This window comes from Carassius auratus, chromosome 50, assembly GCF_003368295.1.
Source record: "Carassius auratus strain Wakin chromosome 50, ASM336829v1, whole genome shotgun sequence".
NCBI classification, from domain to species: domain Eukaryota; kingdom Metazoa; phylum Chordata; class Actinopteri; order Cypriniformes; family Cyprinidae; genus Carassius; species Carassius auratus.
The window spans coordinates 10244107-10315264 of record NC_039292.1 but is presented as its reverse complement, the minus strand read 5'-3'; the positions used below and the strand labels follow the sequence as shown (position 1 = coordinate 10315264).

Below are 71158 nucleotides of genomic sequence, written 5' to 3'. Positions count from 1 at the left end.
GGTGAGGACAGTCGAGACGACAGAGGAACACCTCTCCCGAAGAGCCGGATGGTATCACATTGGTTGGGTAACGGGAGGAGATACCCCCTTCAGCGGTCAGATCCACTCCGCTCTCCGCTGCATGGATGTGCGCGCGTCCGGACGAAGCGCCTCGCTTCGCGCACCGTGAGTTCAGCTGGAAGTGCGCGCGCCACCCACAGACCACTACACACACAAAAAAGTTTGGTAACGCTTTCTATGGAGACTTTATATATAACTCATTATAATTGTACAATAGCCTATATAAATAGTATTTTCAGAAATAATTCTAACCACAGTATTATAACCATGTGGATGTTAAAAATGGCAGCACTTAATTTTGCATTTAATAATAATTAGCATTAATCTTATGATAAATTCTCACTGCATTACAATACACACTGTAAAAAATACACACTGTAATGCAATAATTGCTATATTGTTTTCATTGATAATTAACGACAGTTTCATAACATAACATCATCATGACTTTAATATAGCCTACCATACATTTGGCTGCTTATACTAAATCTCATCAGCTAAGATGTGATGACGCGTGTGCTATTACAACTCAATAAATAAGCTATTAAAGTTGAATGACTTACATTTCAGGCAAAACTTCCACTCTAGTTAAACTTCAAAAAGCTAGTTCGTGTATTTCTTTTCTATCGATGAAATTTGTTCCAAAAGAAGGTTCACTCGTCTGGAATCTTTCAGTCTGGAGCGGAGCGGAGAGACAGGTTCAAAGCGTTCCGCGATCACTCCTCTCCAGCTCCACTCCGGGTTTTCCATTTCCACTCCTGGAGCGAGAGAAAAACTCTCTGCGCATCCCGCTCCGTTCTCACTCCGCATCCACACATCTGATTTTAAACTCAGTGGGCACAGACAAGTGGAGTAAGGTTACAGATATCTGAAAAAAATATCTCATATGTGAAATATGAGACCATTTTTAGCTCACTGGTCAATATATTACTGAAATTTCCAATTTCCTAGTATCTGTGAAATTAAAAATGTAGATATATCCGATTTTTTTTTTTTTATAGCACATGTAGTGCGATGATAAATTAGGCTACGGTACAGGCTATCATACAAATTCCACTGCTTCAAATTATATTTTTATTCACTAATATGAACTATAAATAGGTTTAACAGGAATAGTAATACCAGTCAATTTTGACCTTGTGAGGACTTATTAATATTATTATTATTTTTAATCCCGAATAGGAAAACATCTTATAAATCATACAGAATTAAGTCTTTTGAAAATACAGTTACTGTAGTACAGTATAAAAACCAACACACCTATGGCCACTGCCTGATTTTATGTCCCAATAAAACATGGTAACCCAACATGTGTGTTGTTGTTGTTGTTGCTATTGTTGTGTTGTATTGTTTGTTTCTTTTTTTCCTTTTAAATTATGACTTAGGAAAAAAACTACACCTTAATGCATAAATATGATTAATTTTGTGAAATAATAACTGCATAAAGCTACAACCACAAAAGACCAAGGTGTTCGCCAATATCAGTGCCCTCTTAACTTGAGGGAATGAATATTGGTTAAGCAAAAGAGTAGCTAATACATCACCAGTGACCCTGAAAACAGGATGTTATATGCATATTTGCACCCTTTTACGAACATGCACCCCTGGGGATGCTCACATTCTTGTCTTGGTTTGAAAACAATCCTCAAAGAAATGCTCTTGCACAGCATTTAAGATACTTTCCAATGCAAGGAGATTACGGAAGTGCGATTATCAGATTTCTAAAGGTCGGGTACATATTTGCTTTTGAGAAAGAGAGGTGTAACTGCTTGAATGAGATATATATTATCTACTCTTTAGGGATCCGCAGGTTCCTTGATTCATTTGTATGAACAGGTTTAGTTTGGAGCATTTGATTCAAAAGCAAAGAATGAGTCAAGTTGACTCTCTTAGCATAAACTAGGATAGTTAGAGTGAGCAAAAACAGCAGACCAAACAAGCAGGTTATCGGTAAAGGCTGTTGAGGAAAACTTGGCTCAATTTAATAAGAAGCACAACTCTATAGACACAATGAGTTCAGCATCACACAAAAAAAGTGGAGAAAGATCAAATACTGAAACTTTCAAAAGCATCTTCAATCAGTGCATAATATATGGAGTGCTTTTCTTTTCAGTATTGTGCATCTTTTGGAGACTCACATTCATGTAAAGGGGCATATGTGGTTTACGGTTCAACTTGATACAAAGAATAGGGTCCCAAAACTAGTAATATACTACCCATGTTACGCATGCAGAGACCATGCGAATACATTAACATAATTTACCAAGGATTAACTTTAATTTATGCAGGGTCTGTTCTTCAGTTGTAAAACTGCATGTTTGAAGGGGGCCCACTAAAACTGCATTTACATCCTTGAAGCAGTCATTGTTTTGTATTTATGGGTGTATAATTACTTAATCTAATCTAGTAGAAATTAAAATAATAAATAAATCAGTATGAAACAAACAAATCAACAAACATCCTGATGTCCTTAAATGACCTTTTCATTAGTGTTTCTAGGTTCTACTCTTAAGATTATTTTGATGTTTAATGCTTTTAAGATACTAGAAAAAAGACTAATGCAAAAATATGAATAATAATAATACATACATACAATTTTAGCTTAAACTAAAAAAAATTAAAAATTAAAACAATCTGTACAATATGAATAATACATCTAAAAGCCTAAAATGTGGTACAATGTTGGTATTCTGTTTGCCATTCAGAATGAAAATATCTTCTGCAGTATGATGAGTCCAGTAAATTGCCGATGGCCAAATATGAATAAGTTTAAACATGCCTTGATGTTCCCAAGAAAACAGGATTCCACATTCCTGAAAGTTTAGTGCTCCATAGTGACAAGACTGCTAACATCCCTGAAAGCTAACAAATCTTTCAAAGGATTATTGCCTTTGCTGAACTTTGTGCAGTTCTCCACAGTTCAGTGCATGCATTGGGAGCAAGAGATCAGTGTGACTGGCTCTGATGACTTTTTTACATTTTCGACTCTTCTTTATTGATTATCAACTATGTCTCTTTTTTCATTTTTACATTTAACACGCAAGTATAACAAAATGCATGCATTATTAATAAATCTAACATTTATTAAGTATTTAGCAGTCAGAATATGTAAAAGCTGGGATATAGTTCTAGATTTGTTTTCATAGTTCACATTTGAGACTTCTTATCTCACAGTTGCAACTTCACATTTCACGCGATTGCAACTTTATAGCTCACAATGGCAACTTTATCTCCAATTTGTGACTTTATGACTATATCCTATATTTGCAACCATTTTTACAACTTTACAATTTCAATGCAACTTCATATCTTACATTTACGACTTCAAATATCATATTTGCAACTTTATCACATTTGCACATTATTTCATATTTTAAAATATCTCACAATAAACTTTTTGATCTTTTACTCTGAGGCAGATTAAGATTCCATATGTAATAGTAGTTTTGCTAAATGATTGTTGTAAATCAAAATAAATTGATGACTGCAGTGACATAATATTTTATTGGAATACTTTAACTTTGGTGTTTCAACTGTAGGAAATAAATTTTTATTTTATTTTTATTTATTTAACATATTACGTATGCCAGGCCAATAGTTGGCGCTGTCACCTTTACTGTTAGTAAACAGTGCCTGTAGGGAAGTATTGACTATACATTGTACATGATGCGTCTCTGCTGTTGGTTGTAATATTAGTGAAGTAAATACACACTTTTCTAAAGAAGCGTTAGCAAACTCTAGAGCAGCAACAACAGTACCATGTCATCGGCAATTGTTGTGGATGTATGTTTGTTCGCACTTGCCTTTAAAATCAACATGTACTCCGCATGTTGACATAGTTAACACGTACTACGCATGCACATCACCGTTTCAGATTCCCGTACTGGGTGTTTTACACGGAAACAATAATGGTATCGTACACCAGCCCCACTGTGTGCCCAAATTTTCAACAATACAGCTGGGAAAATCAACCAATGATACACCAATCTGCAAGAATCACAATCGATGTGTTGACCTGCCACTTTTACTCTCACGGCACCTTCAGAGTCAGTCTGAATGTTAATGGAGTAACTTGCATAATGGCAAGTTAGATATGGAGGACAACAGTATTTTGTCACTGAGCCAATGTGAGGTTAAATGCTGGGAAAGCTGTTGATTAGGAAGCTCTGTGTAGGGGGTTGGACCAAGCTCTTCAAAGGCCACAATGCCCGATATGTTTTGGACGCAGTTGTTAAGCTTTCCTGCCACCACAGACCGTGGAGTTTCCTCAAACCGCCATTGTCATCTCTCACAATAATTTGGAAATTGCTTGGGTGCTAATCCAGTACCCATGCTTTCAGAGTTTTTGATGCAGCATCAGCATTGGAAATCCCGGAGGGCCATTGTCAGTTTACAGACCCATGGTTACCATTCACACTTTATAAAGATTAACCGTCATTGTGAAACCAGAATGCAACAAGGCCGGTGTGTGTACAAGTGTGAGTCCCATTTCCCAAACTCATTTTCTCCAGGTCCAGAGTTGCGTCCACTGCAGCGTGGAGCTCTCTACATACCAGCAGCAGAACAAAACGCTCCTTCACAAGCTCGAAGAGAGGCTTTAAATCAAAGTGCTTCCAAATGACATCAGGTTCCTGGATCCCTGTGAGAGAAAAGAGGAGAGGGAGCAGTGAGTGCCTTTTATCTGAGCTTCAGTGGCACAGCCAAACCCAGACTCACGTCTCAGCCTCCCGATGGGGGACAGACGACGCATACACAGTCACACACAAACATCACATCTCAGCAATATGGGGATGGAAGAAAGGCGATGCGAGACGTAGACACTTCGACTCCATGCCTACCTCGCTTTTATCTGTCTCTCTCTCTATCACCGCTGTCTTTATGTTGCTCGCTCGCTCTGCTCAATCTTTATTTTCACTGCTTTAACTGGTGTTCGGAACACATTACAACAGAACTAGAGTTTGTTAAACCATTTATTCATTTTCTGCTACATAAATGAGTATTTTAATACTGACAAACAGTGACAGAAAAGAACAGATTTTGTGAAAAAATCTCATCCAGTTCACATTAAAAGGACTTTTTTAGTATAGTTTCCCTTTCATATGCAGATAAGTTAAATGATACATTTTGAACTTCTTTTGGATGTTTTCAACTCAAAATCAACAAATTAAGTCATATTAATATATCTTTTTTTTCCCGAATTTGCAGGGCTGTGTGATATATACATATAAATTATATACATTTATATGTAAAATATAATATTTATATCATGTAAAATATATATAATGTAAATAAACATAATACATAGTATAAAAAAATTATATAATAATAAAATAATAATATTTTAATAAACATATCTCAATTTTAAAACCAATACTTGTTTTGGTATGTTTATCAATCAATCAAATTATATTTCTGTAGCACTTTCCCAAACAAATCAATGCAGTGTCAAAGTGCTTTACAGGCCAGAAACAAACTATTCACACTAGAATTGTCATAATAATTCAAAATAGACAACAATAAGTATGACATTTAGGAAGTTTATAACATTCTATTCATTTAAATAAAATAATCCTTTTTTTTTTTTTAACTTTTTCGTATTGCATCTAAAATAAAATTCAAATAATCAGAAACTATGAGTAAAATTAACTTTTTTTAAAAATAAAAATCATTAATCAAATCATTATAATAAAATAGTGCAAAACTCTGTCTGTTCAGTCACACTGAATGGCTAATTTTGGTTACAGTGGCACAGAATGGCAGCTGACTGAACAGGTAAAAGCACAAACCATCCGTAAAAAGCCTACAAAGGCATCTGAATGAGAAAAGAAGCCTGTTGTGCAGCACTGAGAAAGGTTACATTTAGCTCTTACAGATGTGACATGCAGCGAGCGTCTAAGTCCTTCAATTAAACGCACTTAGCGGCTCAAATGAGATGTTGACTCTGTTCTCATATCACAACAGAGCCACTAGGCAGGCGAGGCGGTGAGCAGTACGACCCTGACAAACAGCAAACAAAGTATTCAAAGCGCTAATTGTTTTCCTCTCATATGTAAGCTGCCTTCAATTAAAGGAAAATGTGGCGAGTGGAGTAGACCTTAAAAAGGAAAGGAACTCAAGCGCTGCTCGAGGGTTTCCTAGCAACAGGAGAACGGTGAGGTAAAGGCCAGTTGTCGCATTCCTCTTGATTCAGCACTGGAGGAAAGAAACTGGCGAATCAGGAGAGTTGCACATTTGGAACATTTCAACAATCCCAGCTGAAGTGCTTTGGAAACTTCAGTCCATTTGCACAGTGTACAAACACTGGGGAAAGGCTAGAGAGTTCGCAACAAAGGACCTCAAAAGTACAACTTGTGCATAAACAAATGCATATCCAATACAATGAAATGGCATTTGTAATTATGCGCTAGCCTCTCCACCCCTAATTTCTGAATCTTCAAAGCTGCCCAATGGTTTTGTTTTCCCTGGGTATGGCTGTTTCCGACGCCATTCACCCCATTCAGCTCTCTGAGGCCGAGCAGAAGCATCTGCAGACAATGGCTCCGGGCTCCCTCTTTCTCAGGGTGTCCAGCTACACAATGGATTTCTTTAGCTAGAGAACAAAAAAGGCTTGCGCGTGAAAAAAAAGGTTCAAATTCACTGGCATTCCTCTTCACAATCAGTGCCGACACATGCACTCTTACACTCGCTTGCTCAGGGATGGGTAAAGTTTTATGGTAAGTAAGACCCTTGGTCTAAAACAAATGCAAGTAATGCAATGAAAAAAAACATGGACAAAAGTCACCATTACACCAACAGGGTCTTCAATGACATTGCATTCTAAATACATAGACATTAATATAGAGTTGGTCCACCCTTTGCAGCTATAATAGCTTCCACTTTTCTTGGAAGGCTTTCCCAAAGATTTTATGTGTTTTTGTGGGAATATTTGCCTATTCATCCAGCGGAGGATTTGTGAGGTCAGGCACTAATGTCGGACAAGAAAACCCTGCTCACAATCTCCGTTTCAGTTCATCCCAAAGGTGTTTGATGGGGTTGTGTGTGAGGGGGTCAAGTTCTTCCACACCAAACTCATCCAACCATGTCTTTATGGACCTTGCTTTGTGCAGTGGGACACAGTCACGGTGGAATAGACAAAAGGGCCTTCCCCAAATGGTTCCCACAAAGTTAAAAGCATAACTTTGGCAAATATCTTGGTATGGTGAAGAATTAAGATTTCCCTTCACTGGAAGTAAGGGGCCAAGCGCAACCCCCGAAAAACATTCCCATGGCATTATCCCTCTTCCACCCAACTTTACAACTGATACTGTCAGGCAGGTAACGTTCTCCCATCAGAAGTGTGAATCGTCACTTCACAGGACGAGTTTCTGCTCCAGAGTCCAGTTCCAGTATGCTTTGCTCACTCCATCCAACGCTTGAACTTGTTGATTTGAAGCTTGCATGCAGCTGCTTGGCTATGGAAAACCATTCCATAAAAGATAACGCTGCACCATTTTTGTGCTGATATAATGCCAGTGGAAGTTTAGAAGCTTTCAGCTATAGAATCAGCAGACTTTTACACACCACGCACCTCGGCACTCGGTGATCCTGCTCTGTGACTTTATGTGGTCTTCTGTCTCATGGCTGAGTTGCTGCTGTTCCTAGATCCTTCAAATAATACCACTAACAGTTGACCATGGAATATCTAGCAAGGATAACATTTCCCAAAAATGATTTATTGCAAAGTTGGCATCCTATCACAGTTTTGACCCATGTTTCTATTTGTATATATACTGGTGTGGAACTTTGATGCAGTTCATCCTAGATTTGATCATGCCATGGATGAAATACATCTAAACAAACCAAAAACAGGATGTGATGTCACAGGATGTGACCCTAAAAAGGACAAAATTCTGAAGCAAACCTGGTCAAAGGCCATTACAGTTCAGCTTAGGCATCAGAACCACGGTCTCACGTTGTGACCATATCCTTATATCTTTAGGTTCAACCAGAACTGAATGTGTCATTTCTTTTTTTGGTCCAGACCAAAGGAACCAAGAAAAAACGAACTGAAAACACTTGTAGCACTGTAGGTTTTGTGTTGTAGGATTAGTAGCAGTGTTGCAGCAGTGTGTGAATAAGTAATGCAGAAAGCTCAGTCAGAAAGGCAATTCATTATTATTATTATTATTAATGTATGCCAAGTGAAAACCGTAAGAATAATCTGTTGAAAAATAGCACCAAATTCAAGTCCAATAACAGAGAGTAAAGGCTCATTCACATCAAGAGTGATAGCTATAAAGATCAACAGGAACAGACAATGACGTTCTGCATCATAACTGTGCGCTGCAGTTATGTCGTCTTCCACTTTTAATGCTTGAGCTCTTCAAAATCGGTGGTTTCTGATTGGCTGCCAATGATTTTATCATTCATCAACTGAATTTTTTTTTTATTTCAACAATATTGGTCATCTGTGTTGCTATAGGAGTGTAATTCTCAAATTTGTCGCAAAGTATGTCGATTCACCATTCGGATTGTGTTCAATGCTGTTTCCGTTGTGCAAATCACAACAGACATTATTTAAAACACATTTCAATGCTGAATGTTGGTCATATGTTGGCTGGGTTTTCTCATATAATGAGGATGATTATTAATACTTTATATTTATTGTTATAGCTCCTTGGTGTGTACAGTCAAAGTATGATAGGCTACTAACAGGTACTTTTGTTATTTGAAAGCTATTAAAATATAACCATAAATCGCTACCCAGTATGCACTGAGTTTGAGTTCTACATGTTAAATAAACAAGAATTGGCTTCCCTTTCTTCTCCTCTTACACCCAAGGCCTTCACCAAGAGGGTGCATTAGCTCCCCTATCACATCCTCTGTCTGGGCCCAGAGAGCTCTATTGTCACCCTACACAACAGCCCCTTTGGCACCCCGGCTGCTTAACACCCTAAGGCTCCTCAGGCTCAATGACCGGGGCTTCCAGTAGGCAAAAAGGGCCTGGGCGTATGTCACCTAGCTAACCGCCTAATCTTCTTGCCCTGTGCTTTTCCACCAGCTATTCTATGGCACAAATCAAAAGCCACCTTGCTAAATAGAGCCCTCCATCCTTTTAAAGAAGTGATCTCTGTCTCCAAATGTATAGAAATAAAGTCAATAAAATGCACGCTGTCTCAAGGATGCTTTGGAAAGCTGTTCTTTAGTTTAAGTCTAAGAGTCTATTTACAAGCAGAAAAGCACTTGAGAGCATGTGTGAAAGCCAATGCAGTAAATTTATACACTCCATCTAAAGCTGTGTTTTGTGACCTCTGGCATTGAGGACTTGCATTTGAAATGATTTCTAATGTATGGCCTGTAATCTAGAAATCAGACTAAAACAAGCAACTTTTAGCATTTGTCACTGGAGTTTTTTGCAAAGTGTTTTTTGTCTGCGAGTGGTTTTTTGCCATGAGAATCCCCATTTCACCACATTGCATTTAATTCATTCAGAATATTTGTTGTGCATCCTAGATTCACACATAATATTATGACCCAGAGAGACTTGGGGCCTGTACCATGAAGCTAGATTAGCTGGCTAGCCAGGTAAGTTTCAGGTTAGTTTGCACCAATCCTGGGTTTAAGGTACTGTACCACTTAAGTGGCTTGGCTTTTAACTGCATTCATTGCCATAGTAACTTAACTCCATGGCTAACCTGCTCCGGGTCAGGTTATGTTCTGGGTTAGAGATCTCAAACTGAAGTTGGACCAATCAGATGTGCGAGAAGTAAATCAAACTTGCGTTTATTTTGCGTTGCTCGTGATTGGCTGTTTGCCAGTGATGTCACACATTCATGTACATCCCACAAACTCAGGATCAAAGCCTGAGTTGACATCAAAAGATGAACGGCATCATGGTACCAATGAAGCCGGATTGGAGAAGTTTGGTTTTGTCAACTCAAAACTAATCCTGTAACTCTGAATTTGTTCAGCTACCATCATGGTACAGGCCCCAGATTTGATTCCAAATAAACAATTGAAAAAATGACCAAAAATAACCCAAGAAACTCTCTCAAACTCTTTAATGCATTAAACGTATATCTAATTCTGAATATACAGCTTTTCAAAATATACAATGCACTATTCTTTGTATTTTTGTCTTGTTTTCCAGTATAAATATCTACATAATCTTGTTTTCTGAAAATGTATAAAAATTAAGTTACTTCATGCTTAAAACAAGATTTTATTTTATTATTTTTTATTTATTTTTTTTTTTTTGCCGTGCTGCAACTACTAAAAGTATGAATAAATACGATTTTTTTTTCATGTTGAGAAAAGTTTTAGACTTACCATGCATCTATTTAAAATAATTGTTTTCTATATAAAATGCAATTTATTCATTTGATTGTTTGTTTAATCCTACACAAACTTTACACTACTGTTTTATCTTGCCAATTTAAATAGTGCCCTCTAGAGGAATAATTCCTGGATTACAAAACGCAGCTCAAATACACTGAAGTTAGTTATTTCAAGAAATAAATAAAAATATGTATTAAAAAAAAAAACATATACAACACAAATTTACTACCATATAATTTTGTTGCACTCGTTTAAATAAACAGGAACACACCAGTTTTCATCATAAAAAATAATAAGAATGTGTGTGAACTGAAAGAAGTCCAAAAGTTGTTTCATTTGTTCATATGTATAAGGCAAATCACAAAACTCTTGTTTGGATCCATGGCAACCAAATTGTGGCCTCATTCACAGATACCCCACACAAAGTCTGTATTCTCTCTTCCCGCTTTCCTTCCTCTTTTCAGTATAGCTCTGCTAGCTCTGGACTCCATTCACGCCCAGTCAGCGCCACCAGTCTGCTCTTTTCTCCACTCATATAATTGGTGAGCTCAGGCAGAAATATTCAACCCCAGCACACCGTAGCCATCCAGAACAGAGAGTGTGTGATGCTGTAATGGTCTCAGGCCAAAGACCCCTAATACATTCAAAGACACTTTCCACAGAAATTCAGTGACCAGATTTCAAATCACCGCAATTATCACAATGATCGACAAATTAACCTAATTTCGTATCAAACTGGAGAAAATTTAAAAACTATTATATTATTTACTATATATTATATGGATTATTTTAATTAGATTTTTTTTACAAATTCTAATTAAATTTAAATAAATTAAACACTTTTTTAAAATTTTCTCTTTTGATCGAACTGAACAAATTCAGCATCAAAATAAGAGACAATAATAAATATAATAATTATAATTTATTATTGTGCCCTTTGATTAAATCGAACCAATTCAACATCAAAATGGACAAAATGGACAGACAGATATTCATCTTATATTTATTTATATAATAATGTATATGTATTTATATAAATAAATAAGCACACACATATACATACATACATACATAAATGCATGCATACATAAAATATATAATATTTTATATGAAAATTTGTAAATAAATATGATATTTTCTTTATTCAAACAGCTACTTAAACAACAAACAAAAATAAGCAAATAAATAAATATTATTCCTTATGTATTATATTATTTTCTGTCTTGAATGTAAATTAACCCGAATGAACATCAAATAAACACATATGATATATTTATTCATTTTCTTTTTTATTTAATGTAATTACACATCAAACTGGAGAAAAAAATCTATAAATATGTATTATATTTATTGTTTTCAGATTGAAATTAGCCAGTTCAACATAGAAAATATTATTTTCTCCTTTTCATTAAAATTAACCAATTCAACATCAACATGGTGAAACTTACAAATCTGATAATATTATTATTAATAATAATAATAATAATAATAATAATAATAATAATAACACATCCCTTATCCTAGCTAAAAAAAAAAAAAAACAGGCATAAAGATGGGACTGGGATTTTGCATTTCACATGCTGACTAATTTGACACTGCCTCTTGACCACCTCTCACAGTGGGGTGTTATACACTAGCGGCACCTTGTGTGCTTAAAAGTTTAATTATCTTATTTGCTATCACCATGCTGATACATACTTGTGAAATGGATTTGAGAGTCATATCATTAGGTCCTTCAGCTTCACACCATTTGAATAAATAAACAAGCATAAAAAGTACAGGCCCAACTCCCCAAGGGTTCGGGACGGCTGCTCCTAATATTAAAAGCTGGAACCTGGCTTCATAAAACATCTTTAAATCATTATACAACTGATGCTTTCAATGTGTCCTTTCAAAACCTAATAAACGTGCTTTTCGCCATATGGCATGCTCTTCGCCGGTTCTCTGAAAACATTCATTATCAAAGTATGTCTCACATCTCTGAAACCTCTTTCATCATCAGTGCTCCCGTGTGCTTCTCCACGTCATCCTTCTTAATGAGATTTGAAGAACAACGAAGTTCAATATATTAGTGAAGAGTGGCATCCCTTAAGCATTACCCAGAAGCCTCAGTCAGGAGACACGGCGTGATTTCACAAGTTTGTGAGGAATTGCTGGTCTGGCTCTCTGGTAACGGAGATGGAGCTCCAGCACTGTCTGAATCTCACTTCCACAGGAAGATCTCTAGAAGCAGCATGCCGCCCATAGATGCTTTTGATACACATGATAGCCACCTCTCTCATGGGATCTGCACGTCTTCATATCCCCGGACAATCAGCAAGCCGCGCAAGGCACGTAAGAAGCTGCAGGTGATCATTTGTGTACTCTTCGTGGAGCTTTTTGAGAGGTTCACCTTCTTTGGGATTGTTTGCAATATGATCCTGTTCTGCACCATCAAGCTGGGATACAGCAGTTACCAAGCAGCCATGGTGAACACGTGCTTTGTGGGAGCCAGCGTACTTACACCGGTTCTTGTGGGATGGTTTGCCGAGACGTGCTTGGGGAGGACAACAGTTCTCTGTTTATGTGCACTCCTTCATTTCTTCGGTTAGTGGTTGCCATTGTAGTGAATCCTTGGTAGACTATAATCTAATCTTTAGCATCTTGCTCAAAGCCATTGGTTTCGTTCAGGATTTTAGCCTAATGTAACTTCCTGGCACTCATTTGGAGGTGCACTAGAACAGCGTAGAGAGAGAAGTGTTGTCTTTGTGTGTATTACTGTTCCATGTTAAGACATCTGAAGTTGAAGGACAATGTGCTCTAAATAAAACATTTTTCTATGAAAGATCAAACAGTTGTAAAGATCTAAATATTCATGTTCTGAAAGTTGTGCATCAGAGAATTAATCATAGTTAACTATTTATTAACAGAAACTCAGATATATTAAAATAGGTTTGAAAACATGCAGTTTTGCCTTTAGTATTAGAAGAGATATCGTATACGTTGAATAATTGGTTGGACCTTGGAATAAAAAAGGTTGAAAACCACTGCTATAAGAAAAGCCTTAACCTTAAATGTTTTTTTATACTGGTCTAGACTGGTTAAGGCCAGTTTGGTCCTGGTCTAGCAACAATCTGCTGGTCTTTTCAGAAGGGCATGTAAAGTTGCCATCAAGTGTCTATAACACCTAGATAACTGACTTCCTGTTGTTGGTCCATTTTTTATAGGAACCGCCTTGCTTCCTGTGGTTGCATTCCCTTTTGAGGATTTCTATATAAACACACATAATATTGTGCATCGACTTGAACCTCATGAGCAGCACATACTATTCTACACGGGGCTTGTTGCAGTGGCCCTTGGCATTGGTGGCATCCGTGCCATCCTCTGCCCAATGGCAGCCTATCACCTTCAAGGCTGTGATCAACACCAGCTCCTGTCCTTCTTCAACTGGTAAGAAGCTAAATTACCACAGCACAGAATTTGCTCTACAGCCATCTTGTTCTTGTATTATTGACACCTAGTTGTATGGATGTAAAAAGCAAAAGTTTGCAGTTTACATTGTAGAAATGTGCTAATCACCATAAATCATTTATTTTCATTGGAAAAGTGTCTAAAAACAGGTTTACTGAGATATAGTGTGATCTTAATATGGCGGCGTCCATTGGACTACTGTTATGACTCAAGTACTTGATAATAATTTGAAACGTTTTTTTCTAAACTACTTTAAATCTCGAGAATTTAAAAGGTTTTACATTACTAAGTGAATCACTTCGTACACCAGGTTCAAATGCTGAAGCTATGTACAATCCACAGGTTTTACTGGCTGGTCAACCTGAACTCAACTGTTGTTTTTTTGGGGATTGCCTACATTCAGCAGTCGATTGCCAAAAACCTGTGCTTTCTCATCCCTTTCACCTCTGTTCTGCTCGCCCTCGTCGCCATTCACATGGTGCACAACAAGCTAACTTTCCGTCCAAAAAAAGGTAAAAATGCCATTCATGATACATATACACAGAAATACATGTTTTGTCCGATAATTTTTTCTGAGAAATTAAATAAAAAATAACTGACAATGGTGAATTGTTCATTGACTTTTTTCCTTAACAACTTTGGATTTTCTCTAACAGGCAGTTCCTTGCTAACTACGCTGGGAGTGTTCCTCAATTCTCTGAAAATGTGCTGCCTCCATTATCGCCATTTAAGCGGAGACGTGGCCAGCTGGCTAGACCGTGCTAAGGAAAACAACGGGGGTCGTTACAGTGAGACCAGTGTGGAAAACGTCAAGGTCCTAGTCAAACTTTTCCCTCTCTATGGACTTCAGCTTTTATATCGAGCCTGCATTACCCAGGTGAATTTGTAACAGCTTCATTTTTAGTTGAATCTATACTTTTGTTCAGCAATTAGCTTCTGTAATATCTTTTATTTCACTTCTTTTAATAGATCCCATCGGGCTATTATCTACAGACGATGCATTCCAATTTAAAACTCAATGGCTTTCTTCTGCCAGTAGCAGTGATGAAGGTCATCAGTATCCTGCCGGTGCTGATCTTAGCCCCACTGCTGGAGCTTCTGAACACCTGCTACCAGTCTCCAAAGAAAATGCTGCCCTCACCAGCCACATTCATAAGTGAGCATCCTAACTACAATGAATGAACTGCTTGTTCAGCTTATCCTGCCTTCATGTGCTACTGGAAATGTCTATTTATTTTTCAGAGAGTTTGCACTTTGTAAATATGACTTGAGAAAGCGATCATGTCCAATATCCAAATGGGAAACTCATATATACGTTAATCAGGACAGCATGTGAATCCTCACATGGGATTGTAAAGTGTCTATCAAATGAGCCGAAGTATTAGGAGTTGATTCAGCAGTAGGGGTGTAATGGTACGCAAAAATCACGGTTCGGTACGTACCTCGGTTTTAAAGTCACGGTTCGGTTCATCTTCGGTACAGTAAGGGAAAGAAATTCAAACATTAAACTGCAGGTTGTTTATTACTTTAAACCTTTTTTTAACAATTTGTTTGTCTTTTTTTTAAACACTTTAATAAAAAAATACAAATAAAATAATAATATTTTATATATATATATATATATATATATATATATATATATATATATATATATATATATATATATATATATAATAAAAAATGAATAAGAAATAAAATAATGCTGCAGGTGCTTTAAGTTCTCCACTAAATAAAATACTCTGTCTCAAACCAATATCACATAATAAAATATAATGAAAAATATAAATAAATATGATTACAGTGCAGCATTACCAATCCCAGCTTGTAGGCCTGCTCATATTTAAAAAATATATATAACTTTTCCAGCATCAACAGTTTCAGTTTTTAGACCTGCTCAGATTTCGTTATTGCGTTGGACCAATCGGAATTAATAGCAAAGGTCTGTTTAAATGCTGACGGGAGCTGCGTTTGAATTACAATCGTTTTTTCCCCTAGTTGTAGTGATGTTCAGACTCGCGTGATGCCTTTTGAAAACTCAGCTGCAGGGCAGGATTTGCGCTGAACGCGGAGACATCCACAAATTAATATGTTCGTGTGGAAACACAAAAATGTACCTATGTTCCGCACTCAAAATATTGCATTCGGTCATTCGGTGCACACGTGCACCGTACCGAAAGCACTGTACCGAAACGGTCCAGTACGAATACACGTACCGTTACACCCCTATTCAGCAGTGGCACTTATACTGATAAAGTCCTAGTACTTTTAAAATGCTATAATAGCAATTTATATGTACATTTTATACAGATAAAACCTAATGCTTTACTGTTATATAAACTACTTTTCCTTACAGCTATGGGTCATGCCTGTGCAGCTCTCTCAGCACTACTGGCAGGGATTTCCGAAATCCACAGGAAGGACCGCCCACAAGTGGAGCAGACATTATCAGGAAAGGTCCTGCATGTGTCCTCTATGACCTGTTTCCAGCTTACGCCCCAGTACATTTTACTGGGAGTGGCAGAAGCCTTTGTGACACCAGCATGTACGAATTCTCAATATATACATTTTCAACATATTGATTCAATCCCAAAATTCAGCCATGTGACCATCATGAAATTCCCCTCTTCTCCTGTTCCTCTGCTCAGGTTCACTCATATCCTTCTGTCTGACTCCCAGCAACCTTAGAGGTGTCTCCTTACATTTCCTAACCCTCTCATATGGAGGAGGCTGCTTTCTAGGGGCTTTCCTCATTCACGTCCTTTATTTTGTGTCAGGAGGTAAACATACTTCACTCTTGAAAGTGTTGAACTTGTTCTTGTGGCGCAATGTCAAGTCTCAGAACATGAGCTCAATATTGTGTTTAATGATTACAGGAAACTTCTATCCTAATAACCTCAGCAGCGGCAACATGGAGAGGTTTTTCTTTACATTGGCCACATTAATGGCTATAAACACTCTGGCGTTCTGGAGAATATCACAAAGGTAAGGTTCAAGCTTATAGACGTAATGAATATTTTGAGTGTTGAATACCGACAGAGGAATCTTTATGATGTTTTGGCAGGTACACAGATCTGAGCGTGGATCTGAGTAGCGGGGCAGGACACAGTCACCTGTACGAGAAACTCCTGCAGTACAAGACCTGTCTGCGTTTTTATGACACGTTTGATCGTTCGGACACCTTGACGTCTATGGAAACGGTCTTGTAAATCAATTGTACATATTAACCCTGTAATGCTGGCATTACACAAAAGACTTTGAACTGACGGATTTTCATCGTTTGGAACTAGAGCAATGTAGCTGTAAATAATGCAATTTAAATGTATAAAAAAATAAAGTTATATTATGATATTACTATAATGAGTCCAAAATTTGTCATAAGATGTTGTTGATTTGATGAATGTTAAAACTGAGTTTCTGCAACATTGTGAAAACGAAACTAACTTATAATGTGGAAAAAACTACAACATCTTAAAGGGTTACTTTAAGAATAGTCCAACTGCCGTCAGTATTTCAATTTTAACGTTATGAAGCGACGACAATGTTTTTTGTACACAAAGAAAAGAAAATAACGACTTTATTTAACAATTCCTCTCCTCTGTGAATTACTTAAATAATTCCTGCCAGGGCATTGCTATACAGCTGCAAAGGTGCCCTAGTATTATTATGCCACTTTACACTTCCACTGTAAAATGTAATTTGTAACTTACTTCTCACTGAAATTTTTTTCTGAAAGTTTCTTTCTGTCAGACAAAGCCAAATTATGAATATGTCGTCTATGTGGTCACAATTCAGTGTTTTTATTATTTTGGTAAGGTATACAAAAATAAATTGTAATTGTAAATTGTAAAGGAAAGAAAACATATTTCATAACTACTAACCCCCCAAAAAGCATACGGTATGTATCAGCATGTCAAGGCTACCTGTTTGACAAAAATTACAATCCCACCCATATCCTGTGTATATATATATATATATATCATAGCATATGCGTGTGGTTAAATATGCTCTGTGAATGACTTTGAAGTGAAAATTTTGTGATTAAGATTTCTGAACGTATGGAATGTATTATGTATTAATATTGTGTCCCAATAAACTATTATAGGGGGTCAGATCTGATAACCACGCTCTAGCTATAAAGAGATTATAGGCATTAAGTTTTGAAAAGCAAAGGTAAAAATAAGAAACAATTCCAGTGGTTGGTTCATTGTGAATCCTGTTCACTACTAAGTGAATTTGAAGATTTGTACCCCATGGTAAAAAGACATACCTTTTATTTCTTGGTGAGGTCTGTAATCAGGGTAGGGGGGTATTGTGTATGGTTGGTTTGGTATAGTCAGGGATCTTTCTCTGGAGGCTGGTACAGACGGACATCTTTTCTGACCTCCAATAGCTAGGGTCTGTGCCCCTGGGGGGCTGATGAGGTAGCATGCTGATATGTTTTATGTCCAGAATCAACAGGATCTGGAATAAACAGGGTTTGTTTTTGTTAGCAAAAATGATTTGATGGTCACTGCCCGACAATGTCAATTATCCTAAATATGAATCCAGAAGGGTTACCTTTTCTGGTCTGTCATCCCATAGATCTACAACATTTTCTACAACACCAATGTGAATGGTGGGATGAGGGATTCAAGACCACACTGTCTGACTCACCCTTACCGGACACAACATCTACACAGCATAGAGAATGACACTTTTCATTATCCATTTCTTTTATATTGTTGTTACACCCCTTTTACTGTTTTTGCTGATAATTTTGGAGTAAACTCGCATAAAGAATTACCTTTTGTTTTTTTAGTGTCCTTCACAAAGCGTATAGTTTTCTCTTGGATTCTCATTTTTGACCACTTCTTCATTTGAGGGTACAGGGTCCTTAAGAAATGTATACAGATATAATGAATATGCTTGTAAATTAAACCTTACACTTACTTTTAAATAGAATTTACATAACATTTGAAATAAACTATTTAAAAACTTTCTAAAATAAATGTAAAAATCTAAATATATTGATATATTGAGTATTTTGCAGATTTAAGATCATGATCTTTAAGTAATAACCTATAAAAAATGTATATTTAGTAAGACCTACCAAATGTTTGATGTTCCTTTGAATAATTTGGGTCTGTTTCTTTCTTTGCGGCTTCTTAGGTGTTTTTTCTCACCCTGCTTTATTATAGAAACCACAGAACATTAAGGAAAATTGAGAAAAATCTTAAAGATGTCACAGAGATGGTTTTGCTCCATAATGAACCTGGTTTGCAGCATTTAGAAGATGAACAGAAAGTCCATCTGATTCAGTGCTGTTTGATCCACTTGTGCTGCACAGAATATCAAGATTGTGAAATAATCTGACAAGCAGTTCATATGCTCACAGGATGTTTTTCAAACATATCTGAATGGAATATGTTTTTATTTGACTGTATTCTTACCTGGACTCAATGTCAATGTCAGACAGATCCTTTAAAGAGTCCTCTTCTCTTCCCAGCTTCTGTCTGACCTGTTGTCTCAATAACAGCCCTAACTCCTCCAGACAGTGTTGCTCCATTTAAAATATATATTTGTCAGTTATATGACACTGACAAACCAAATGATAACTGAACCTCAAAGTTATACAGTATTGTTCAAAATAATAGCAGTACAATGTGACTAACCAGAATAATCAAGGTTTTTAGTATATTTTTTATTGCTACGAGGCAAACAAGTTACCCGTAGGTTCAGTAGATTGTCAGAAAACAAACAAGACCCAGCATTCATGATATGCACGCTCTTAAGGCTGTGCAATTGGGCAATTAGTTGAAAGGGGTGTGTTCAAAAAAATAGCAGTGTCTACCTTTGACTGTACAAACTCAAAACTATTTTGTACAAACATTTTTTTTTTCTGGGATTTAGCAATCCTGTGAATCACTAAACTAATATTTAGTTGTATGACCACAGTTTTTTAAAACTGCTTGACATCAGTGTGGCATGGAGTCAACCAACTTGTGGCACCTCTCAGCTGTTATTCCACTCCATGATTCTTTAACAACATTCCACAATTCATTCACATTTCTTGGTTTTGCTTCAGAAACAGCATTTTTGATATCACCCCACAAGTTCTCAATTGGATTAAGGTCTGGAGATTGGGCTGGCCACTCCATAACATTAATTGTGTTGGTTTGGAACCAAGACTTTGCCCGTTTACTAGTGTGTTTTGGGTCATTGTCTTGTTGAAACAACCATTTCAAGGGCATGTCCTCTTCAGCATAGGGCAACATGACCTCTTCAAGTATTTTAACATATGCAAACTGATCCATGATCCCTGGTATGCGATAAATAGGCCCAACACCATAGTAGGAGAAACATGCCCATATCATGATGCTTGCACCTCCATGCTTCACTGTCTTCACTGTGTACTGTGGCTTGAATTCAGAGTTTGGGGGTCGTCTCACAAACTGCCTGTGGCCCTTGGACCCAAAAAGAACAATTTTACTCTCATCAGTCCACAAATTGTTCCTCCATTTCTCTTTAGGCCAGTTGATGTGTTCTTTGGCAAATTGTAACCTCTTCTGCACATGCCTTTTTTTTAACAGAGGGACTTTGCGGGGGATTCTTGAAAATAGATTAGCTTCACACAGACGTCTTCTAACTGTCACAGTACTTACAGGTAACTCCAGACTGTCTTTGATCATCCTGGAGGTGATCATTGGCTGAGCCTTTGCCATTCTGGTTATTCTTCTATCCATTTTGATGGTTGTCTTCCGTTTTCTTCCACGTCTCTCTGGTTTTGCTCTCCATTTTAAGGCATTGGAGATCATTTTAGCTGAACAGCCTATCATTTTTTGCACCTCTTTATAGGTTTTCCCCTCTCTAATCAACTTTTTAATCAAAGTACGCTGTTCTTCTGAACAATGTCTTGAACAACCCATTTTCCTCAGCTTTCAAATGCATGTTCAACAAGTGTTGGCTTCATCCTTAAATAGGGGCCACCTGATTCACACCTGTTTCTTCACAAAATTGATGACCTCAGTGATTGAATGCCACACTGCTATTTTTTTGAACACACCCCTTTCAACTAATTCAACTAATTGCCCAATTGCACAGCCTTAAGAGCGTGCATATCATGAATGCTGGGTCTCATTTGTTTTCTGAGAATCTACTGAACCTACTGGTAACTTGTTTGCCACGTAGCAATAAAAAAATATACGAAAAACCTTGATTATTCTGGTTAGTCACATTGTACTGCTATTATTTTGAACAATACTGTATGTTGAGAAATCACTGAATATTGGTACCTGTTCGCTGCCATCCTTCCCCCTTCAGCCAGGCAGGGTGTTCAGAATAGAGCATTCGGGCACTATACAAACCTCTGGCCTTCATCAGGTTGATGATGGTGAAGTGGTAGGTGACGCCTTCCCTTATGTTCCTCACCCAGAATATACATATAGGCTCCTCATGATGGTTGGCTCAAGACGTGGCACTTTTAATGGGTCCTCTGCTCCCAGTCCCATCCACACGAGAGTAGATTAAGCAGATTGTTTTTGTGGCAAATGGTGTGGTGAACCAACAGGTGAGGATATAAAACCAAAGTTTGGAAGTAGCTACAGATTTTTACACTATTTTCTTACCAGGGTCTGTGCAGTAGACAGTGCTTCCTCACACGAGCCGGTTCATCACCTGCTGGCTGATTGAATCTTTTAAAAAAACCATGAATTTCAAATAGGAACGAGATGCTCAGACTCAAGTGTAACATATTATGTGACAACTAGAAAGAACTTGAGACAAATGCTAAAATATCAATAATTATGTTACCACTGGTAGTGATTTGTTGCAAGATACAGTATGGCATCTTTACATGGGATCAAGCCTATTTAGGTCTCATAAACTACAATATTTTAACTGACATATCATGCTTCACACTGGGAGCCAATATCCACCACACAAGAAAAAAAAGTTTGCTTTGATGGATACTAATTATGACTTTAAAAAGTCTGAATTAGGAAATAAGAATTCAAAATAACAACTGATAATTATAAGAAAAAAGTTATGGAATGAGAATTCTGACAATTAAATCAAAAATTGTATGTCTTAATTGTGACTTAATCATTGATTTTTAGCATTTGTTTATTATTGATTTATTTTCATAATGTGAATATTTTTTCTATTTGACATCATAACATGCTATATTATGGAAGCGCATTTCTACCAGATAAGAAAGAAAGAAAAGCATGCTTAATTATGGAATTAAAAAGTCATAATTACAAAAGAAGAATTCTAAATTCTGACATTATGAAGTAAAAAGTCAAAATACTAAGTCATAGTTATGACATACGAAGTCTTAGTAATGAGAAGTCACATTTAAATTGTCATATTTTCATAATTATGTGATTAAAAAAAAAAAAAACAATTCTGGGATAAAAGATGACAAAAAAAACATAATTGACCAAAAAGTCATAACGTCATAAGTCGTAATTATGAAAAAATAATGTCATGTATAATGTCAAGAGTAAAAGTCAAAATTCTCAAATAAAATTCAAAATGATTATATAAAAGTCATAATTATGGAACATACATTAAGATAATTAAAGGTATGCCTTATTACTTAATTACTGTGTTTTAATGACTTCTTATTTCATAATTTCAACTTTTGGTGCCACAACTGTGATTTAACAAAGCATGTTTTTTTCTAATATGGCAAAAAGGGTTTCCATACTTCACATCACTGTCAACAGACCCAGATCCAAGAGCTTTACATATTTAACTGACTTTGACATGGCTTGGGTTCCTCCTGCTCCTCTTCTAAGTTAGAGTCTTTGCTCTCAGATGGTGAGTTGATCAGGTCTGAAGCAGTGGAAGCTTAGTTGCCCTCCCATTCTCTTTTGATGGGGACACCTGAATGTACAGAAGAGCCATTCTCTACGAATATAGTAACAAAATATGTAATGCTGGAATAGAAGACATAGAAAATCCATAGTCAAACGATGTTAAACCCATCCAAAGGCTGACTCGAATAACTTACCCAAGAGAAATCCATTATGCTGTAGATGTACCAAAATTTATATCTCGTATGGATCAACTAATTTATTTTATTCAACAGCATAAGAGAACAAAAAGTTCAAGCAAAGGGGCAAAAGGTTAACAGGCATTGACTATGTTAACCCACATGGTAATATTAGACTGTAATCTGCAAAGCAGCAATTTTGTGCAATCACTCACCTGAATTCCCAAAGCTCAATGCATGCAACTCCGTATTACTTTTTCCTTTTGGATTTCGGTTAATTTTTTAGAGAGTCATAAACGTACATGACAAATGTTGCCTGAAATATTCATACATTAATTGTAAGTTTAGATGTAGACACGTTAGCATTAAACATCTTATTTTAATTATTCACTTTATTTCACTAAATGTTTCAATAGCTTTGATAATAGTAACAACTGAATTTAATTTTTACATCCAAAAATAAATAAAAAGAGTTCAAAAAAAGTGGCTTAAACCAAATATTTGTAGAATTTTTTATTATTTACAATGTAGAAAACGGTGAATATCTCTACATACCCAGTTCAGGGAACATTTACAATGAACATCGATTTTTTTCGATTTAAAAAGACATTTAGTGAAAAATGTTCATTAATATTACAGAGAGAAAAATAGAAGTTGGCACATGAGTTGACTATCACAACATCATCAGTGGAAAAAAATGATATAGTTCACATATGAAGCATACTTTAAAGTGCAAAGGACATGGAAGTCTCAACTATGATTTTAGAAGCATGGCTGAAACTCTTGTTAACAGTGGTCAGTTGATCTGATCTGACTGACGTTTCCATTTTTATATATATGTGTGTGTGTGTGTAACTGATATTGAAGCTTAGCTTATAAATCATTGGTAGCTGGATACGCAGGTACAGCATTTTTTTAAGCAATGTCACCGAGGACTGCGCATAGCTCACTGTACAGCTGCACTCTTGACATTGTACAAAACATGTTTTTTGTTCGTTTTTTTTCTGAGAAACTAAGAACAGCTCTGAGAAACCTAAGAAATGGAACAGTCTTTTAATATCGATTTCTTTACGTTTTAATTTAAAGATAGATTGTGCACAGGTTTCATGGTTGGAGTAATAAAAATAAAAAAAATGCTTAACGTTTAACCACTTTTCAGTTTCACGGCATCTTTAAAATAACTTCTGGACATTAGAGGCTGTTTTATTTGATAACATCCTATAACAAACTATACCTTTAGACACAAAATGATGCATTTGAATTTAACAGCACAGCTGACGTAAGATAGGCTCTGACCAAAGATGTTTGTGTATAAAAAAAAGAAACATTCGTTCAAATTTTGCCCAACTAAGTCCACTGAAGCTGAGCAAGTAGGACACAACTCCAAAACACAGTCCAGTCCAACTCTTCCAGAGGCTCTTGTTTAGTGTTTAAGACTTTTATGAACTCTTCATCATCTTTCTTTTCTTAAGCAGTCTTTCCCTCCAGTCTTCAGGAAGTGCTTCAAAGTTAGCATTTTTCCCAGACTTCCCTCTGCAAATGGAGAAGAAAACCGACAAGCATTTGAACAATCTGTATTTTTTCCTCAAACGTATACTGATCATCTTTGTAATGGCGTCTTCAAACTTACGATGCGAGCTGTTGCTGTTTCCATTCCTCAATGCGTTTGATGTTGACCTGTTCTCTGTCTTCATCACTGGAGCTCGACTTCTCCTCTTCATCTAGCTCTTTCTGAATGCTCTGCCACTTCTTTACCAGGGACGGCATCTTAGTCTTGCTCTTCTTTGTCTTAAAAAAAATATTAAATGACGGCGTTTAAATGATTTTCTTTCTAAATTAAAGTGGATATTGGATGCAAAATTAACTTGTACATGTTTGCATATAAATGAGTTTTCGCAGTGTGTGGACAAAAGCTCCCTGCAATGATTGAAATCCATTCACACCATTTTTTAATTCCCAAAAAACCTAAAGTCTCTCAATTATCAAGCCATTTTGTATTATGAAGTCATATTGCTCACGACCGCTGACGGACTGTCCCGCATTAGCATATTTCCGCCCGCAGCCAGTTGAAGGTCAGCAATTTTCTTTGTGCTCAATCAGCTGTGGTGACATGTTTCATTGGCAATAGTGCGTCAACTAATGTGGCTCACTCTGCTAAGGCACTGGATCTGAATCTTTGAGGTCATGGGTTCGAATCCAGGGTGGTTAATGTTAGGGGAAGTCATGGCCTAGGGGTTATAGAGTTTGACTCCTAACCCTAGGGTTGTGAGTTCAAATCCCGGGCTGGCAATAACACGACTTAGGTGCCCTTGAGCAAGACATCGAACCCCCAACTGCTCCCCAGGCACCACAGCATAAATGGCTGCCGGGTGTGTGTTCACAATGTGTGTGTGTGTGTGTGTGTGTGTGTGTGTGTGTGTTCACTGCTCTGTGTGTGTGCGCACTTTGGATGGGTTAAATGCAGAGCACAAAGTCTGAGTATGGGTCACCATACTTGGCTGAATGTCACGTCACTTTCACTTTCCCTTCCAATGCAGATATTCTGAAGTGATGTGTGGCCAAGTATGGTGAAACGTACCTGGAATTTGTGCTCTGAATTTAACACACACAAATACACACACAGTCAGTTCAGTGAACCGCCATATTGCTGAGGCACCCAGGGAACCTTCGGGTTGTAACCTTAACCTTGTAACCTTTCGGGTCTTACCATTAGACCAAAATTGTGGGGTTGGCACAGTGGATAAGACGCATGCCTTTGGTGTGAGAGACCCGGGTTCGAATCCACTGTGAGGCACCAATGTGACCCTGAGCAAGACACTTAACCCCTAGTTGCTCCAGAGGCGTGTGACCTCTGACATATATAGCAATTGTAAGTCACTTTGGATGAAAGCGTAAGATAAATGAATAAATGTAAATGTAATGTAATTGCCCCACTTTTACATTTGACATGGAAAATTGGGTTCAACAACATTACATGGCCAAGACACATATTAGAACACAATTCGGTCGGTGCCTAAAAAGTATCAAACTCGATACCCTGCGATACCGAATACACACAAACAAACAAAGAAAGTTGGAAGAAAAGGGTGGGTGAGCAGTAACTCATTATCATTTAAAGATACATGGACCTTTGACGAGGTAAAAAGGGTGTTGTTTTGCATGACCATTGAGGAAATTTATTCGAAGTATGTTGCAGGCATTTCATGAAGACCCTAAAGAATCATACCAACTTGTGGAAAACAGGCATCCAATGTTTCTAAACATTTAATATTTTATGAAAAAAAAAAGAATAAAACAAATCCAGCAATACAAACCCAAGAACCAAAACAAACTGCAAAACAAAACACACCAAACCTTGAAGCAAAAAATAAAGACAAATTAAAGAAAAAAAAATGCAAAATACTAAAAAATAAATAAAAAAGGCCACACAAAACAAAAAGCAACAACAAAACAACAAGAACAAAATAAAAACAAAAAAACACCCACCTTCTCTTTCTTTAGTTTCTTTGTTTTATCTGTGAGGGCTTTGCTCATTGGCTCCAGGGCGCTGGGAGGTTGAGGAGCAGGAGGGGGCGGCTGGGGCGGAAGGGCTGGCATTGGTGGGACTATGCTCTCTGTAGGCAGAGGAGGTGCAGCTGCAGTTGTCATCCCCCAGTAAGCACTTTCAACTAGAAGTGGGGCTTTGAATGAACGAGAGGAACATGAGAAACAACATCTTTCCACAAGAAAGGATGCTCTATGAAAATACTGATGTGTGTAAAAGCAGTTTATTCTCACCAGCAGCAGCAATGGGTTGAGCGTAAAGAATGGGGCAGCTGCCAATGGTGACTGTTTTGGGCAGCGGGACTGAGCCTGGGGCTTTGCGTTTCTGGCCTTTAGCCTCAAGCGCCAAAGATGCAGCTGCCTCTGCCGCCTGAGAAAAGGACATCAAAACATATGGCTTTCAAGATACACTAAAGCGTAATAAACTAAATCTTAACTCTCCAGACTAAAAAGTGACCTTGAACTCTTCTGTTCCAGGAGCCGGAGGCTCTGACTCCTCATCCTCCATCTCCACTTCCTCAATCTCTCCATCATCCTCAAAGGGTGGTGGAGGGGGTGGAGGAGGAGATTCCGGTGGTGGAGGGGGTGGCGGTGGTTGCTCTGTAGGTGGAGGGGGCGGATCCTCTGGAGGAAGTGGAGGCAATGGTGGCTGAGGAGGCTGGGGAACCAACCAATAAGATTGCACATCTCCTAACGAAGCTCCTGTTGAAAAACAAATTAATAAAATAAAAAAAACATTTTATCACAAGTCATGGATGTGTATTGTTACATGGCCATAATGGTTACAAAAAAAAAGAAGAAAAAAAAAAAGGTTTTTTTTTTTATATTAAACCCCTTTGTTAACAATCATGAATTAATCCTTCATAAATAGCAATATTTTTGGAAGGATTACCATGACCAAAAAAACAAAACAAAAAACAAGTAGGTTTGCTGTGCTTGTCTGAAGGACTGCACAAAGATCTGGCAAACAATTTTATGATGATTACTATGGCAATTGACAGATATATTCCTTATTATTCTTATGAAATACGAGCGATTACAAATGCGTTATTACTCTGTAAACTATATTAAGCAATGTATACTGAAAGCTGAGATCTGAGATACTGAAAACTCTAGATCATGAGCTGTTCACTTATAAATGAACACAGTGTCACACATTGTGACTCAAAAAATACTAAAATAAATTCTTCATACAGAATTGTTTTGCAGGAAGGAGTTCAATTGAGAAGACACAATATTTTCTAATATTTTAGACATAAATGGAAGATTTATGGGCCCCTAATTTGCCAGTTCACTAGGATCTAGTTGTGGTTTCTTAATAAGAGACTTAATAACCGCCAGCTTGAATGGTTTTGGGATATGACCTAAAGATAACAACGAGTTAAAATTATTGAGAAGCAGTTCTTCTGCTACAGGTAACAACTCTTTTAGTAATTTAGTGGGTACAGATCTAATAAACGTTGTTGGTTTAGATAAAGTGATAAGTTTATTTAGCTCATCCTGTCCTATATTTGTAAAGCACTGCAGTTTATCTTTGTGTGCGATGGATGAAACTGAAGTGTTAGATGCTGTAGAATCTACATTCGATATTGTATTTCTGATGCTATCCATTTTCTCATTGAAGAAACTATAAAGTCATTACTATTAAACGTTGAAGGAATATTTGAATCCATTGGCATCTGGTTATTTGTTAATTTAGCCACTGTGCTAAATAAAAACCTTGGATTGTTTCGGGTTTTTTCAATGAGTTTTTGAATATGCTCAACCCTGGCAGTTTTTAGGGCCGGTCTATAGCTGGACATACTGGTTTTCCACGCCATCCAAAGTTCATGGAAAGGAAAATGACACACCATAAAATATTTTTCTTTATTTTGCAAAAGCTTTACAGTTTTACAATTTTTCAAACCTTACGTTTTGAATGTTTTGCTTCTATCCATTTACGCCACCAGCGTTGGTATGAACAAATTCCACTGGCGTCTCACGCGAACACAGACACGACATATTTTGCAACATTGCAAAATGTTTATTATCAAAATAAAATACAGTTAAAGAAACAAAAAGTTGCACTGCTCCATTGGACGATGTCAATGTGAGTGAAGTACAAAGCCTATTACATAATAAATAAATATTTTAACCTCCAGATACATCGCAAATGCGGAAACTTTTGGATTTGTACCAAATTGAGGTAGGCATCGGTTTCAAATTAAATAAATTTTAAGATGTCATTACCCACAACCCTTACCTGTTACAGCGCCAGTGGCTTCTGCAGATGGTTGGCTAGTGTCTCCGAGACCAGAAGTGGGCGACAGGGGCGGCTTGGCTTCCTCGTTCTCCCCCACAACTGGAAACTCCCACTGGGAAGCGTTGGTCCTCTCGTTCACATAAAAGTACCGTCTGTGCTCTCTAGAGGTGGAGAAACAAACACACAGAAGTGTCTTAGCAGCTGTTCCCTCAACTGATTTTAAGGTCATGAGATCATTGGAGAGTCGAAGGAAAGTGGGGCTCTAGTTCCCTGATGAGGGAATGTTGAATTGGGCTTCACTGGGAGCCCAGAGGAGAAGCCAGATTAGAAAGGGTGCACTGATAATGAACCCACCTTATTCTCTAAGAAAAAACATGGCAAAAAATAAATCTCCAATCCTGAAAAGCTTACAGGCATTATTACAAATCACAATTGTCATGGCAATACTCACTGACAGTGACAAAACCCCTCCGCTAGATGCCTTAAGGCAGGCATCTTCAACAGAGGGTGAAAGACAACATTTTTAATGAACAGTCATCGATAGTGTGCATGGAAAAAGAAATGCAGTAAAACAATGAAATAGATTGGTCTGACCTTCAGGCTCCGAGGGTAAGGCATCGTCTTCCTTTACTGATGCTTGTGACACGCTGCTTCCATGTGGTCACTCTGTGTCACTCATTTCTCCCATCATTTTGGGGCCAGTCCTGTAAAGTTCAAAGCTCTCGCACGCGCAACCACCTTCCTAACACTTTAGACTGACTTTGAGGGGATAAGATGGGGCCCAAATCTTTGGTGGTCAGGCTGGCTCTTTACAGACGCTCCCTTATCAGGATTACCTTCTGTCTTAATCCGTGCATGTAAACACTCCCCAGTAATACAACCAAGGGCAAATCAGTCGCGCGTTTGTCATAGCAGCGGAGGCGGTGTCAATCGTCACATGACTTTTTGGGAGGGGGAGTGATAAGGATGTGAAAGGTAAGGAGCGCGTACCTGTCCCAGTGGCAGGACCAGCCTTTGGGAGTGGCGTTAAGTTCGTAATGTTTTATGTGCTCGGCAGCTTCCTGTAGCCTGCGCCGGAGATAGTTTCCGTTCAGAGCACCCTCTCGCCAGTCTGAGATCCGCGTCTGGTGGAAGGGAAATATTGACAGCGCACATATTATATACAGATATATATACACACATACAACCTTCATATTTGTTTTATTTATTTAGCATGAACCACTACACTTATGATCTTTATATCAGTGTTTTCTCACCTCTGTTTGCAGCAACAGCAGTTGAAAGTTCGAGATGGCTTTCTTATCAATTCCCAAAAACTCCATTTTGTTGGTGAGTGTGTTAGCAAGCTCTCCGATCTGAAACTAAAGGAGGCAAGACCTTTTAATCTTTTATCGATCACAAAACATTTCATATTACCATATTATTAACTTAAGAGGTATACATGAAGTTCAATATATATAATACGAAAAACGCTCTTTGCTGCTCATTTTATTTCTGTAATCGTGACCTTTTTAATCGCACTGAAATAAGAAAGTCAAAGGAAAACTGGTAAAATAAGACTAGTTTTTTGATTTTAGATTTATATACTGTGAGCACTAGAGCAGTACAAAAGCAATAAAAGCAGGAGCGTGTATTGGAGTAAAAATTGTAAATTTTTGATTACACTGACTTCAATACATTTCAATTACCTTGAGGTCCTCTTCTTCCTTATGAAGAGTTTTGCATACGGACTTCTCCTTTTCATCTTCCTCTCCTAGCTTCTCAGCTATTTTGGAATGTGCTTGAAACACAAAATGCTCAATAAGTCATTCATTCCCGGTGCACAAAAACATTTTGAAGCACTCATGTTATTACTGCCAATCTTTACCATTGTCTGGGTGCTCTGGAGTGGCCCATCCTGCCTTGTCTGAGCCCCGGCTGTTTGAGTCAGGACTCGGCGCACGGAGGAAAGACGTCTTCCATTTGTTCTTCAAAAGTAAATTACGAGGCCCATCCTGACTTGCTTCGGAACAGGGGCTTGAGCCACCAGCACTGCCGTCCCCTTCCTCCAAGGCACGAAGCTCAGCCTGCAGAACAACAAACACTTACAATACCACCATTTCACAAAAGAAACCAGATATAATTTTCATGAAAGATCCATCCATTTACAATATTTGCTTACTTAGGCATGAAATGAGACTAAGATGATGATTGCATATATATATATATATATATATATATATATATATATATTATTTCCAATGAAGCAACTCACTTTTTTCCTCTCTAGTGCTAGTTCTAGTTCCATGGTGTCCTCTTCAGCCTCCTCCTCCCTGTCAGAGGACTCTGCGGAGTGGTTCCTGCTCCGCTGGTTACTTTGGCTGTCCGTATCTCGGTGTGCTGGGGAGTCCACAGATGGAGTGCCTCCGCCTTCTACTTCCTGCGACCCTTCTACAGTCTCCTCCATCGCCAGCACCTTCTTTCTCCACTTCTCCTCTGCCTCCTTTACCTCTTCTGGGATAAGAGGAGCTAGGAGAGTAGCAGCCACCCCTCTCCTCTCTTCTTCCTCGCTGGTCAAAGCCACAACACTCTCAATTACGTCCTGTGTGGGCAGAGGATGCAGAGTTTTACTAATGACTAAAGAAGTTAATTCCAAGTAGTTTTCCCAACTCATGCAGTTAAGGGTGAAGTCAAAATAATTCTTGCCTTCTTTTTGGTTTCCTTTTTAGATGCAGTAGCAGCTGCAACAGACAGCTGTTCAGTATAACTGCTATGATGTGCCACACCATTGCCATTTACAGACGAACTGTGGAAAATATCAAAGACAGACAAATATATCAAATACAGTATTATACGTTATAAATTATAATATAGCAGAATGTGTTAATATTAATAAAATTAGAAAAATATAAAAGTGATTATATATTATTGGATCATATTAAGCATTCTATAAAATATCCTTTTTTAAATAAAATATACAATGTAAAATATTCTATTTACTGACAATTTCCAACTAGTAAAACTAATTTAAAACTGACTTCTGACTGCCAGCAAAATGTCCCTTTTCCTGGCCTCATGTTTCCTACTCACCTGTCCGTGTGATGTAGACTCTGCATCTGGTTTGCCAGGTAATGCGGGAGCTCCCAGGCCACCTCATTGGTCTGAGTATTCCAGTAGTAATAACAGCCGGTATTTTCATCCCACACCTCCTGCCAATCACCCATCTCCAACCCAGCTACAACATCCCCAAACGAGAGAATGCAAGTATTAACATCCACATTCTTTCATTTAGTTTGGTGATTTATGTCCAAAACAGAACCAGCCGACTAGAAAGCTCACCCCCTGCGAGGGAGTACTGTGTGTCGTATTGAAATTCCTGTGCGGGTCCGTTCTGATCATGAGTCTGCTGGTCTGGTTTGGGTTCGGGGCGAGGAGGAGTTGGGGCTGGTGCACTCAGCTCTGTCTCAGATTCACTTGTCTGGGTTGGCTGGGTCGTAATAGCATCAATTTCCTTTACGGAAGACATACGATAACCCATATCAAAACTACAGACAGATTTTTGGTATAAACTATGCACATATCAATATGTCTGGTCTTAAGTACCTCATGATTTCACTTACCGCCATAAAATTGGCAAGCGTGCTGTCAATGTCTGCGGACTGGTTATGCTTTGCCTTCGTGACAGTCGATGTGTTTTCTGCTGCATCTTCGTCTTCACTGTCTTCATACGCACCAAGCAGAGATAAACCCTCTACAAAGAAAATACAAGGTCTAATTTAATCAAATGTAGTACAGATGACATTCTTTAAACTAAGCATATTTTCTATTTTCTTATTACACAAATGCACTTCAAAAGGAACAATAATTTATATACCAGAAATTATTGTCAGGCACGTTTAGAAAAAGAATCATCAGATGTCATTTAAAAACTATTTAAGGATCACAGTACTGCCCCAAAAATACTAATTGATCATCACTTAAAATCTTTACCAATCTTTTTTAATTGTTTAAAATAATAGGTTAAATTAAGCATGTTGTTTCATTTTTGAAATCTCTGTTACGCTGAATGATGATGTTCATGGAACAAAATAAAAATAGCAATAAAGGTAAAAATAAGTTTACAAATACATATAAACTTTCTATTCATGAATGAATTGCTGAACTTTATATTCTATTTGAAATGCATCAGTTTCCACAAAAATAAGTGAATAACTTTCAAATTGTACGATAATTAAAAGTAATACAAATATAAAGTGTATATATATATATACACTTTATATTTGTAACACACATACACACACTGACTCATTTATTACACATGTTATAAATTACGTTATACAGCATAAATTATTAGGTAGTGCTAGCAATCTGGTATAACTTACGTGTGGCCTTCACAGCTGGTGTCTTCATTACTACATTAACTTCTCTCTGGCCATCTGAGTTACCCTCGGGTTCGTCTCCTAAATTAAACAGACAGTTTGTAAAGTTTTTAAAACACTTAACGTTATAACAAAGTTATCCTTGTTCTTCCGGTGCGGGTGAATTAGCATGTTTAGCTAACGCTTTGTCTGAAGCACAGTGAAGCCGTGCTGCTAACTCCAAATTGTAGCTTATACATGATTTAAATAACACATTTCTCTGTAATATACAAGAGTAAATAATTATGGGTGATTTTATATTGTTCAGTTTGACAAACTGGATCAGAACGCACATTCCTCGGTTGCTAACGCTAAACTTGACAAACGGCGCTTCAAAACATATTAACTGAACCACACAGTCTGTATCTGTTTATTAAAACACCTTAATTTATAACAAAAACGGAATAAATTAATAGTTTTATTATGATTAGCCAAATATCACCACTGACTAGCAAATTTACTGAGCAAACTGATTTGCTCTCGCTGTCTTGCTCCATAATACTAGCGACGCGTCTCCCTCTCTCTGTCTGTCTGTCTGTCTCTCTCTCTCATTCTCTCACCTTCGGACCCCGAGCCCACACCGTCCTCTCTGGCTGCTCCTGGAGCGCTGCGGGTCGGTCCCGGCGGTGAAAGCTGTAATATGGTTCTCCTGCCGGTACCTGTGCGAGTCTTTTTCCCCATCGCGGCTGTTAATATCGGAGCTCCGCTCTCAATCACAGCCCTGCGTCAACAATCGCTCCTTGCACTTTCCAAATGGCTGATTTCTGACTTCTTCTTCTTCTTCTTCTTCTTCTTGTGTGATTTGTGCAGCTTCATTGACGTATTACTGCCCTCCTCGGTTCAGCTGAAGAACTCCATCCCATGTATTAAATCCTCAAATAAAGACCAGTGTGGAGTACAAATAACGAATAAAAACCTTTGTTCCTTATTCCTTATTTAAAGATAAAGATGAGACTCCAGATTCCAACAGATCTATGAATATGTGGTTTCTTGTAGCCCGAAGAAATTCAAAACCTTGTTCAAAACCTACATTGGGATACTTATCCCTATTGCTGATTTCCCATTGAGTGGATTCATAGAGCCATCAGTATATATCTGCAAACAACCTGACCAGTTCAATTTAAATGTTCACAAACCATGGCTACAAGATCACCATTATCTTCATTAACTTGACCTGGCACTGATAAATCAATTGTAGGCTCTGGCAGGAACCATGGTGGGACTGAAGACCAAAACACTGCTGGTTCTATACGTTTCTGGATCAACATTATTGTCCAAAAATATAGACTTACCCCAATCCCTACCCCTAAACCTAACCCTACCCATGATTTATTCCTAAAATCAGTGGGAAATGATAGCTGATTTTCAAGGGTGTAGAAGCACCTAACTCTGGTTGTAAGCCTAAAACAGATATTTTCTGAAAAGTTATATCTCAATTCTGATTTGATGACTGGAATGTTGTTCCAGGATCAACAAGGATGTTGATCCAGGAACACATTGTACTTGGTGAAATCCTGCTCGCCAGTCTTTCATACCCATTTCCTGAGCTCTCTTGTCCTTGGAGTTAACCATGCTCTGATTTCTGACTTCTTGTCCTTCAAAATAAAAGTTCTAACGTAACGTCAGCACTTCAAAACAAATGTTGTAACAGCGGGATACAGTGAAAGTGTATTTAATCCTGAGCTCCTAAGATCGTATCTTGTATCTTAATGTATACTTAAGAAGTATTTAAAGGAAAATAAGGACTTGAAATCTGTAAAGTTGTGCAAATCTGCTAAACATTCTAAACAATTATTTAAATTATAATTATTATTGTTGTTGTTGTTATACATTAGTGGTTTGATATGGTCTTTTAAATTCTTTAAAATTATTTTTATACTATACTCTTTTATTTTCTTAATAATAATAATAATAATAATAATAATAATAATAATTTATAAAACTTCTCTGAGTTTTTGATTGATTTGTTCTTTTATATTTTATAAATATCATGGTTTTATACTTTTATTATTTTGTTCATAATTGTGATAATAATATAGTTTGTGGGATACATTGAAATGATTTTCACGTATGTTCATTTACTATTAATTTATGTTTTATGTTACACTTATAAAGTGTGGCTTATGTATTTACGAAGTTTATGTGCTAGCAAAATTTTAACATAATTTTACATAATTTCTGTACATAATTTTAAGCTAAATTTGTTTGCTTCTAATTATACTTGTTCAATATAATGACCTCAGTATTTCCCCAGTCTTCCTCTGCAGTACAAAAACTCGTCAGTATCAGCATGCTCTTTGTATAACAGCGTGATCTACTGTTCTTGACTGATCTTCTTCCCTCGTTCTCTTCCAGTGATCCCTGTGCCTCCTCCAGTCACTCGAGCTCAGCTGGTAATCTATGTAGCTGATTGTATCCCAAATGCATGGTCTTGATGTTGGGAAGCTCACATATTACTGGAGGAAACTTGGTGTAGAAATAGGTCTCCAGCCACAAGGTTTCAAGCTCTGTGAGTTGCCATAGTTCCTTCGGCAGTCTGTACAGTCCGTTATTACCGAGATAGAGGATGTTTAGCTGAAAGAAGCTGCATACGACCAGAGGAAGCTCCTCGAAAAAATTGAAGTCCAAGGCTAGAAGCTGGAGTTTCTGCAGGTTTTGCAGCTCTGGTGGCAGGTTGCTCAGATGGTTGTCACTCAGGAAGAGTTTGACCAGTTCATCGAAAGCAGAAGCTCTGACTAGAAGGAGACGTAACTACTCAGGTCTAGAGTACGATCAAGGGACATCTCCTTCAAGTCTCCTGCTAAGAAACGATGACATCTCTCTGAGTGCACGAAGGTGACAGCACCTCACACAACAATTCCCATCTTCTCTGTTCACATACATGTTCTCTTCCGAAACAAAATAAAGGTTCATAAAATAAGGGTACATGGGACCATTAATGTCTTATGAATGGCACATTGAACAGACAAGATAAAAACTTGTTATTTTCGGCCTACCAGGTTGCAGAAAACGTAGATCTTCATTTACTATCAAGCATTTTTGCCACAAGGAATGAGACGATGGGTGGGAGTGTGGTGTTTCATGCTCTTGTGTTCAACTGACACCTCTGCCCTGCCAGTCTCAGACAGCAGCAGACATGACATCCACGCTCCTCCCCATTCAGGCTGAATGATTTCTTCCAGCTCTGTAAGGAGGAGCTGACCAAGAGCTGTGATAAGACTAAATTTGTTGTGTGATTATTATATATATATTGGGGTGGAACAGTACACTGTTCGGTATGTACCTCGGTTCAGAGGTCATGGTTCGATACTATTTCGGTACAGCAGGGGAAAAAAGCTAATCTACTATGCTTGGTTTCTTTTAAATTATTTTGAACACACAGTAGTACATATTACATTTTTCCCCCTGTGAAAATATTTAACATGATTACATTATTACATAAATAATCTGCAGTATGTATGTACATACAATGAATCAATTCTTGAAATATATTTGATTTAGTTTACAAATAACTCAGAAAATGGCAGAAATGACATTCTGTTTGTATTCTTTATTTTACAGAAGCACAATGATTTGTTTTTATTGTAAGTGTACACAAATAAAAGCAGACCTTTATACAGTAACGCATTATTAATAAGACAATAAGTGCTTTAAGTTGATTCTGCTGGTATAAGGAAACAATTGAAGTGATCACGATGGCGCCCGTGCACACACATCAGCTCCATTATTGCTAACTTGACAGAGCAATTGGTACTTTATCAAATATGAACGTGTTTATGTGTTTATTTTTGTTCTCAGTATTTTAATAGTATTTAATGATTATGAACAATTAATAATTACAAAACAAATTAATAATGTACCATATATTATAAAATATTTGTTGTAAGGCCTCATGCACCAAACCAAGATGTCCGTACCGTGACGGTTCGATACGAATACATGTATCGTTCCACCTCAAATATACTTATATATTAAGACTGCACAATTAAACAGAATTTGGAGTTAAAATATGTTATTAAATGTGGTATTTTCACGTGCTCTCAGATGGAGCAGCTTTTACTATACAGAGCCGTATTCACTTAGAAGATACGCAAACAGTTGTCATTATCGAGAACAATTTCGTATTATAGCTTGTCAGAGAACTGTGCCTCTGTGTAGTTAATGCTGCCCCACCTGAAAGCAGCTGATGGAGATTTACTGCTAATCACAGAACCGTCTTTACTGACTAAATGCTCATGACAATCGCGATTAATCACGTTCAATTAATCATGCAGCCCTATATATAAATATAGTTCTAGTTTCACCATTGAGATCAAACCAGACTTGAAGTTGTTTTTTGAACATTTTCTACACTTAAGATAAATCACTTCTATGGGTAAATGCAACACTTAATAATATTGCACTCCAAGACTTAGCTAGTAGTCTATTAAAGGTCTCCAGTGATTTAGACTATAACTGAGGACCCTCAAGTGCTGTCTGAAAGGCCTGAGTACCACTTCACATAGGACACAGACAGAAAGTAGGAAATGGGATCAAGTCATTTAACAACCATAGCTAAATGTGATTTAAAATCTAAACATTCGACATAAACCTCTGAGGGCTATTTAACCACTTATTTGAGGTTCTAAGGGGTTGAGGTATAATATACATTAGAAACAGGAACCAAAACTTCAAACTGTGAACAGCTTAAATCTGGATACAGGCAGATTTGCTGAATGGTTTGTATTTGTGAGTCTTGTATTGCGTGTGGAACTGACAGATCTTTCATAGTTATTGTTCACTCTAGATTTGTATGTTGTTACATAAAAGCATATTTTACAAAAGATTATGAAATAAATATAGCATTATCATGCATACTGACCATATTTTCTGTTAGAAAATTTAAGATCATCACAAAATGCTACTAGCATGCTACTTGTGGCTTTGGATTTATGACTAAAATATGGTCTTAGGTTAACATTATTCTAGGAAACCCCTTTAATGTGATGCAAGATCACCCAATCTGGCATTATTCTGTGATAATCACTGGCTAAATAAATGTTATCAGTTATTTTTTCAAGCTGCAGTTGAGTGTAAGTTGAGTTTAACATAGACATAAACAGGCCATAGACTCATCAGCAAAATGTTTTACATCTCAATCTAAAAAACCCTTTTGTGTCAGACACTTCAAATTATTGTGCAAATGTATGAATGCTTAATCAATGCGTCAGCTGCTTTTGGCTGCAGAATCGCAGATGTAAAATATATATTATAAATATTATGTATGATTATAAGATAATCTGTATTCTAAGCAGGGTTTTTTAAATGACTGATTACAAAATATTATTATAAAATATTATAATTGCAAAATATCAGCTACTGAAACTGTGTGCCAATGATGTTGCAGATATAAAAAGAGTGACTACAATCTGTTTTATCCCAATATAACATAATCAAAATCTCACAAGTGTCCTTTTGAGTGTCTAATTCACATCAGACAGTGCCCAGCACAATTTTCAGTCTAGTATGAAATAAACTGAAGGTCAAGGGGTCAGAGGGTAAAGGCTATTCCCCCAGCATTCTCGCATGTAGGATACACAGCCATCTTGGATCTGCGAGGAGAGAGTAAATTAATGCGGTTAGTCAATTCCTTTTTCAACAAAAATATATGCTTTGCATCGCATATACAGGGCCAGCTGGACATTTGCAGCGTTATGCGCATATCCAAGCAGATATGAAGTCGTTGAATGAAGGCATTGACATGTTTGCACGGCTTTACTGGTTTCTGTTTTTGTTCGAGGCCAGAGTTAGCCGACTAGCGTTGAGCGCTAACAAAAACAGACAGCCGAAACTCAGGCCTAAGCCATTTAAACAGATAGATACATGTATTATGCATGGACAGACATCTGTTATAAACCTAAAACACCACGGCTAGTATAGATTCGATGTTTCAGTGTGTTCTGGTTTCTATTAAAACCTTTGTTTATGCCGAAAATGTGTTATTTTGAGCAGCTAAGTCACACAGCTAACGTCAAAGCTAACTAGCTTTATATAACGTTAAATGAGAATATTTCGCGATATGCTGTTATTTATTTTATTTATTTCTGCTTGTAATTATGTTCATAACATGTAGGAACCAGTTTTAGTATTATTAGTAATGTCGCGGCATATGGAAATGGGACTTTGTTGAAGTATCTGGCTAACGTTAATAATTTATGTTTCTTCGTGGATTTAGCTGGTAAATTAAATCCGTTTTTGTGAGTGTTGTCAGGTGTCAGTTTGCAAAGCGATATTTGTATGTTTTCCAACCATACGGCAAATATCTGCTTTGTTTTGAAATGGATGAATACATTATTTATTTAACATCATACCGCCACAGCAGGATTAAATGTTCTTTTAGCATGAAACTAGTCGACTAGTTTCATCTAATTGTAATATTTAGGTGTAAATTGGGTTGACAAAATAGTCTGAACCTTTTTATAATGCCTTTTTATAATCCTTGGTTCTTGTTCTGCAGTGGTAATTCATTATTTATTACAAGTTCTCAGTTGCACTGTATAGAAGAACTTGTTAATGATAGGTCTACTAGGTGTGTGGAAAGATAGTCAAGTGTGATTTTGGGTCAGGAATTAAATATCTTGGTTTTAACCATCTCCTGTTTTCTGTAGGTGACAAACGGAATGTTCAGTGCAAGAAAGAAGTTTGGGGAGGGGGTCGAAAGTGACTTCCCTGATGAGGGCTTGTACTATACCCAGCAGTCAATGTTCCCGCATCGATCGGAGAAAGACGTAAGTTGATATTAGTTAAATGATGATGGTTATGTTGTGTCGAATGCTTTTGTGGACTGGAGGTTTGATAGACTGACAAATATTGGCTTAATAATATATAATATTTTATATATTTCGGGTTTCAGGTTGGGACGGGTAAAGAAGTTGTCACTTTTGGGGCGGTAATACATTTTTAAATCCATGTATGTTGTGTGCAATTCCTTATAGCCTATATTAAATATTTGGAATATCTATTTTCATATTTCATTAGGTATTTTGATAAGGTTACAGTATGAAGGCCTACGTAGCAACATAACTTGCGTGATGTCTCCGATGCATGGGTCAGGTTGGGGTGGGTAAAGAAATGTTACTTTATTTACAGGGTGGGCTGGAGCAGGCCAAATAATTTCATAAGAGCAGGACCCGCGGGTTGGAAAAAAACCGACCCTATGCGGTGGTGGCTTGAATCTGTTGAATGGTGATTTAACGCTACGTTGTCACCTAGTTGGAGAGAGTCAATGCTAAGTAAATAAACAACAAGGTCCCCATCTTTTACTTTCACAATGAGCTTATCATATTCGTTTGCTACATTAGTAGGGCCCTTTCCATGATTCTGATATATATATAGAGAGAGAGAGAGAGAGAGAGAGAGACTTTGTCTGTAAATATGAAACTGAAAAAAAAATATATATTATTATTATTATTTATTAATTTTAGATGTTTACATTTGAAAAAGCTGTGCTTTCTGCATAAACCTGCTGGTTTGCCCTACAGTTACCTTGTTTCAGGCAGTTATTACTATTACAATAACTAAATGTATTTACAATGGTTTTAATTTGTCCTACTGGTGCATTTTACCTCAATTTGACCCATTAATTATAGCCATTCAACATTACAGAATAATTGAAAGCCATTATTTTTAACATTTAATAGGCTCTGAAATATATAACAACTTTTAATTCAAGTGATTTTAAAGCAAACTTTACATAAACTATATTCTGCATAAACTATACAGATTAATCTTTATTGAAGCTATAAAAGTTAATCGGCAACTAGGACAGTCCAAGGATTTTTCTTTTTCTTTTGTTCTTTGAGTTACATCAATGACAGACTTCAGCAGGTTTCACTTTAAAATCAGCACTGTCTCTTTAAAACCTGATGCATATGATGCTGATCTGACACGTATCTGATTTTCTCCCAACTCCTTATAGTCATTTAAGACTTGAACTCGCCAAAACCGCACATTTTGAGACAATTGTGTGTGTTTTAGTCTGTTGAAATGCTACTGGTGTGCTGTAAGAAGCGGCTCAGCTTATGTCTAACAGTCAAACATGCAGCCTTTCAGACTATACTTCACTTTAGTGTTTAGGCAGCGTAACCCCAGGTGTGTGTCGCCGCATTCTCGGGTTATAAAGAAGTGAAAAGTTGAACTTCCAAAGTGAAGCAGCAAAATCTTCTCAGGTACAAGTTATTAGAACCATGTCAAAGGTCAAGCTGGCCAACACTGCTCTGACCTTTTCAGTCTGTTTGTATCCTATTATTCGCTTTGCTCTTGTGGTTTATGACAGAACAGCTAATAACTATGATCTTGTTTTTGGAAAATATTATTTTATTAAATTATGTCAGAAACAGAATCTCTTTAAAAAGTTGTTTTCACTTCATTGCATTGTTATAATTCGTAAAAGTTGTACCCAACAACTGCCGACTGACACTGTTACACTTACTCGCCAACACTGATTTGTACTCTCATTTGGCGCTTGTGAGTGTTAATTTTAGGTCCTGAATATATATATATATTTTTTGTAAGCCATATACAGTACCAGTCAAAAGTTTGGACACATGAATGGGTGCCGTTTTATGAGGAGAACTGAACTGCAAGTTGTGATGAACTGAATTTCGTCTCATCCATGGCAGCTTTACAGTGATAAAATAAACAGATGAAGCAAATACACATCATTTGTCTTTAATTGTTGCATTAGCTAAAAAAAAAATTGTTTTGTCAGTAAGTGAAATATTGAGAGATAAATATTTCTGAGACATATACAATACTCTCCAATTTTTTTTTTAAAGAAAGTGTTTTAATTCTGAAAGATTGTATTAAATTGATCCATATTGTCAGCAATAAATTATATTTTAAAATGTATTAAAATAGAAAATGTTTTATTTAAATAATAATAATAATAATGTTTAATGATATTACTGTATTTTTGATCAAATAAATTCTGACTGGGTGATCATAAACTATATTCAGAAACATGGGAAAAACTCTTACTGACCACAAACATTTGAGTTGTAATCTATATGTAAATATAAATGTGTAAATGTAAATGTCTTTCTAATGTCTGTGTCTAATTTGTTTCCACATAATGTTTGCCAAGCATGCCCATTCAAGTGAGATGTTGTATCTTCTCTGTTTTCAGATGCTGCCATCTCCCTCGCCGTCATCGTCAGGTCAATTGTCACAGCTTGGTGCGAGTTTGTACGGTCCTCAAAGTGAGTACAAGTCTTCAGCCCAGTTTATAGTACTGAAAAGTTTTTATACTGCTAATAAAAACACAATATACTCTGATTCTAAGCACCATTCGATCCGTGTTTCTCTGCCTGACTCATTTTGTAGGTGCACTAGGTTTCTCAATACGAGGCATGAGCAACAACAACCCTCAATTAAACCGGAGTTTAACACAAGGCACTCAGTTACCGAGCCATAGCACCCCAACAACAGGCGTCCCAACAATGTCCCTTCACACACCACCTTCGCCGAACAGGTACGCCATCTCCTCTGCATGATATATGTTGATATATGATGTGATCTGCTTAATCCCGGCTTTGCTTTTGTTCCGCAGAGGCATCCTGCCTATGAACTCCAGGAACATGATGAGTTCGCAGGTAGGGCAGGGCATGGGCATGAGCGGCAGGACCAACAGCATGGGCAGTTCTGGCCTGGGTAGCCCTAACCGCAGCTCTCCTAGCATTATCTGCATGCCTAAGCAGCAGCCAGCACGCCAGCCATTCACCATCAACAGGTAAGACTGGCCAAACGAGAGCGAGTAAACACTGGTAAGGCTTTTTACAACTTAAGAGTTGGGCTAGTAGTTTTTGAACAGCCCCAAAATATAATGTAATAAACATTACAGTTATATGAATGTAATTGTATGCTTATTTTACCAATTTAAATGTATACTTTTATGTATTTTAAAATTGAGTACATTTTTTATTTGCAATAATTGCTGAAAGTTGTGTTGTTATCATTATACAGGAAGCTCAAGAACAGAAAGAAATAGTGATAATTTATGATTGGTTTGTACATTTTGCCAATTCTTATACAACCAAGACTGTCACAATTCGTTCTGTGTCAGCAAAATTAAAAAGTTTACAAGTAGAATTCATAAATGTCATAGAAAACCAAATGTTTAAGTCTGCAAAGCATTAAAATGCATGTATGTAGTTAAAAAAAGTAAGATATATGAACCCCAAGCTTTAGACTGTAGTGGAAGATTTGTTATGTTTTTGAAAGAAGTCTCTTATGCTCACCAAAGCTGCATTTATTTGAACAAAAATACAGTCAAATTGCAATATTGTGAAATATTACATATTTAAAATAACTGTTTTTTGTTTGAATATATTTGAATATGCATAACAGTTTGTGATATTTTATAGGGTTCTTTTTTTTTGTTGCAACATTATGGCTTGTGCACACTGAAAGCTTGTTAATTGTTCAAATTAAAGATGATGTTAAAAAGTGGCTTCTCATAATCTTAAATACATATAATGTATTTTAATTAACTTTCACCTTAGACCAAGATAAGGCCAAACAAGACAGATTAAGAGTGACCTTAACAAAAGGGTCAAATCCTCATGTGTGTCGTTGTAGTATGTCAGGATTTGGAATGGGCCGGAGCCAGGGGTTTGGCATGAACTCCTTACCCAATAACATCTTCAACGGGACAGGTGAGTGCTGTATGGCGCGTGCTTTGTGATGATGCACCATGAAGGGAACCATGACGCTTAAATTGTGTTCTGGAGAGAGAAAGAACTCATCATTTTATTCTCTCCACTATTGTGGTAGATGGGAGTGAAAATGTGACCGGAATAGACCTCTCAGAATTCCCAGCACTTGCAGACAGAAGTCGGAGGGAGGGAAACGGCAACCCTACACCGTTGCATAATCCGCTGGCTGGAAGGGCACCCTATGGTACGAGTCGCATTACTCAGCTGAAACCCAAACCCTCTTAGACTTTGATTAAGCACGCTTTTACTTCAAATGATGATGTGTTGTAAATGCATGACAAGGTTACTGGTTTTATTTCGATTTCCTCACAATAACCCACAAACCTTTGTTAAAATGCATCTCTCCATAGTTGGAATGGTCACAAAGCCATCGAACGAGCAGTCGCAGGACTTTTCCATTCACAACGAAGACTTCCCAGCCCTGCCCGGGCCCAACTACAAGGACCCAACATTGAGCACGGATGAAAGCAAATCAGTCAGTATTGCCTGAATTTGGTCTTTCATAAGCTTCAGAGAACCATTGCTTAAATAACATGTGACATTGTTTTGCAGGATGGGTAAGGATGTGCGGCTGTTAAAATTTAAGGGATGATTGCTTGACCGTTAACTCATTGTGGTGTCTCCACAGAGCTTGAACTCTTCAGGAAAGGGCAGCTCAAGTGCAGATGGACCCAAGTTTCCCGGCGACAAGACATCATCAGCACAGAATAACAACCAGCAAAAGAAGGGGATCCAGGTGTTGCCTGATGGTGAGGCTCTCTAGCAACATACACCACTGTATTTCAGACAACTACCAAAAACATGCCTGCTGAATAAAACAAACCATGTGCAAGTTTTTTTCATCAAGAATCAAGAAGGATTCCCAACAGTCAGGGTTCCCAGTTCAGGGTCTATTTACAGGAGACATAATGCACACATTTTCACCAATCTCATGTTAACCTTGAGTACCTATGTATTAGTATTGCATCCTTCATATCTCCGAAGAGTCTTTAATTTTATCAGATTTATAAAAGAAAGATACAGCTTTACAATTCTTTCCGAAAACAGCCGAGCTCCTGGAGGTGTGCCGAATGCGGATCATAAGAGTCACTGACCAATTGGCAACAAAACACAGAAGTTTGGAAGAAGTGCCCATACAAGGAGTTCTGCTCTCTTTGACATTATAAAGAGCCATGCTCGAAAAAAACTTTCAGATACTTATTCAAACCCAGAAATACTCCGTCATACGTCCAAATCGTTTTTTGAAACTGGCCATGTTTAGCATGAGAATGCAACTCTAACCGTGTAAATAACTCACAATACATGAAATAGCATTAGGACCCACCTTTAGAAAAATAACTCAGAATACATGAAATAGCATTAGGACCCACCTTTAGAAAAATAACTCCGAATACATGAAATAGCATTAGGACCCACCTTTAGAAAAATAACTCAGAATACATGAAATAGCATTTGGACCCACCTTTAGAAAAATAATAATGATGATAATAATCCTTCCATCATTAAGTAATGGACATTTTCATTATAAATAAAAATAACTTACAACATAATATATTTTTATATAAAATAATTTCAATTTAAATGTTAATAAATTGTAAAGTAAAAAGACGCATCGTTCCTCATTTTAAAATAATCAGTAGTTTTTATTGTAGGGGTGCTCCGATCACGATCGGCTGATCGTTATGCGCATCTCGTCAGTAAAGCCGGTTCTCAAATCAGCGGTTAATTCCATCAGGTGCGTGATTTCTCATAGAGCAGCTGTTACTAAACAGAGCCGTTGTTAATAGAGAAGATGCACAAATCACGTTAATTTTCAGCGTTTATTGGCCCATCTTCTCAGTTAACAACGGCTCTGTGTAGTAACAGCTGCTCTATGTGAAATCACTCACCTGATGGAATTAACCGCTGATTAGAGAACCGGCTTTACTGACGAGATGCGCATTAACAATCGGCCGATTGTGATCGGAGCACCCCTATTTTATTGTGACCAAAACCACTGTGTATAAATAGGCCTGTAATATATGTACAATGATATACAAATATATAATATTTGTAGGTAGCTATGTTAAGAGTAACTCAAATAAAATTACACTAGAATCCGAATATTTAATCTGACCAGAAACAGTTATATTTTGGACCACTGGGATAATATATTTTTATTAATATTTCGAATTTGAGGGTTTTGTTGTAGTTTAAGTTTTAGGAATTTCATTATTTGTTTTTGTCATTTTTATATTTTTTTATTTTTTATTTGTCTATATAGTTTTTATTCCTTTTTTTCATTCAGTTTCATTTATGAAGATGACTGACTGAGTGATTGACCTTGGCAACTAGCTGAAATAAAATAAGTGAAATATATATATATATATATATATATATATATATATATATATATATATATATATATATATATATATATATATATATATATATAAATAATTTCTGTTAAAGTTTATTTTATTTCCATAACTAAACCAGTTTTATGATAATAGCCTTGATTAGACAATCCTTTTTTCACAAAAAAATTATAAAAATTCTGCTGGAAAATTCATGGAAATGAATTGATCAAAAGATGTAGAACCCCTGTTCACGGAACACTCAATCACATTTGACATTTATTCTCTTCTTTTCTAGGCAAGGTAACAAACATTCCCTCAGGAATGGTGACGGATCAGTTTGGGATGATTGGACTCTTGACATTCATCCGGGCAGCTGAGACGGACCCTGGGATGGTTCATCTGGCTTTAGGAAGCGACCTAACAACACTAGGACTCAACCTCAACTCTCCAGAGTGAGATATTTTCTTTTGTTCCAAATGAATGATTACTTGTCATTATTCTCTTTTTGTCCACACATTAATTTCATTTTGACGTGTAGGAATCTGTATCCTAAGTTTGCATCTCCCTGGGCTTCAGCTCCATGTCGACCACAAGACATCGGTAAGACTTCATTTGACCTAATCTCGAGATGACCAACTCATTTTGGCTCTTCAGTAATAAATGCAATTGTTTTTTAGACTTCCATGTTCCCTCAGAGTACTTAACCAACATTCACATAAGGGACAAGGTGAGGTGATATACACGTCAATAAAACCGTGCTGAAATTGTTATATGTGGATCTCGCTGACCTCATAATGTGCTCTATACAGCTGGCTGCAATAAAACTGGGACGATACGGTGAAGACCTGCTGTTTTACCTCTACTACATGAACGGAGGAGACCTCTTACAACTCCTCGCTGCTGTTGAGCTGTACGTCCTGTTGATCAAGTCGTTCGGGGAATCTTTGTCCGGACAGTTTTGCTGGTAACCAACCACAGGCTTAGGTCGAGAGGTTAAAGGGAACATTTTGTTTGTTTGCAGCTTCAACCGGGACTGGCGGTACCATAAAGAAGAAAGGGTTTGGATCACAAGAGCACCTGGCATGGAGCCCACGCTAAAGACCAACACCTACGAGAGAGGAACATACTACTTCTTTGATTGTCATAACTGGAGGAAGGTCGCTAAGGTAAAGATACTGAAATCAGTGTCCTCCTTCAGCTACAGACACTTGCTCACATGGGTAAATAAACCTGACATCTGGTTTGTGCAGCAGAAAAACTATTCTAGGAATGACATGCAATGTTAATAATAGTGCTGAACAACACAAGTTTATAAATGATATGATGCAAGCTATCTCAAGATACAATATCTAGAGAGCAGGATGCTCCATATAATGATTAAATAAACACGATACAAAATAATAAAAGCAAATGATATGTTCATCCATTTGTAAAATGTTCATTTTGAGAATCTATTTTTAAACATGATCATTTTTATCTTGAAAATTGTAGACTTTTTCAGAGATTATCATTAGTATTATGTGTTAGAATTGAGAAATTTTGGATATTACATTATATTTTATTATTATAGTAAATTTTTATAAAAATGTGCATTTTTCTCTGAAGATGTGTACAATGTACTTTGTAGAAGACAAGTCAACATTGTTAACGTCGTGTTTGCAGCCACACTGACCCAGAAAACACTAGTTTATTAATAAATAATTACAAAATCTCCTTACTATTTTTTCAGGCACATTCATAGTCATTACTTTTGCAGGTGCTTTGCGGCAAGCTTTAAATGACTGCGCTTGAGCGTGCGATAGGCTATCTATTAAAGGCTTATATATAAGTTATTAAATTAACATAAATGTGATTAGTCGACTAATCGCTTGAATGACTATTGGTTGTGTGTGTGTGTGTGTGTATTTATATCTCACTGAATATTGAAATAAAGTTTGTTTGTATATTAGTGTAGATGAACATCAGTTTTGTGGTTTTCTGTGGTCTCAGGAGTTTCACCTGGAATACGACAAGCTAGAGGAGCGGCCTCACGTGCCAACCACCTTCAACTACAATCCGGCCCAGCAGGCCTTCTGAAGCAGAGTCCGTCAGCGGCAACAGACAGCCAGCCGACCTGCCTGACCACAAAAACCTGGTTTTATTCCTCAACTGTCTGGACTAGGACTGCGGGAGGGGGAGGGGGAGGGGGGTGGCGGGGGTCTCCACCTTGAGAACTCGGGGGAGGGGCCCTGCCTTTACAAATTATGTGCTGCCCAAACACAAAACCTCTTTATGTTTTCATTCTGTTTTTAAATTCCCCTTTTTTTTTCTTCTTCTTCTTCTCCCTCCATTTCATTTCGAGCAGGGTCAATGTTTTGTTTACTCCTCTGATGGAAAGTCCCTTTTGGTGTTTGCCTGGAGTCTTTGAAGTTGCAGTACAGCACACAAACACATCCATTGGTATTAAAGAAAAACGCAGTTCGCGCTTTGTTTTCCGAAGTGCGCTGCGCTAACAAACAGGACAGACACAAAGACAAATCCAATACATGTGAATACACAAGGGCAAAAGAAAATGCAATGTTCATTGTTGCACTATTTAGTAATAAAAGAACACAAAAATTGTTTTCTGTTTTTTTTTTTTTTTTTGGTGGGAAACTTGCTTCTCTCCCGTTGTCGTTTGGAAGGACGTGCAGCTCTGTCATTAACATCGAGGAGGTGCTTTTTTCATTTCCCCCGTTTTCTTTGATCATTTCCCATTTCTTTTTCTCCATCCACCTGCGTTGCTCATCCGGTGAGCGGTTTCCTGCTTAGCTTCAATAAATCCCGATCAGACTATTTCAGTGAAAGTTGTTGGGCACAACCCGTGGACCAGGCGGTTGTGAGCTTACCGAGAAACATTGTTCCAGAATGAATACGAAACCTTTTCAGTCTTTGTTACGATTTTGTAATAAACGTGTACATTTTTTTAATTTTTTTGACATCACATGAATAAAGATATGTATGTATGAATGTGTATATATATGATATATATAGATAGATGTATCTATATATATATACATGGCGTCTATTTTGGAAGAAGTAACTATGCTTGACCTCATTTTTAGGAGGTGAACAGAAATGGCATTATGTGGTAGAAACAAAACAAAAAAGGCAAAAAGACACAAAAAAAAAAATTAGTGACCAGTATGTTGAGCTGCCAGACGTGGAATCACGTGTGTTACCCTGTGCACTTAAGACCAATTAAACGAAATGGATAAAGGTGACATGGAAGGCCTGAGCAAGGACATCTGTATTGTGGGGAAAAAAAACAAGGGGGTGGATATATTTCAGCTGCAGCTATTTGAATAGAAGCATTTCATAGGAAAGGGAAAACCCATAGTACGAAAAACAGACCAATATTGTATTTTCTGACCACCTTTAAAGCTCCCTTTCTTTGTAATAAACCAGAACGGCTTTCCTGAACCAGTGTTTGGACTCTGTCTGGGCAGGGGGTGTGTGGGTGAAACCGCACTTTCGGTACGAGTGTATGTGTGTGTGTGTGAGGCTGTAATGCATGACTAATCCTAACACTGTGTTTTTTCCTGTTCACGTGAACAGACGTGCATTATTCAAGTCTTTTGATAAAGATGCCATGAGGTTAATGATTAAGACGCACAAATTACTTGCAAATGTCAGAAAAATCAGATGGATTGTAACTGATGTGAAGAAACTGCTGTGTTATTTGTTATTCAACCACTGAATACTGTAAGACTGCAGCAGCATTAAGTGCAATTGAACTTCCTCCATCACAGTGAGCAAGGACAAATTTTTACTGTCAGACACATTGCAATATATTTTAGGCAGCACAAATAGACTAAACAGAATATGTTAGTGTGCTATATTTATAAAAATGACGGTGTTGAATGAGTTTTGGCCAGAAAATCATTGGTTAATTAAAACTTTTGACACAAGAAAATAGTTTCACATTATTCAACTTTAAAAGAAAAGATCAAGCAAAAACTAAGTGTCTGTTTACTCACCCTTTTTTCATTCAAAATGTAAAATGTTCCTTCCGAGCAACATAAAAAATTATTCTTTTGAAGAACTGTTTTTGTCAGAATAATTCAAGTCAATGCGGTCCAAACTAACCCTTTTGGTTCCCATTGAATGGAACAAAAAATTATTTTAAAAATCCTATAGGTTTGAAATGACATGACAGAATTTCCATTCTTGTGTGAAATATAATCAGTTCTTTGAATTTCTTTTAAATGTAATTATCTAAAAAAAAAAAAAAAAAAGAAAATCTAAAACAATTTCTTTATCTAAATAAAAAAATATTCTAAGGACCGGTTCCATCATATAAAAATATCTGTGCCCAACAATCAACATTGTTAAGAGAGAGAGAAAATAAAAAAATACAGATGCCTTCATCTACCAATCACATCTCTTGAATTTACATGACCGCATATAATGCTTGACAAAACGGCGGTTGAATGTCATTGTCGATACATAAAACAATCATGGTCTAAAACCGAAGCATTGATCCAAATCCACAGTCAGTTCCAGTCGAACGAGTGCAGGTGGCATAACGCCAAAATGATTTCAAGACGCTGTACAGACTCCAACAGAAGAATAGTGGCTGGAGGGTCAATGTTTATAACCTCCTCTGGAGCGAGTCCATGCTGTTCAAGTGATTTATATCGTCCAAGCTGCTCTGTAGTTTCACTTGGTGCTGGTTTCCCCAGGAGAACCCTCAATCGTTGAGGAACTAAGACCAGTTTTGGCAACTTTGTCTGAAAAAAGATGAAATGAGTGTTTGTGGTGCTAAATGTCACCATGAAATGTTCTAGCGATCATGAATCCATCAACCAACCTCCGTCCTTCTTCTCCTAGGTCTCCTCGGCTGCCGTTTTATCAGCTCTGAAGAAGATCGGAGCGCTGCTCAGAGAGAAATAGAGCAGCTCGAACTCCTACAAATGGAGAGAAGATGTGAATAAACAAAGCCATTGGCCATTGTTGATGAAGATAATGAAGATGCTCCCATACCTGCAGTTATATGTCCAGTCTCTTCTGGGTCAGGTTCATGGTCTGCATGAGCTTATCTTCTTGGCTGGTGGACTGAATGTTCTGCTCCTTCTCATAATATATATACATAATAAATATACACAGCACACACACATATATCATGTAAAGAAAAACCTTTATTTTGGATGCGATTAATCGCGATTAATTATTTGACAGCACTAATATATATATATATATAGCTATTTTTTTTTTAAATTAAATTAAACATTTTTATAGAATTTTTAATTAGTCATGTTTATGCTATATGCATGGCATGGGAATCTATGGCATTAACATTTAATACTATAAAGAGAATAATTTAAAAGGACTGAGCCTTGGATACACTCGTCAATTAAACTGATTATCATTTTTGCATTAAAATAAATCCAATCCTCCACTGCAATGATGTCGAACCTCTTTCAAATGAAACTGAAAAACTTCCTTATCAATTTTCTTTTTACTTGTTTTCTTTTTATATGTGAAATCAATTAAGACCACACATACTTATTTAACCAGGGTGCTTGAACTTGGTCACTTTCCCTGGTCATCTGACAGCTATCTAACATTACTCGGCTAGCTGCAGGACCTATACATCTTTTAAGTTACACTTAAAAAAAAAAAAATTAACGATACCAACAGTATTCCAATTAGATGCTTTACTGACTTTGTGATCCATCATTAAAGCGGTCAAACTCCCAATCCGGATATAATGAATCCACAGCCATCCTGACAGAGACTCTTTAGTCAGTTTGGGGTTTGCTGCTCAGAGAGGGGAGGGGCTTCTGTGCTGGGAGTCACATGATCCGCACAGCAACTCGAACGCATAGACAGTAAAAGAACGTCAGGAACGTCAATTTTCTAAAAGCACGTAATAATGTATTTTTATTATATATAGATATAATTAAAGAGACGAGAAATATTGTATTTGAGTAAATGTATCATCTCTGATAAATTAAAAAAATATAAATGAATGGTTTTATCTCGCATATCTCGTGACTTTTGACTTGCAGTTATCACTCTGTCCTTCACATCAACGACACAAGTTATGGTACAACCTTTTTAAGTCTAATTGTGCAAATGAATGCATTATTATTTACCAGTAGCCGCAAAAGCCTGAAGGCTGCATTCATAACCTTATACACCCCTATTTGAGTCTGTCCTCTGTTTTCTAATGAGAAACGGGTGCCAAATGAATTCATGGGCATTTGTGAGCTCAGCACAAAGAGTGGCTTCACAAACCTGCATTGACTCCACTGCCACAGTCAGTCTGCTAGTAATGTGTGTGAGGCTGAATGAGAGAGAAGAGAGTGAAAAAGAGCTCGACAACCACCACATGTTCAGCTTTTTCAGCTTTTTGGTTTTAGGACTTTGCTGCTTGGAGGTAAGCTACATTTGTGTAAACACTGACTTTATAATTAAAAAATAATAATACTGCTTTCAGTATAATTATTAAATGATCATAGATATAAACATCTTATTAAATATTGAGCATTTTATTTTATTATATTTTTCTTTTTGTATCTTAAGTTAATTTTTTTGTAATTTTTTTTATATGTCTGCTAGTTAATATTTTTCATTTCAGTTTTAGTTATTTTAGTACATAAAATTAAACGAAAGAAGTTTTAGTTCAACTAAAATAACCCCGGTTTGATGGGGGTCGTTTTTGTATTGTTATTCTTGACTCTTTGCTGAAGTGTTTCATGTGTTTCAGGTGAGATGTCAAGCAACTTTCTCATCAAACTCACTCAAATCAATCATACTAATTTAATCCAAAATTCATCTATACACACAATCTAAGATTCATTATATCAAGTACCTTTACATGATTTGTTTGCAACAAACAACTCTTGGTATTTTGAATTTAAACTCGTTTATTTTTTTAATTCGGTTGTGTGATGACAATGGCATCCTTCACTGAAGAAAAGCAGAAAGAATGTCAGCTGACCTCAGCTCACCTGTCATCTGGAGAAAATGGCCATCAGTTTATTCCAGAGACCAGAAGACCCGACCGAACGTCAAGCTTCAGCAGTAAGGAATTTTCAGAGTCGGATCCCTTATTTCACAATGAGTTTTACGGGACAGCATTGGCCTCTGGCACCATATCGGAAATTCATGGCCAGGCGATGCCGAGCGAGTCGGTCCGGGCCTTGGTGATACAGATTTTGTTTCCATTCCTCCTATCCGGTTTTGGGACAGTTCTGGCAGGGATGTTGCTGGATGTAGTGCAGGTGAGTAGGGAGAAGATGATGATGATGATAGGGTTGATTTTGATTAAGCGGACAATAAATGGTTCTTCTTTGTGTTGATGAATCAGCACTGGGACGTTTTCCGTAATGTGACTGAGATCTTCATCCTTGTCCCACCTCTACTGGGCCTAAAGGGGAACCTGGAGATGACAATGGCATCGAGACTTTCCACTGCTGTAAGTTTACTGTGTCATACCTGTGAAACCCAGCTTTATTTATTTTCAGGCTGGTTTATGTTAGTAATATTTCAGTCCAAAAGCCAGGCTGTCCCCCAGAAAAAGATATGGGGATGCACAATTGTAACTTTTTTCCCTGTAAAAATTTGAGGTTTATTTATTGTTATAATTAGATTTTTTTGGGGGGTGTATTAGCTGAGATTGGATATTCAGTTCTGCTTGCTTTTTTTCCTATTTTCCTGTTTCCTTTTCAGTTACCTTTGTCGTCATAATGCTCAATAAAAGATCATCTTTAGAAAATAAATGAATAATACTTTTAAATGTAATCTTTTGCCAATCTCAAAATGAATATCCAATTTTCATACAGTACTTTATATTTAATGTTAGTATTACATATTTTTTTACTCTTCAAATAACTAAGGTTGTAATTCAGGGAATTTTAAAATGGGAATAATAATAATAGCAACAATTAAAATATTTAATAAATATCTTTCACAATGGATTAATCAATGGTATTATTTTTTTCTTAAATTAAAACAATATTTAAAAACTAGTGTTTTATTGTAAATAAATACCAATTTTTCTTGTTGTGCATAGCCAAAAAAAAAAAAAAAAAATCAAAGAATTCAACCTATTTAAAAACAAATCTTCATGAAGGACTAGAAGGCTATGGGAAATCATTGTTTGAAATGTGTAAGAAGTGCACTCCATCCCATCTCAAATGATCTACTTCTTCTGCTGTATTGTATCGATGTTGTGTTCTTTCCCTTTCATCACATTGTTTGTCATGGTGAGGAATTTCACACCCCACTGTGAAGAAAACAGCCCTCAGGGTTATACTTTAATGTTTCAGTTTGAACAAAATCAAAGGGTTTATTGAATCTTTGTTTTATTGCTTTATATTGCCTTAAGTAAATGAATAAACAGTAATTCGGTGCTTCAGTGAATATCTGTACTGCAGGTGAATGTTGGAAGAATTGGCTCTTCAAGCGAGAAATGGAACCTGATCATTGGAAATCTCGCCCTCAAACAGGTTAATCCAGCTCATTCGATGCTTGCTTGGTGAAATTCTGTTCTTCTTTGAACTCCGCTTGTTTCTTCAGGTACAGGCTACAGTTTTGGGCTTCCTGGCTGCTCTGGTAGCTTCGGCTCTTGGTTGGATCCTGCAGGAGGAGCTCATTGTGAATCATGTAGCTCTGCTTTGCTGTTGCAGCACTGTGACAGCATTCACAGCATCTCTGCTGCAGGGTTTGCATCCAGCTTTTGTTCCTGACCAATTTTCATCTACCCAAAATAGACCATTTATAATCTTTACTAAACAACTTCATGGGCATCAAATACGGAGGACATCATTTTTGCGGGTGCTGATCATGAGGTTATTCTCACTTGAATGACTCGTGGCTTGTGATCTTGGCCGTGCAAACCCATTTTCCACACAGGGCTTGAATATAGAGCAAACATCCTCAGGCCACATAGCTCACATTATCAGCATTTGGGATAAATTGATAAGATTGTCAGTATGATTAATGGAGGCAGATCCTTTGAGATGACAAACAAGGTTGAAATCAAAATGAATAGAAAAAAGAATATAATTTATTGTATTGTAGCATTATAAGTGTTTTTATGCAAATCTCTCTCTAGGCATCGTAATGGTTGGTGTGATTGTTGGATCCAAGAAGGTGGGCGTGAACCCTGACAACATAGCCACGCCCACCGCTGCCAGTTTAGGTGACATCATCACACTTGGACTGCTGGCCGTCATCAGTCAAGGCTTCTTTTACTGCATGGGTGAGAATGGAAGACCAGTAACTGGTCAAAGGCTTTTTTTGTTCCACCTAAGAGGTGTGGGTTTTTACTCTCTTTAATCCCCTTTAACTCTCTCTGTTTGTAGAGCCATACCCTTATATTACATACCTGGTGTGTGGGTTTTTCCTGTGCCTGACACCAATGTGGGTAATTCTTTCATTTCGGCATCCTGAAAGCCAAAAACTGCTGTTTTCCAGCTGGGAGCCAGTAATAACTGCAATGTTGATCAGCAGGTAAATGTGTCCGACTCGATTTATCAATATAAGTCTAGCATGGACCTTTTTGTGATGGTGCAGCTGGACCAATTGTGTTTGTACAACCAGCTTATGTCGGTTTTTGTTTCATAACTCCAGTCTTGGAGGACTGATTCTGGACCATACCATCACTGATCCAAAGCTTGAAGGAGTTGTTCTCTACAGTCCTGTTATAAATGGTGGGTCAGACTGAACTGATATACTATGTTCTGATTAAGCGACTGTTTGTTTCAACTTCCAATATCAACCTATATCCTCAAAGGGATTGTTTACTCAAAAAGGAAAATTCCCATCATTTCCTCCCCCTCTTGTCGTTCTAAACCTGTGTGGTTTACTTTGGAACACAAAAGAAGATATCTGAAGAATGTTGGTAACCGAAACCGTTTCGGAACCTGAAAACGTTTGGCTACCAACATTCTTCGAAATACTTCCAATATATTTATTCCTATTCTATGGAAGTCAAAGGGACCCAAAATCATTTTGTTACCAGCATTCCTCAAAATATCTTCTTTTATTATGATGACAGCAGTTTAATTTTTGTGTGGACCGTCCCTTTAAGGTGTTGGTGGTAATCTGGTTTCCATCCAGGCTAGTCGTATAGCCACCTATCTTCATTTTCACTGTCCGCTGGGCGAGCTTCCAGGTGACGTTAAAGGATGTTACTCCCAATGCTGCAGCTTTTGCACCACAGGTAACAGATTTTCGTCAATCTTTATCCACCAAGTTCCTCATTTCTGGCAGAGTTGAACTAGAAACCCTGATTAAATTCACCTGCCTGCAACTTTTTAGTGATCATGAAGACCATGATCAGGTGTGTTTCATTAGGGATGGATCTCGAGAGCAAGCGCTGAGAACCCCTGGGTTAAGATTCCAGAACGAAAACATTCAAAACCCTTTGCATTACTTCTGACAGGACCGAATGGGAGATCAGCGCAGGTGCTGCTCACGTTGGCCATCCCAGGTCACCTGGTTTTCCTCTACACCATTTACCTAATACAAGGCAGCCCGGATCCGCCCACTCCAGTCTTCTTTTTCTTCTATTTAACAGCTGCTTCCACACAGGCAAGTGAAAGAGATGTTCAAATATGTCTTATTGAGGAGCCTATGTCTTATTGATTTTATTCTGAAACTTCATTCATTCAGGTGTTTCTTCTGCTGGGCATTGTTGATGTGATGGTTCATTGCTTGTGGAAGTGCGGCAGGGATCCCGATAGCTTCTCCATCCCGTATCTTACAGCTCTGGCGGATCTTTTGGGTACTGGCTTTCTGACACTGTGTTTTCTTCTAATGTCACTGGTGACATAAACATTACAATTACATTGTCGAATTTACATTTTAATTAGGTCTGATCTATGACCACTCACTGATGTGCTGGTCTACTATTTTATATTTGCCATTTCTCTGCAGTTCAACCAGTTGAATATTATTAAAAATATCAGCCTCTGCCAGTCAAATCCCTGTGTGTTATTAATTGAGTCGCACAAGCTGCCTCATGTGACAATAGCACTTCTCCAAGTCACACAGCTGTCTTCACTGAATAAAGAACTGCTGTTGTCGGTTTCCAAATGTTGTAATGTTAAATGTGTCTCTGATTTGCACTTATCTTCCTGGATCAGTATTCTTTCTGTATAGTACAACATTTCAGATTTGGTTCTAAAATATGTTAATTATGTTATTATGTTTCAGAAATGTGCATTCAGTGACAGGACATCGTATGGTCTTAATTTCCAAATATTTGCATTGGGCAGCCTTATACAATTTAACTATGCATGTGGATTACATTTTTTTTGTTTATTAATTATTTATCTTCAGGATGTTTTAAGAAAAATAAACACGATAATGTCTCAGTAATGATAGCTTTTTATTATTATTATTATTATTAAATCACCTACAATAGTTTGGTTTATGTTTTTTTACTGTAAAAAACAACAACAATCAATTCATTCATGTTTACTTCAAATGTTAATATAAGAGAATAATTGACTGAAGTTTATAAAGATTTGTACAAATCATTAGCATAGAAATCATCTGAACAATCCTTGGATTACCGCTTCAATTATATTTGCAGCTATTTGACGATATTCAGTATCCAGTTTAATAAATTCCATATTTTTTTATGTATTTTTTTAGACCTTTTATCATTGAGATCTGCATGCTATTATAAAATGACAACATATATTAGTTTTTTTCCTGGGAAAACTCTTTTATTTCATTCAGTGGTCAAATATTTTGACTGTAATAAAATAAAATGGAAACAAAAACTTTATTGACTAAAATGTTTATTTGTGTATAAAACATTCGTCACCGAAACAAACAAACACACTTGTGAAGCTCCGGTGTGGTGAGAAATCCAGTCCCCCCGCGAAATCTACTGTCTAATTTACTGTCTATGCGCGAAATCGAGTCCGCTTAGGACCAAGGCGGTAGCTGTTTTAAATGCCTGATCAAAAGTTGTTATCGCGATAACTTGTTGCATGGCTAATCGGAGCTGCGGTAGCTTGTTGTTTCAAGCTAAAATAATTTAATAAAAGCAACATACAGAATATAATTGATCAAAATGTTTTTTTAAATGTCATAAAACTAGCAGCATCTCATAAATAATGCATTGTAATTAGTTTTAATATTCGGTTACTAGAACGCCTCAGCACAGCTTTTGAATATATTTTCTAGTTCTAAAATAATAATAATAATAATTCAGTTGTGATGACTAAAACACGTTTAGCCCACAAATTCAGAAGATTGTGGGATAGTTGAAAGATAATTATTAATAAAACGAACCTATATATATATATATATATATATATATATATATATATATATATATATATATATATATATATATATATACAGTATTGTTCAAAATAATAGCAGTACAATGTGACTAACCAGAATAATCAAGGTTTTTAGTATATTTTTTATTGCTACATGGCAAACAAGTTACCAGTAGGTTCAGTAGATTGTCAGAAAACAAACAAGACCCAGCATTCATGATATGCACGCTCTTAAGGCTGTGCAATTGGGCAATTAGATGAAAGGGGTGTGTTCAAAAAAATAGCAGTGTCTACCTTTGACTGTACAAACTCAAAACTATTTTGAACAAACATTTTTTTTTTTCTGGGATTTAGCAATCCTGTGAATCACTAAACTAATATTTAGTTGTATGACCACAGTTTTTTAAAACTGCTTGACATCTGTGTGGCATGGAGTCAACCAACTTGTGGCACCTCTCAGCTGTTATTCCACTCCATGATTCTTTAACAACATTCCACAATTCATTCACATTTCTTGGTTTTGCTTCAGAAACAGCATTTTTGATATCACCCCACAAGTTCTCAATTGGATTAAGGTCTGGAGATTGGGCTGGACACTCCATAACATTAATTTTGTTGGTTTGGAACCAAGACTTTTCCCGTTTACTAGTGTGTTTTGGGTCATTGTCTTGTTGAAACAACCATTTCAAGGGCATGTCCTCTTCAGCATAGGGCAACATGACCTCTTCAAGTATTTTAACATATGCAAACTGATCCATGATCCCTGGTATGCGATAAATAGGCCCAACACCATAGTAGGAGAAACATGCCCATATCATGATGCTTGCACCTCCATGCTTCACTGTCTTCACTGTGTACTGTGGCTTGAATTCAGAGTTTGGGGGTCGTCTCACAAACTGCCTGTGGCCCTTGGACCCAAAAAGAACAATTTTACTCTCATCAGTCCACAAAATGTTCCTCCATTTCTCTTTAGGCCAGTTGATGTTTTCTTTGGCAAATTGTAACCTCTTCTGCACATGCCTTTTTTTTAACAGAGGGACTTTGCGGGGGATTCTTGAAAATAGATTAGCTTCACACAGACGTCTTCTAACTGTCACAGTACTTACAGGTAACTCCAGACTGTCTTTGATCATCCTGGAGGTGATCATTGGCTGAGCCTTTGCCATTCTGGTTATTCTTCTATCCATTTTGATGGTTGTCTTCCGTTTTCTTCCACGTCTCTCTGGTTTTGCTCTCCATTTTAAGGCATTGGAGATCATTTTAGCTGAACAGCCTATCATTTTTTGCATCTCTTTATAGGTTTTCCCCTCTCTAATCAACTTTTTAATCAAAGTACGCTGTTCTTCTGAACAATGTCTTGAACGACCCATTTTCCTCAGCTTTCAAATGCATGTTCAACAAGTGTTGGCTTCATCCTTAAATAGGGGCCACCTGATTCACACCTGTTTCTTTACAAAATTGATGACCTCAGTGATTGAATGCCACACTGCTATTTTTTTGAAGTGAAGTGAAGTGAAGTGAAGTGACATTCAGCCAAGTATGGTGACCCATACTCAGAATTTGTGCTCTGCATTTAACCCATCCGAAATGCACACACACAGAGCAGTGAACACACACACACACTGTGAGCACACACCCGGAGCAGTGGGCAGCCATTTATGCTGCGGCGCCCGGGGAGCAGTTGGGGGTTCGATGCCTTGCTCAAGGGCACCTAAGTCATGGTATTGAAGGTGGAGAGAGAACTGTACATGCACTCCCCCCACCCACAATTCCGTCCGGCCCGAGACTAGAACCCACAACCCTTTGATTGGGAGTCCAACCCTCTAACCATTAGGCCACGACTTCCCCTTTGAACACACCCCTTTCAACTAATTCAACTAATTGCCCAATTGCACAGCCTTAAGAGCGTGCATATCATGAATGCTGGGTCTCATTTGTTTTCTGAGAATCTACTGAACCTACTGGTAACTTGTTTGCCACGTAGCAATAAAAAAATATACGAAAAACCTTGATTATTCTGGTTAGTCACATTGTACTGCTATTATTTTGAACAATACTGTATATATATATATAGACACACACACACACACACACTTTGATTTTTATTTATTTTGACTTACTACCTAATTCATGTAATTTTTTACATTATTTTCAATATTGTAATAAGTATACTTATGTTGTTATATATGGTTTTGCTTACAAGCAGTTCATGTATTGCAATTGCTGATTGTATATTATTTAAGAAGCTATTGTTTTCAAAGAAAATCATACAGCAATTATCACATTATGATGACGAAATTACAATTGTAATTGACTTTAACTCATATAACACAGTACATAAAATAGTACAACAGTTACTTGTACTATTACAAATCAGTAATAGTAAGGCAATAATGGCTGTTTGTGCACTGAAAGTAACTAAAAATGCAGCTAGTTTATAATTGTTAATTATAACTTGCAATTATAATATAATTCCACACAATTTTTTTACAAATAAATGTTCAAGCAATATGCACACTATCAATGTAAGACATTTATACATTTTTCAAAATGCATAACATTTTCAAATAATTTTTACAGAAAGACATACTATTGTGTCTATGTGGTCAAAAACACCCTCACTGTTTTAATAGTTGGTGTTAAATGCATTAGTCGTCATACATACAGCAAGCAAGCCAAAGGCAACAGGGGTTAATTAAGAAAAAACTGTAAGATGTCGATACTGGAGTAAAAAAAACCTTTGGAGAAACCAGACTAACCAAAAACACTGGGGACCAGTTCTCCTCTGTATATTCAGTCTGAACATTCAGCTGTAAGGTTAGAGGTTAAATGTGCCATGTACAGGCAGCAACATTGTTTTCTCTGTGGCCCAGGTGAGGCATGCAGTGGGAGTGAAGAGTGCTAAGGTGCAGTCATCCATTCATAAATTCTTGCTGTTTTGCTGAAACTGGAAACAGTTCATCCTATGTGAAGTCCATTGTGGAAGATTGGGGAATCCTCAGTCTCAACGTAACTCGAGAGCGTCTGGGACAGAGCTTCTGTGGTAAAGAAAAATATAAAAATTGTTTAGGAACTGTAATATAATTTTAAAAAAAATTCCTCTCTGCCTTTGTAATATACAGTATGCTGGAAGACTTTCTTGACATCATACAGAACGGGTTCAGAATACAACAGAAGCAGGAAACATCAAAAATCACTGTTAACCGTAGAGCATCGGTTTACAATTCTTGCAAAAATCAAGTTATGATTTATGTGTATGTTGTTATAAAAACAATCAAACAGACATAAATGTAATCTGTTAAACTCAGTCTATTTTGCATTCAAACATTGCTTTAAATAAAGAGACAGGTGATTTATTTGAGCAGAGCTTGTTTTCTGCCTCCACTATTTGGAAAGTCTAATACGAAAATACTAATAAATATATATATACTATTTTATATTAAACAAAACAACTGCTGCAATCTCCTTATGATTTATTGTGCCTTAATTTACTATTAATTTCATTCATAATTATTCACTTACTGAACGCTATTATAAAAGTATATACGTTTGTTTATGTTAAATAAAAGATAAACATGAGAAAAGAGTCGTATCTTCCCTTAAAATGCATCTTGAACAATCGGGTCCCACCATAGACAGTAAAAGAAATGGACACAGCGACCCCATTGGAACTCAATTGAGACAAATGAAGCCCAGTTTTAGCGTTTTTTAGCACTTCCGTTTCTGACGCGCAGACTCAAACGAAGCTTGACGACGTCAGCAACCTGTCTGCCAGATGTAAATCTTCTAGTAGCTGTGCGTGCAAACTGCCATCGTTAATCTTGCAGAGACGGCGAGTTTGAGCGGGGAGTTCTTTGTCGTGAGTGAGCAGGAGTAAGTATACTGATTAATTATTTTGTATAGTATTTTAAAATGTAACGCCACTACGCCATATTAAGTTAATTGCCTGCGAGCTTCTCCACCTGTCTGTACGGTAATGCGACAGAGAGCCGAGTGGTTATGACGCAATCGTTAGCCTATTTTTTACAAAAACTGTTTATACGGGGCCATAATGTAACATAGAAGGTAATGGAGCCCTTTATACATTGTCGTGTATCTTTAGAAATAAATAATGGACAAACAGAGTCTTTAAACGCCTCAGATGTAAAGTTATTCGCTGTCAAAGTGACGCCAAAATGAATGGGAGTCAATGGGAATGTTAACGCAAGTGAAGTTCTGCTAAAAGATGGCAGCCCCCACCCGACTTCAACTTCCGGTCGAGTTCCTTGCCCCTTGGGTCCCACCTAGCGAGGACCCCTAAGATGGCGGCCATCGCGATGCCTGTGCGCAAGTCGCAACGGATGCACTTGCATCTTACAGTTTTTTCTTAATTAACCCCTGTTGCCTTTGGCTTGCTTGCTGTATGTATGACGACTAATGCATTTAACACCAACTATTAAAACAGTGAGGGTGTTTTTGACAACATAGACACAATAGTATGTCTTTCTGTAAAGATTCTTTGAAAATGTTATGCATTTTGAAAAATGTATAAATGTCTTACATAGTGTGCATATTCCTTGAACATTTATATGTAAAAAAAAAAAAACAGTAGAATCATTATATTATAATTGCAAATTATAATTATATAGCAATTATTGCTATCTATATAAACTATCTAGCTGTATTTTTAGTTACTTTCAGTGCACAAACAACCATTATTCACTTACTATACTTAATGGTATAAATATAATAGGCATACTGACATACTTCATGTAAAATTAATATAACATTCATTTTACATAAAATAATAATATATATGTATATAATACAACAATAACACGGTTCTGCACAAGCAATTGCGATATTATATCATTTAGATTAACAATATAAATTTACACACACACATCGAGTAGCTGTATGCTATGCTGATACGCGAGTAACAAAAAAAAAACAAAAAACGAGAAATGTTTGATTTCACAACCTAAGCGCGTCGGCTATATACTAGCATATGAAACATGTAATTTAAAGTACATAAATGGTCATTATAGCAAAGTTCAAACGACAAAAATAAAAACGCTATTTAGCAGGAATTGTAATCAGGCGCTAAAAAATAATACCCATTAATTGTTCGTTGAGCCAATGGGATCACTCGGGGTCCTAAGCGGACTCGATTTCTCATGACACCGGGGCCGCTGAGCGCTAAGATTCGCGGCCGCCATCTTGAACCGGTCATAGTTTCGTTGCGTAGCAGCAGTTAAGATGCCAGAGCACTGTGCGGCATTTTCCTGTTCCAATCGGCGGACCATCGCAAGTAGGGGTCGGGGGATAACTTTTCACAAGTAAGATTTAACATTACTATCGTAATATTGGCTGTATTTTGTCCTTAAATCCAGAGAATTGAGAAGGAGCAAGGATCTTTGATAGTAACGTTACTGTACTGAAATCGTAGCTAGCTAACGTTAGCTAGGCTATGTATCTCCCTCCCTCAACTCAGTGTTTCCCACATAATTTAACGTTACTATTCAGTTCAGAAAGAAGTTAGAAAGCACTTGTTAGATGCACGAAACTTATTTTAGCGTTAGGTAACGTTAAGTGCCTATTACCAACTCAATCCAATCTGAAGTTAATACATACATTGTTCAACCGGACATAATAACTGTTATTTGTGTTTGCGCACGTGATATCAGGAAGCAGTGTATACACACATGACATTACATTATTACATTATTTATATATATATATATATACACATATACATACATACACACACACACACACACACATTACATTATTACTCCATTTTCCCATGTAAAGTTAATCTCCCTTTAGATTACAATGGACACAAGAATGCTATGTAGAAATAAAACAATTATTATTGGTATAACATTGGCCAGAGAAATTAGTGTTTTGTTGTTAGCTTCACTATTTACTGAATCAAGTAAGTTTTCAGTAGTCCTATTTCAAAATAGGAGTTTTGTTGAAGAAAGGTTCTAAGAAATGTGAAGGAAGAAAATAAGCTTGACCTCCTCTGTGAAATGTTTTTGTGTAGACCCTCCTAAATCTTCACTTTTCATTTTGAAGGTTTCCCAAGGACAAAGATGTGAGGAAGAAGTGGGAAGTGGCTTTGAAGAGAGAAGGATTCCATGCAAATGATACATCAGTACTTTGCTCTCATCATTTTAAGGAAGGTGATTTTGATAGGACGGGTCAGACTGTCCGACTCCGAGATGGTGTTATTCCATCCGTCTTCAGCTTCCCGGTTCACCTCCAAAGAGTAGGTGTATCCTCATAAGACTATTAGCATTCATAAATGTAAATGTTCTTAAATGTAAATTATCAATCACAGGGCAGGGTCAGATGCTTATCCCTTCAAATATATTGTATTATGTATTATGCTTCTTCATTTTAGTTGGAAAAGGGCAGGGTTACATCTACCTCCAGAAGAGCTGAAGAAAGCCTGTCCGTGGCCTCTCAGGATTCCCAGGAAACGGCAACCTCAAGCCCACAACCTCAGCCTAATGATGTGAATATTTCTACTTTAAACATCATATCATAATGTTCCCTGGACATATTAAAATATTATCCCTTGTTTGCTTCCACTCATATTAAACACGCTCACAAATAAACCCATACAAACACAATTTAAGACATGTTGAACATGCATTACTGGCGCACACACACACACACACACACAGTGCTGGCAGTGGCTTTGACATGTGATGACTATAAGAAAGAATGTGGGCCATAAACTAGTGGTGTCAAAATAAGGTTTGTGAAGTGAAACATTACTCAAACCATGTTTTTTTAAAAATCTTTCCTTTAGGATCATGGCTATGCCTTGCCTGCTTCTCCTACCGCTCTTAAGACCAGATTCAATGAAGCCTTGGCAAGAGTGGAACGTCTAGAGCGAGAGAAGAAGAATTCCATTGCCAGAGAAAAGAGGGCAAAAACCGCAGTGAAGAGTCTTCTGGGGGATTTGAGGGAAAAGAACCTCATTAATGAAGAGCTCAAAAGAGAAGCTTGAATTCTACTCTGGTAAAACAAAATTTGCATTTTGAAATTCATGTATATGTTATTCTTACTCTCTAATTAAACTCCTTATTTATTATCTGAAGGGGACTTATTCCTTTTAAAACATCACATTTCAGATCTTCAGCAAACAAGGCCACGAGTACACAAAGGACTACAGAGAGTTTGCGCTCACGCTCCATCTACATGGTCCAAAGGAATACAAATACCTCAGAGAGACTCAACATTTTCCCTTCCCACATCCACATACAATACAAAAGGTAGGCTTAATGTTGTCCGAATTTAATTTTTAGGAAATTACTGATGCAAACACGCTGAAAAGCTTCTTAATTGTTTTTTTTTTACAGGTGACTGTTCGTTGGCATGTGTGTGAAAGAGAGAGTGAGAGAAAGAGAGAGAGAGGAGTGCATGTGTGTGTGTGAGAGAGAGCGTGTGTATGTCACAAATCATTATAAATTGTTTCTTCAACTTATTAAAATATTTTATTTTACTGCAACTATCTGTTTCTGCTTCTTTATCATATTTATAGTGTGTGATTTATAAATTACCTTATCACATATTTAGATTTTTGACATCTGGTCACTTTATATCTTATATCAGAATATTATATAACTGTTAAGCCTACTATGAATATTAAAATACGCTGAACCATGTGTCCTGTATCACAGCTACATGAATGACCTTTGCAGCAGCAGCAAAAAAAAAAAAAAAACGCCTCAAAATCAGTTAGGTATTCAGTGAGATATGATTAATTAAATGCGCTGACAGCTCATTGCATCTGGCAAACAAGTTACACTGAGTGGAGCTGGCGACCGATCCAAGATAGCGGCTCCACGTGGGTGTACCAACCACTCCCAGTAGAAGGCGCTATTTCGACAGCATTGCGCTATTCGTTTAAAACAGAAGGGCTGTAGCGCCACCTAGTGTCCGAGTGAGACTCGTCCTCCAGCGCTGTTCAGCCCTGCGCAGGGACTGGCTCTCGCGCAGCCATTTTCTGTCCAACCAAACGGCCGAGCTGAGACGAGAACCAACCAGGGCTTCATCGCAGGTTAGTGCGCGGCTCCGGCCAATGATTGTAACCCATATTTCGTTACATCGAATGGAAATCTCCGCGCGCGAGTGTTTTATTATTAGTTGGCGGGGAGAAAGAGAAATTAAGCGCGCTTTATGAAAAGCAGCTCGCTGTTGTATGAATAATTGTTAACAGCTCGTGACCGTGTACGGCCCTTTTGTTTACAACGAGCGGATCCGAGTCTGCCTTGTTCTCTGCCCTCTTCTGCTGTTTAATTCATCCATCAGTTATAATAACTCATTTGACAAGTTAATCTGAATTGATCCAGTGGGCAAGAGTGGTTTGTGTTTATTTAGCGCCTGTGAACATTGCTTGCTAGCACCGGCGAACTCTTTAATAACCAATAAAATACACCAATGTGTTCTGCTGTCAAAATCTCGACATAATATACCCTGTTATTTCTCATTTGATTCATTTTTATTAGTTATCAAATTTCATATTTAGCCTTCACTGACCGTCTTATTGATTATTTAAATATAAGCAAGCGTGTGCTGGTCTTTGAGGGGAGTTTGTTTGAATCTTTTAAATGAAAAATGTCTGTTTATGTGACTCACTGAAAGATGACAATTATGAACGTTTATTACTGAATTAAATAAAGGCTCAGTTCATATTAGGGGCTTTGTAATTGTACGTCTATGGTGATGAAATGTCTCAGATTTTCGTTTATACATGTTTAGTAGTGCACTGCAATGGCCAAAAAAATACTGTTTAGGTAGGCAAATAACTTGGCTTTGAAACACAATCAGTAATTTACAGCTGTAATACAATTTAATTCATGTTTCAGATGGACGGAGACAGTTCAACCACAGATGCCTCCCAACTTGGCATAACTGGAGAATATATGGCTGGTAGTCACTTTGTTCTAGCTCAAGCTCAAGAAGGTAAGAGAAGCTGAAGACGTTATTACAAATGATTTAATTAATTGATTAATGCATTATAAAAAGCTGCTGCAATTATTATGTAACATTTTATATAATTAAATAATAACAGATTAAAATAATGAATAAATCATTTGACTACAATGTTTACATTTTTTATAATTGTATATAAGAAAAATATATAGAATCTTGTGTTTATTAAATGTAAAATTGTAATTATTAAAAAATATATATTTATTTATTCATAAATTACTGTCCTGGTCAAAAGTTTGGAATCATTAAGATTTTTAATAGTTTTTATTATTTTTTTTATTATTATTATTGGCTTCTATATTCAGCATTGCTGCATTTATTTGATCAAATGTAACACTGTGAAATATTAGTAACGTTTAAAATTACTGTTATTTTTATATAGTTATATATATTTTATATATTCAGCATTGTTTCTCCAGTCTTCAGTTGCACGTGACATGATCCTTCAGAAATCATTCTGATATGCAAATTAAATGCTTAACAAACATTTATTATTATTTATTTATTTTTTATAAAGATGAAGGCGATGAGGGTCTCAATGACCACGAGGATGGCAATGGAAGCAAAGATAACCTACGTGAACAAGACATCTATCTCCCCATCGCCAACGTTGCCCGAATCATGAAAAATGCAATCCCACAAACTGGAAAAGTAAGTCAATTTTAAGGGAAGCCAGTATGATTTGGGACCCTTTTTTATTTGGTTTATGCATAAAAAGATGCGCTTTGATCACATCTCTGTTTATTTGCTCAGAGCTTTTTTTTTTTAAATACCTTTTATTCTGCTAAAAGCAAGTGAAACTTTAGCATGAACGTTATTCAGAAGACTTTCTCTCCATCACCTCAGATAGCAAAGGACGCCAAGGAGTGTGTGCAGGAGTGTGTGAGCGAGTTCATCAGCTTCATCACTTCAGAAGCCAGCGAGAGATGCCATCAGGAGAAACGCAAGACGATAAACGGCGAAGACATCCTGTTCGCAATGTCCACGCTGGGTTTCGACATGTATGTGGAGCCTCTGAAGCTCTACCTGCAGAAGTTCAGAGAGGTAACATCGACGTTTACGTTTTAATAGCATCATCGTACATCATTGAAGTCAAAAGGCTTATTCATTTCATGCAGTATAAGTAAGACTTTGCACAGCTGTCAGGGGTGTGGATTCCTCCTCTTGATGGGTTGAGCTCTTTTGATTGACGAGACATTTGTGTGAATGTTCTCAGGCCATGAAAGGAGAGAAAGGCATAAGCTCTGTCACTGTAACCGAAGGCATGGGAGAGGAGCTGACCGACGAGACTTTCAGTAAGTTACTGATTAGAGTACAGATGGTGCTTATAACCAAATTTGAACTGAATTTATTAGTATTTGTTGTGTACAGTCTAATCTATACTACTGTATTAACAATTTGTTAATTATTGTTTGTATACTGTTGTAGTATTTATTATGTGTGTGTGTGTGTGTATATATATATATATATATATATATATATATATATATATATATATATATATATATATATATATATATATGCCATTATTTTGTTCAGTTATTTTATTTTTTTAATATTTCTATGTAACTTTAATTAATTAATTCACTTATTTATTTATTTATTTATTATTCATTCATTTTTATTTTAGTATTTTTTTTATTCATTGAAAAAAAAGGAAGATTTTGTGTATGTTTTTTCATATTCTACTTCAACAAACCCGTTTTATTTCAGGTAGTTGCCAAAGCTGCATTTAATAATTTATAAGCTGTAGGCACACTGTGTGTTATTATTTATGTCTTTAATACAAATGAAGGTCTTAAATATTTGTATGCAAATTGTTATTATCTTTTTACATTTTTATTAAAAGCAATAAGTTAACAGCAAATTTGTCAAACATATTGTAGAAAAATAACCTATATAAATAAATATGCAGTTTGACTTTCAATTTATTAACAGAAAATAACAACATTTATTTAATTATTATAATTATTTTAATATTTAGGTTGTGTACAGTATTTTTTCCTCCATGTGTTTTGTATAAATAATTAATTGATGAATTAAATGTAATTTTAATTACGTTGATTATGAAAATAGACATGATAATTAGAATAGTTATTATTATTATCTATATATATATATATTATTATTATCTATATCTATATTTATATATTTAATGTTGAACAGTCCATCAAAATCTTTTTTTTCCCAGCAAATCCTCTACCTGCAGGAATCATAACAGCTGATGGACAGCAACAAAATGTGATGGTGTACACCACCTCCTATCAGCAGGTCAGAATCACAAACACACACATTTAAAGATTATTATTTAAAGATCGATCATTTAAAGATGATCATTTAAAGATGGCACAATTCAGTCTACACTTTTGAGCATTTTAGGTGAATATTTAAATTTCATTTAATCTGATGCAGATCCCAGGTGTGCAACAGCTCCAGTTCTCCTGAAGATGTGCGGAAATCATCACCTAACATCACGAATCAGACCTCCACACTTCTGTTACGGAGGTCTTTAGCAGACTCCCACAGGTCACAGAGCTGGACTTCTATGTTTGTTTAGCTTGTTTTCGTGTGTGCTTTGTGTGTGTCTGTTCACACACATTATGATTTTACGTGACTAGTCTGTGGGTTGTTTTTTAGTTTGTTTTTCATCACACATTTAAAGGATTGGGGTAAAAGGGGTCCTGAGGGCTTTCAAAACTAACTCACCCCTCTGTCAAAGCAATAAAATAGAGCAAATGTGAATTTACCTGCGTCTTAGTGGAACGAGTGTTTTACTCCTTTTTATATAGATGAAAAATCATGCTGCATGTGTAATTTCAGTTTGATGAGACGTTAACACTCAAAATAAAATATGGTCCTTTTTGTAAATAGTTCATATTTTGTGTGTATGTTTCTTTTCCTTTAATGTTTTCATGAATTTGTATTGATGCATTTCATTCAACATGAAGAAGCAATCAGCATTTCTTAGTCAAGCCCCAAAATAAATCTAAATGATTTCTTTAGTGTGGCCCATTTTAAAGTCAGTGACTTTCTTTGGAAGAGTTTATATTCAATTCTAGCTGAATTTCATTTTGTTTTTATGTTCTTATTAATTTACATTGAAACTGTGCTTTAAAACAAATAAGGATATCTGTTACCTCATGAACACTTAAAATGGCATTTAAAACCATCATAACAATTAATTGTTTAATGAAATAAAGCTGTAAATAAATAGTCTAATTATAAATTTTATATGGGACTTATTAATTATTTGTAATATATTTTAAGCGACAAATACTGCCTGACTCTCCTCGCTGGTGAAGTCATTTCTGTTTAGCATTGTCAGCAATCGGAGCAGGGTTATTAACAAACAGTAAAACCATAAAAGAGCTTTTGTTACTTGAAAAAAAGTAAATATAAAAATTAGTTCAAATGATAATAATTAGTGCTATCTCAAACACTGGTTGCGAGTGGAAAAGATGCAAGAAGAACACAAAAATTAATTAATAAATTAATATATTAATATATAACAATATGATCTAAAAGAAGATTTGTTATCAATGGGAAGCCTGGCAGCGAGTGCTGTCTCTCATCCTGCTGAGAGCAGTTACATGACAAAGACACGGTCTGAAAGACATCACACCTCCAGGGCGACTTCCTGTCGCTTTACCCACCTCCACCTAGCCAGACTGTCTGATGGGGCGGTTCACACTTTAACACCTCTGATTGTGTCCTGACTCAGGCGAGGAGCGGGGGTTCTGCTGCAGTTTCAGAGAGAAGGAGAATCAATCAAATCGTGTGTCAATGATGAATGAAAGAAGTGGCTGAAGTTTT

At 36.8% G+C, this 71158-nt stretch overlaps 5 protein-coding genes, 2 long non-coding RNA genes and 2 pseudogenes across 14 annotated transcripts in view; 4 read left to right on the top strand and 5 right to left on the bottom strand.

The window, feature by feature from the left end:
- LOC113066965 (receptor-type tyrosine-protein phosphatase zeta-like) overlaps positions 1 to 783 on the bottom strand; it is a 46863-nt gene extending 46080 nt beyond the window's left edge. For 2 of the 5 annotated variants that reach the window (XM_026239110.1, XM_026239111.1), the window contains exons 1-2: positions 624 to 783; positions 1 to 204 (exon numbers count right to left, since the gene is read on the bottom strand). The exon at positions 1 to 204 is cut by the window's left edge and continues 107 nt beyond it. The gene's annotated coding sequence lies outside the window, so the exon portion shown is untranslated. The remainder of the gene's footprint in view (positions 205 to 623) is intronic. The other 3 variants (XM_026239112.1, XM_026239113.1, XM_026239114.1) reach the window with 2 other exon arrangements.
- An 11707-nt stretch (positions 784 to 12490) lies between these two features.
- On the top strand, positions 12491 to 17766 carry slc15a5 (solute carrier family 15 member 5). The gene is made up of 9 exons (XM_026238342.1): positions 12491 to 12963; positions 13584 to 13806; positions 14170 to 14339; positions 14484 to 14704; positions 14797 to 14983; positions 16181 to 16369; positions 16473 to 16604; positions 16701 to 16809; positions 16889 to 17766. Exons 1-9 carry the CDS (start codon positions 12612 to 12614, stop codon positions 17031 to 17033), a joined length of 1728 nt encoding a protein of 575 aa, XP_026094127.1. The 5' UTR covers positions 12491 to 12611; the 3' UTR covers positions 17034 to 17766.
- A 222-nt stretch (positions 17767 to 17988) lies between these two features.
- On the bottom strand, positions 17989 to 19372 carry LOC113066403 (cytosolic carboxypeptidase 2-like; annotated as a pseudogene).
- Positions 19373 to 23842: 4470 nt separating this feature from the next.
- Positions 23843 to 33774, bottom strand: LOC113066964 (formin-binding protein 4-like). Its single transcript, XM_026239109.1, has 17 exons — positions 33547 to 33774; positions 32951 to 33028; positions 32189 to 32319; positions 31908 to 32079; positions 31659 to 31803; positions 31275 to 31374; positions 30844 to 31170; positions 30457 to 30655; positions 30278 to 30369; positions 29846 to 29950; positions 29580 to 29713; positions 28590 to 28750; positions 26805 to 27049; positions 26582 to 26717; positions 26291 to 26484; positions 24435 to 24592; positions 23843 to 24337 (listed from the first exon to the last, which is right to left on the bottom strand). Exons 1-17 carry the CDS (start codon positions 33665 to 33667, stop codon positions 24244 to 24246), a joined length of 2592 nt encoding a protein of 863 aa, XP_026094894.1. The 5' UTR covers positions 33668 to 33774; the 3' UTR covers positions 23843 to 24243.
- A 4743-nt stretch (positions 33775 to 38517) lies between these two features.
- Positions 38518 to 48680, top strand: LOC113066962 (CCR4-NOT transcription complex subunit 2-like). The gene is made up of 15 exons (XM_026239108.1): positions 38518 to 38603; positions 39634 to 39753; positions 42153 to 42225; positions 42350 to 42497; positions 42576 to 42755; positions 43604 to 43680; positions 43799 to 43924; positions 44091 to 44215; positions 44369 to 44489; positions 46375 to 46531; positions 46618 to 46679; positions 46757 to 46806; positions 46889 to 46989; positions 47101 to 47245; positions 48069 to 48680. Exons 2-15 carry the CDS (start codon positions 39646 to 39648, stop codon positions 48153 to 48155), a joined length of 1560 nt encoding a protein of 519 aa, XP_026094893.1. The 5' UTR covers positions 38518 to 38603; positions 39634 to 39645; the 3' UTR covers positions 48156 to 48680.
- Positions 48643 to 51933, bottom strand: LOC113066963 (uncharacterized). 2 transcript variants are annotated; one of them, XR_003279244.1, is made up of 4 exons: positions 51606 to 51933; positions 51084 to 51170; positions 50911 to 51007; positions 48643 to 50830 (listed from the first exon to the last, which is right to left on the bottom strand). It is a non-coding gene; the product is annotated as an uncharacterized LOC113066963 (long non-coding RNA). The 2 variants fall into 2 exon arrangements; XR_003279243.1 differs by having other exon boundaries at positions 51766 to 51888.
- A 284-nt stretch (positions 51934 to 52217) lies between these two features.
- slc41a2a (solute carrier family 41 member 2a) lies at positions 52218 to 57824 on the top strand. 3 transcript variants are annotated; one of them, XM_026239105.1, is made up of 11 exons: positions 52218 to 52482; positions 53027 to 53329; positions 53416 to 53523; positions 54485 to 54556; positions 54627 to 54771; positions 55165 to 55311; positions 55415 to 55562; positions 55683 to 55762; positions 56143 to 56274; positions 56497 to 56645; positions 56727 to 57824. In XM_026239105.1, the coding sequence occupies exons 1-11, from the start codon at positions 52273 to 52275 to the stop codon at positions 56886 to 56888; spliced, it is 1656 nt and encodes a 551-aa protein (XP_026094890.1). In that variant the 5' UTR covers positions 52218 to 52272; the 3' UTR covers positions 56889 to 57824. The 3 variants fall into 3 exon arrangements, with proteins under 3 accessions (XP_026094890.1, XP_026094892.1, XP_026094891.1); XM_026239107.1 differs by having other exon boundaries at positions 52335 to 52482; positions 53022 to 53329; positions 56727 to 57823; XM_026239106.1 differs by having other exon boundaries at positions 52338 to 52482; positions 52813 to 53329; positions 56727 to 56888.
- A 2619-nt stretch (positions 57825 to 60443) lies between these two features.
- On the bottom strand, positions 60444 to 62020 carry LOC113066960 (uncharacterized). The gene is made up of 2 exons (XR_003279242.1): positions 61877 to 62020; positions 60444 to 61392 (listed from the first exon to the last, which is right to left on the bottom strand). It is a non-coding gene; the product is annotated as an uncharacterized LOC113066960 (long non-coding RNA).
- Positions 62021 to 63541: 1521 nt separating this feature from the next.
- On the top strand, positions 63542 to 70220 carry LOC113066959 (uncharacterized; annotated as a pseudogene).
- The last annotated feature ends 938 nt before the right edge of the window (positions 70221 to 71158 follow it).

Excerpts from the sequence above, each read along its gene's own strand:
- slc41a2a (XM_026239105.1), top strand. The coding sequence starts at position 52,273 with ATGAGAAACGGGTGCCAAATGAATTCATGGGCATTTGTGAGCTCAGCA. Across the intron at positions 56,275-56,496 it reads CTGCAGCTTTTGCACCACAG|GACCGAATGGGAGATCAGCG; the intron begins GTAACAGATTTT and ends TACTTCTGACAG. Across the intron at positions 56,646-56,726 it reads TAACAGCTGCTTCCACACAG|GTGTTTCTTCTGCTGGGCAT; the intron begins GCAAGTGAAAGA and ends TCATTCATTCAG.
- LOC113066964 (XM_026239109.1), bottom strand. The coding sequence starts at position 33,667 with ATGGGGAAAAAGACTCGCACAGGTACCGGCAGGAGAACCATATTACAG. Across the intron at positions 32,080-32,188 it reads CGCTTGCCAATTTTATGGCG|GAAATTGATGCTATTACGAC; the intron begins GTAAGTGAAATC and ends TCTTCCGTAAAG. Across the intron at positions 31,375-31,658 it reads AGTCTACATCACACGGACAG|TTCGTCTGTAAATGGCAATG; the intron begins GTGAGTAGGAAA and ends TATTTTCCACAG.
- LOC113066962 (XM_026239108.1), top strand. The coding sequence starts at position 39,646 with ATGTTCAGTGCAAGAAAGAAGTTTGGGGAGGGGGTCGAAAGTGACTTC. Across the intron at positions 46,532-46,617 it reads CTCAACCTCAACTCTCCAGA|GAATCTGTATCCTAAGTTTG; the intron begins GTGAGATATTTT and ends TTTGACGTGTAG. Across the intron at positions 46,990-47,100 it reads CTCCTCGCTGCTGTTGAGCT|CTTCAACCGGGACTGGCGGT; the intron begins GTACGTCCTGTT and ends GTTTGTTTGCAG.
- slc15a5 (XM_026238342.1), top strand. The coding sequence starts at position 12,612 with ATGCCGCCCATAGATGCTTTTGATACACATGATAGCCACCTCTCTCAT. Across the intron at positions 13,807-14,169 it reads CTCCTGTCCTTCTTCAACTG|GTTTTACTGGCTGGTCAACC; the intron begins GTAAGAAGCTAA and ends TACAATCCACAG. Across the intron at positions 16,810-16,888 it reads TTCTGGAGAATATCACAAAG|GTACACAGATCTGAGCGTGG; the intron begins GTAAGGTTCAAG and ends ATGTTTTGGCAG.